General features: G+C 41.5%; 2 protein-coding genes across 2 annotated transcripts in view; one reads left to right on the top strand and one right to left on the bottom strand.

Moving 5' to 3' along the window:
* The first annotated feature begins 24,000 nt into the window (after window positions 1–24,000).
* Window positions 24,001–56,370, top strand: LOC128691795 (isochorismatase domain-containing protein 2). The gene is made up of 4 exons (XM_070080224.1): window positions 24,001–24,230; window positions 32,680–32,795; window positions 41,461–41,591; window positions 55,962–56,370. The coding sequence occupies exons 1-4, from the start codon at window positions 24,002–24,004 to the stop codon at window positions 56,173–56,175; spliced, it is 690 nt and encodes a 229-aa protein (XP_069936325.1). The 5' UTR covers window position 24,001; the 3' UTR covers window positions 56,176–56,370.
* A 5,087-nt stretch (window positions 56,371–61,457) lies between these two features.
* The window catches only part of LOC128693567 (peroxisome assembly protein 12-B-like), a gene marked incomplete at its 5' end in the record, with an annotated part of 33,154 nt that continues 22,522 nt past the window's right edge, over window positions 61,458–72,089 (bottom strand). Inside the window, 2 exon segments of the mRNA XM_070080222.1 lie at window positions 61,458–62,769; window positions 69,687–69,781. Coding sequence (XP_069936323.1) covers window positions 62,655–62,769; window positions 69,687–69,781 — 210 coding nt within the window.

The following is a 72,089-nucleotide window of genomic DNA, read 5'->3' as shown; positions in this document are numbered from 1 at the left end:
AGTAGTAGTTTCTCCACAGGGGATGCCTTGTCAGAAAACGATTACTTGGAACTAGTAATGCCATCTCTTGTTGATGTCACATGCCGTTTGCAGAAAGACGTCTCTGTTGCGGCTAGTGCTCTCACTAGAGTGTCTGTTGTTGTTCCTAATGTTCCAGATGGTGATCCCATCCTAGTTGACAGTAATCAGTGCATTGTAAGAAGTTAGTTCTCGAGTAACTTTCACATGTTAACGTTTGTAAGTGTAGTTTCTTTATAGCTGATACCTCGTGTCACTGTGTGCGACTCAGATTGAATATCAGCATTGTTCACCGTGTTCATTTCTTTTCTCCTGTGCTTGCAGTTGAGATAGATTCGTTCTCCCTTGCTCATATTGCGTGTTATAGCGTTAATTTTTTCAACCGGGGGGAGTCATCCACTCCACCGAGTTTGTTCTTTCCTCCAGTAAGGAAGAACTGTTACCTTTATTCCAGAACAAACAGCCTACTGGAAGGTTAGCCAGATGGACCTTGACTACCCAAGAGTTCAATCCCACTTTTGAACATTTACCTGGCAAGTCGAATGTAGTCGCAGATGTTTTATTGCGACACGTTAGTGTAGTTACTGCAGATCCTCCATTTACTGTCGAGGATGTCATAACTGCCCAAAGAATAGATCCCTTGTGTTCTGGTGTGATTCGATTCCTGCTCCAGGAAGATCTTATTCTTACTGTGAAGCCACCAGTACCCATTAGTGACTTTATGAGCCAAGAATTACTGTATCGAATAGTCGAGTTGAGTACTCCTAGCAGACGAATTAGTAATTCCAGTCACTAGTGATTGTAGCTGTATCTTTTGTAGATACTCCTTCAGATCTCTCTCAGTCAAGGCATGTGTTAGCCATTGCAGAGGAATTCGATCCTCCCAGAGATGATAACCATTCTGCATATGTAAACCTTACCCTCGCAGAATTGGGTTTAAATGTACATTGTCTGTATAATTAGATGTCCGAGATGAATGAAATTAATAACTGTGTGTTTTGTTATTAGCTGATCAGTTTGTCAGAAATTTTCGTGTTCACGTTCCCTCCGTATTCTGAGAATTAACAGTCTAGATTTGAGTGCACCGAATCTGCCTTTCTGTTAAACACTTCTTTGTATATATTTATTCTTCCTCAGAATCCGTAGAGTGCATGAATACAGATTGATCGATCAATTCCATCCATATTGTATAATGATTTGTTCTTATAGTTTGTAACGATTACGTTAACACAAATTACGTCAAAATCATGTTGTGTACCATCCATTAGTTCTAAGTTATATATGAATTTGTTATTGTATAGAATCAGCCCAGATCCGCCTGCCTGTTCAGCCTATAGTATAGTAGTGTATGTCGGGACGACATACGTAACATGACCGAGCTGTCAGCATAGTTGCTGATCCCTGTATTCCCAGTATTATATAGCATAGCATATTAGTATCATCCCTGTGCTTTAGACACGAGATCCCTCGTAGGCCTTTGGCTTTGTGTGACATCATGGGATACACATGGGCAGTGATCCCTCTGTCCCGTCCTCACTCGGCGGCAGACCATACAGGCGTAGACAGGCAAGGCAGCTGGGGCTCCATCCCTCATCTCAGTCTGACAATATATTTACCATCCTACAAGTGTGTCTACTTTCAACCTACGATATCTCCATTTAAGAACCCTTACGATACTTGTATCATTTAAAAGGGCCAAAATGTATTAAATAAAGATGTCCTAAGTATATACACTTGTTATCTTTATCTACGTATGTCTTGAAAATAAAATGTATGTGAATTTTCAGTTGTCTAAGTTACGTCTTTGACACCGACTACTCTATTTCAACGTTTTGATTTTCAACGGTAATAGGGTTATGCCGGTCACTAACCCAGATTGGAGGAGTGAGTTTCACCCTATCTTCGGATTTCCTGTACTAGCCTGTATGTGGTTGTTAGTTTAATATGTTTATTATGCACCCCATACCCATCCTGTGGGCGGTAGTCAAAAGATTACAGAGGTACATAATGGGTCCAGGGACTGGGCCTCAAAGTTTTGATAGCTGAGCAAGTTACAGAGGTAATGAATTCACAATTTACAAAGGTAATGAACTCACAATTTACAAAGGTAATGAACTCCAGGTAGGTCTAGTCACAATCATGACAAGTTACAAAGGTATTTACAGATTACAGAGGTACACAATGGGTCCAGGAACCGGGCTCCAAAGTTTTGATGGCTGAACTTGGTACAAGGTAATGAACTCACAAGTTACAAAGGTAATGAACTCACAAGTTACAAAGGTAATGAATACTGTAAGAATGGTTACTTACGTTTATACATGGCTGCAATCATGAACAAATTTTAGAGTAATGAGCAATTCACACTTCCACACCCGGTCACAACTGTAGTGAGTTATTGGTGCAAATGTTGACTGCTGAGTCTCTCTCTCACACACACACACACACATACAAATTCATACACACACACACATAAACACACACACACACACACACACACACACACACACACACACACACACACACACATACACAAACTCATACACACACACGCACACACACTCATACACACACACGCATCATAAAAACAATAGGGGAGGGCAATATGACCCAGGTGACAAATTTTCAGAGAATTGGGTGGTTTGCGAGTGGAAGGATACGGCCTGTCAGAGTAACTTTCAAGGAAGAATCAGTTCGAACCAGGATTCTGCAAGAGAAAGCAAGACTGAGGGACAAAGAGGGGTACCAGAGAGTATACCTCGACCGCGACAGAACACAAGAAGAAAGGACTACACTGAAAGAGAGGGTACAGAGACGCAAGGAGGAACGAGAAGCAATGAAAATGAGCAGGACCCAGACACAGGAGGAAGGGCAAACACACCCCACAGAATCTCCCACCAAAAGACTCCACCCGCGACATTCCCAACGCAACTGAGCAACCTATACTACAACCCACTCACTGTTCCCTCTGCCACCAATCCCCATATCACAAACCTCACCCCAACAGCTGTCCCTTATGGGCATTCTGACCCCACCCCCATCAACACAAACCCCACCTACACCACAGCCCCATATAGGCCCCCACCAAGGCTCTCGCTCCCCCAACCCCAATATTCTTGCATGACCACAATGATAGAAAAGAAGCTAAAGGTTTGGTACACAAACGAGAATGGAATAATGAATAAACATGAGGAGTGGAATGAAAGAATCAGTGAAAAATCCCCAGACATCATAGCAGTCACAGAAACAAAACTCGCTGAGACAATAACAGACACAATCTTCCCAACAGGATATCAGATCCTGAGGAAAGATAGAAGGAGTAGAGGGGGAGGAGGGGTTGCACTGCTCATAAAACACCGATGGGGATTTGAGGAAATGGAAGGCATGGACATGATTGGAGAAAGAGACTACATTGTAGGTACAATTCAGTCCGGAGAACATAAAGTAGTCATTGGAGTGATGTATAACCCACCACAGAACTGCAGGAGGCCAAGAGAGGAGTACGAAGAAAACAACAGGGTGATGGTGGACACACTGGCTGAGGTGGCAAGAAGAGCTCACTCGAGCAGAGCAAAGTTACTGGTAATGGGCGATTTCAACCACAGGGAGATCGACTGGGAAAACCTGGAGCCACATGGGGGTCCCGAAACATGGAGAGCCAAGATGATGGATGTGGTACTTGAAAACCTCATGCATCAACATGTCAGAGACACAACCAGAGAGAGAGGGGAGGATGAGCCAGCAAGACTGGATCTTGTGTTCACCCTGAGCAGTTCAGACATTGAGGACATCACTTATGAGAGGCCCCTTGGAGCTAGCGATCATGTGGTTCTGAGTTTTGACTATATAGTAGAGTTACAAGTGGAGAAGGTAACAGGAACTGAAGGGGACAGGCCAAACTATAAAAGGGGGGACTACACAGGTATGAGAAACTTCCTGCAGGAGGTTCAGTGGGACAGAGAAATGGTAGGAAAATCAGTAAACGAGATGATGGAATATGTGGCAACAAAGTGCAAGGAGGCAGAGGAAAGTTTTGTTCCCAAGGGAAACGGAAATAATAGGAAGACCAAAACGAGTCCTTGGTTTACCCGAAGGTGTAGGGAGGCAAAAACTAAGTGCAACAGAGAATGAAAAAGGTACAGGAGGCATAGGACCCAGGAAAACAAGGAGATTAGTAGAAGAGCCAGAAACGAGTATGCACAGATAAGGAGGGAGGCCCAGCGACAGTATGAAAACGACATAGCATCGAAAGTCAAATCTGACCCGAAACTGCTGTATAGCCACATTAGGAGGAAGACAACAGTCAAGGACCAGGTGATAAGGCTGAGGAAAGAAGGTGGGGAACTCACAAGAAACGATCAAGAGGTATGTGAGGAGCTAAACAAGAGATTTAAGGAAGTATTTACAGTAGAGACAGGAAGGACTCTGGGGGGACAGACCAGATGGGGACACCAGCAAGGAATACACCAACAAGTGTTGGACGACATACATACAGATGAGGAGGAGGTGAAGAAACTGCTAAGGGACATCGATACCTCAAAGGCATTGGGACCAGACAACATCTCCTCGTGGGTCCTTAGAGAGGGAGCAGATATATTGTGCGTGCCACTTACCACAATCTTCAACACATCCCTGGAAACTGGGCAACTACCTGAGGTATGGAAGACGGCAAATGTAGTTCCCATTTTTAAAAAAGGAGACAGAAAAGAGGCACTAAACTATAGACCTGTGTCATTGACGTGTATAGTATGCAAAATTATGGAGAAGATTATCAGGAGGAGAGTGGTGGAGCACCTGGAACGGAACAGGAGTATAAATGCCAACCAGCACGGATTCACGGAAGGCAAATCCTGTGTCACAAACCTTCTGGAGTTTTATGATAAAATAACAGAAGTAAGACAAGAGAGAGAGGGGTGGGTTGATTGCATCTTCTTGGACTGCAAGAAGGCCTTTGACACAGTTCCTCACAAGAGATTAGTGCAGAAGCTAGAGCATCAGGCGCATATAACAGGAAGGGCACTGCAATGGATCAGAGAATACCTGACAGGGAGGCAACAACGAGTTATGGTACGTAATGATGTATCACAGTGGGCACCTGTGACGAGCGGGGTCCCACAGGGGTCGGTCCTAGGACCAGTGCTATTTTTGGTATATGTGAACGACATGACGGAAGGGTTAGACTCAGAAGTGTCCCTGTTTGCAGATGATGTGAAGTTAATGAGGAGAATTAAATCTGATGAGGACCAGGCAGGACTTCAAAGAGACCTGGACAGACTGGACACCTGGTCCAGCAAATGGCTTCTCGAATTTAATCCTGCCAAATGCAAAGTCATGAAGATGGGGGAGGGGCACAGAAGACCACAGACAGAGTATAGGCTAGGTGGCCAAAGACTGCAAACCTCACTCAAGGAGAAAGATCTTGGGGTGAGTATAACACCGAGCATGTCTCCGGAAGCACACATCAATCAGATAACTGCTGCAGCATATGGGCGCCTGGCAAACCTGAGAACAGCATTCCGATACCTTAGTAAGGAATCATTCAAGACACTGTACACCGTGTATGTCAGGCCCATACTGGAGTATGCAGCACCTGTTTGGAACCCGCACTTGATAAAGCACGTCAAGAAACTAGAGAAAGTACAAAGGTTTGCGACAAGGTTAGTTCCAGAGCTAAGGGGAATGTCCTATGAGGAAAGATTAAGGGAAATCGGCCTGACCACACTGGAAGACAGGAGGGTCAGGGGAGACATGATAACGACATATAAAATACTGCGTGGAATAGAAAAGGTGGACAAAGACAGGATGTTCCAGGGAGGGGACACAGAAACAAGGGGCCACAATTGGAAGTTGAAGACACAAATGAGTCAGAGAGATAGTAGGAAGTATTTCTTCAGTCATAGAGTTGTAAGGCAGTGGAATAGCCTAGAAAATGACGTAGTGGAGGCAGGAACCATACACAGTTTTAAGACGAGGTTTGATAAAGCTCATGGAGCGGGGAGAGAGAGGGCCTAGTAGCAACCGGTGAAGAGGCGGGGCCAGGAGCTAGGACTCGACCCCTGCAACCACAAATAGGTGAGTACAAATAGGTGAGTACACACACTCATACACACACACACTCATACTCACACACACACACACACACACACTCACACACTCATACACACACACAAACACACACACATACACACACACACACACACACACACACACACACACACACACACACACACACACACACACACACACACACACACACACACACACACATGCACATATGTGGTAATGCTTTATTTAAAGCTAGCAAAGTCAGGGTATTTCTCCAGAATGGTCTGCAATATACCACTGTGGATAAAATACTTTGCCATTTCTTGAACATTTCTGAGTGAGTTGTTTCTAAATTCATGAATTTGATCACACTCCAGTACATAATGATGCAAGGTGTGACAATAGTCCATCTGGCAAAGTTTACATTTCGTTTGGCCTACATCTGGTGGTGGTGATTTAACCTGCCAAAGATACTTGTAACCCAGCCGGAGCCGGGCGGTAGTGACATCCAAGAGTCTGCTTATCTTGTTGGATGTACCATAGACATGTGGCTCCTCCTGCATGATAGAATGATGATAGATGGACTCACTGGTGTCAATCTGTCTGAGCCTTAAGTATGTGGTTGCAGGGGTCGATTCACAGCTCCTGGACCCGCCTCTTTGCTGGTCGTTACTAGGCTCACTCTCTCCCTGCTTCAGGAGCCTTATCGTTAAGATAAGATAAGATAAGATTTCGTTCGGATTTTTAACCCCGGAGGGTTAGCCACCCAGGATAACCCAAGAAAGTCAGTGCGTCATCGAGGACTGTCTAACTTATTTCCATTGGGGTCCTTAATCTTGTCCCCCAGGATGCGACCCACACCAGTCGACTAACACCCAGGTACCTATTTGCTGCTAGGTGAACAGGACAACAGGTGTAAGGAAACTTGTCGAAATGTTTCCACCCGCCGGGAATCGAACCCGGGCCCTCCGTGTGTGAAGCGGGAGCTTGAGCCACCAGGCTATGATTATATACACCTGGAAAATCCTAGAGGGACTAGTACCGAACTTGCACACGAAAATCACTCACTACGAAAGCAAAAGACTTGGCAGACGATGCAACATCCCCCCAATGAAAAGCAGGGGTGTCACTAGCACGTTAAGAGACCATACAATAAGTGTCAGGGGCCCGAGACTGTTCAACTGCCTCCCAGCATACATAAGGGGGATTACCAACAGACCCCTGGCAGTCTTCAAGCTGGCACTGGACAAGCACCTAAAGTCGGTTCCTGACCAGCCGGGCTGTGGCTCGTACGTTGGTTTGCGTGCAGCCAACAGTAACAGCCTGGTTGATCAGGCTCTGATCCACCAAGAGGCCTGGTCACAGACCGAGCCGCGGGGGCGTTGACCCCCGGAACTCTCTCCAGGTAAACTCTCCCCTCAAGGAAGGTTCCTTGATGTTGGTGAGGGGCTCTTGATTTAGGGAATTGGATCTGTGCTCCAGTTCCCCGAATTAAGCCTGAATGCCTTCCACATCCCCCCAGGCGCTGTATAATCCTCCGGGTTTAGCGCTTCCCCCTTGATTATAATAATAATCCAGGTAAACTCCAGGTATGAATGGATCCCACCTCTTGTGGCATTACCTGGAGTTTACGTGGAGAGAGTTCCGGAGGTCAACGCCCCCACTTGAAGACTGCCAGGGGTCTGTTGGTAATCCCCCTTATGTATGCTGGGAGGCAGTTGAACAGTCTCGGGCCCCTGACACTTATTGTAGGGTCTCTTAACGTGCTAGTGACACCCCTGCTTTTCATTGGGGGGATGTTGCATCGTCTGCCAAGTCTTTTGCTTTCGTGGTGAGGGATTTTCGTGTGCAAGTTCGGTACTAGTCCCTCTAGGATTTTCCAGGTGTACATAATCATGTATCTCTCCCGCCTGCGTTCCAGGGAATACAGGTTTAGGAACCTCAAGCTCTCCCAGTAATTGAGGTGTTTTATCTCAGTTATGCGCGCCGTGAAGGTTCTCTGTACATTTTCCAGGTCAGCAATTTCACCTGCCTTGAAAGGTGCTGTTAGTGTGCAGCAATATTCCAGCCTAGATAGAACAAGTGACCTGAAGAGTGTCATCATGGGGTTGGCATCCCTAGGTTCTCATTATCCATCCTGTCATTTTTCTAGCAGATGCTATTGATAAAATGTTATGGTCCTTGAAGGTGAGATCCTCCGACATGATCACTCCCAGGTCTTTGACGTTGGTGTTTCGCTCTATTTTGTGGCCAGAATTTGTTTTGTACTCTGATGACGATTTAATTTCCTCGTGTTTGCCATATCTGAGTAATTAAAATTTCTCATCGTTAAACTTCATATTGTTTTCTGCAGCCCACTGAAAGATTTGGTTGATGTCCGCCTGGAGCCTTGCAGTGTCTGCAATGGAAGACACTGTCATGCAGATTCGGGTGTCATCTGCAAAGGAAGACACGGTGCTGTGGCTGACATCCTTGTCTATGTCAGATATGAGGATGAGGAACAAGATGGGAGCAAGTACTGTGCCTTGTGGAACAGAGCTTTTCACCGTAGCTGCCTCGGACTTTACTCTGTTGACTACTACTCTCTGTGTTCTGTTAGTGAGGAAATTATAGATCCATCGACCCACTTTTCCCGTTATTCCTTTAGCACACATTTTGTGCGCTATTACGCCATGGTCACACTTGTCGAAGGCTTTTGCAAAGTCTGTATATATTACATCTGTATTCTTTTTGTCTTCTAGTGCATCTAGGACCTTGTCGTAGTGATCCAATAGTTGAGACAGACAGGAGCGACCTGTTCTAAACCCATGTTGCCCTGGGTTGTGTAATTGATGTGTTTCTAGATGGGTGGTGATCTTGCTTCTTAGGACCCTTTCAAAGATTTTTATGATATGGGATGTTAGTGCTATCGGTCTGTAGTTCTTTGCTGTTGCTTTACTGCCCCCTTTGTGGAGTGGTCTATGTCTGTTGTTTTTAGTAACTGTGGGACGACCCCCATGTCCATGCTCCCTCTCCATAGGATGGTAAAAGCTCGTGATAGGGGCTTCTTGCAGTTCTTGATGAACACGGAGTTCCATGAGTCTGGCCCTGGGGCAGAGTGCATGGGCATGTCATTTATCGCCTGTTCGAAGTCATTTGGCGTCAGGATAACATCAGATAGGCTTGTGTTAACAAAATTCTGTGGCTCTCATAAAAAATTAATTTTGATCTTCGACTCTCAGTCTGGTTAGCGGCTTGCTAAAAACTGAGTCATATTGGGACTTGAGTAGCTCACTTATTTCCTTGCTGTCATCTGTGTAGGACCCATCTTGTTTAAGTAGGGGCCCAATACTGGACGTTGTTCTCGACTTTGATTTGGCATAGGAGAAGAAATACTTTGGGTTTCTTTCGATTTCATTTATGGCTTTTAGTTCTTCCCGTGATTCCTGACTCCTATAGGATTCCTTTAGCTTAAGTTCGATGCTTGCTATTTCTCTGACCAGTGTCTCCCTACGCCTTTCAGATATATTGACCTCTTTTAGCCGCTCTGTTATTCTTTTCCGTCGCCTGTAAAGGGAGCGCCTGTCCCTTTCTATTTTACATCTACTCCTCCTTTTTCTTAGAGGAATAAGCCTTGTGCATACATCGAGCGCCACCGAGTTAATCTGTTCTAGGCATAAGTTGGGGTCTGTGTTGCTTAGTATATCTTCCCAGCTTATATCAGTTAGGATTTGGTTTGCTTGGTCCCACTTTGTTTTTGTTATTGAAGTTGAATTTGGTGAATGCTCCCTCGTGACTAATCTCATTATGTCGGTCTGGGGCTCCACGCATACATGTCTGAACCTCAATTATGTTGTGATCTGAGTATATTGTTTTTGATATGGTGACATTTCGTATCAGATCATCATTGTTAGTGAAGATGAGGTCTAGTGTATCCTCCAGTCTAGTAGGCTCTATTATTTGCTGGTTTAAATTGAATTTTGTGCAGAGATTTAAAAGCTCGCGTGAGTGTGAGTTTTCATCAGAGCTGCCTCCTGGTGTTATTACTGCAACAATATTATTTGCTATATTCCTCCATTTTAGGTGCCTTAAGTTGAAATCCCCCAGGAGCAAGATGTTGGGTGCAGGAGCTGGAAGATTTTCCAGACAGTGGTCAATTTTTAACAGCTGTTCCTGGAATTACTGGGATGTTGCATTGTCCATTTGTTTCCCATATTAATAAATCTATCGAACTAATATATGTTACCTTCTCCGCCAACATTTGGACAATAAAGCAGCTGAAATTTGTCAAGATTGTAAAATGGGAAGCCAGGAGCTGAGTCTCGACCCCTGCAACCAATTAGGTGTTTAAAAATGTGTAGTACCTACTGTAGGTGGCCTTTTTAAACACCTTATATTACACAACGATAAAATGATGAAATGGGTCGCCTGCTGATGTCAAAGCCAGTCTTAGTATAAATCAATTTAGGAAATGAATTAAGAACACCTTGTGAATAAAGTTACAGACAGGGAGAATAACCATTTCTTGTATTGATAATTTGGTTGAAATATAACATTGATTTAATATATTAACTTGTACTGCTTCTGTTGTTAATATTAAGAATGTTCTGAACGAACCTATATTCCTGTGCACATATGCAAATTAATAGAAATCCCAGTGGAAAAAGTCACAGTAACTTTACCGAGTTATTATTATTATTATTATCATCGTGAGGGAGCGCTAAACCCGTAGGAGTTATACAACGCCTGTATAGGGGAAGGGCTGGAAGGTATTTAGGCTCAATTCAGGGAACTGGAGCATAGATCCAATACCCTAGATCAAGAGCCTCTCACCAGCTCCAAGGAACTTCCCTTGAGGGGATCTTCACATGGTTACCTTACGTTAATTAATCTATATAATGCACCTTTTACGCGCCCGTAAAATCTGCGCTGTCAAGATCGTTGTAAAAAAAATGAACTCTATGTACCAAAATTCGTATTATTCCCGAAATTCTCTGCATAACAATGGGCTTTCCAGATGCAGTCATGTGTCACAAATTTCTGCTTAAACAATGAATCAGGTTAAAATACACTTATTTGATATCTGTGACTTTCCCTAATTTACACTAATAACTGTCAACATAAAATTCTGAATATAGCTTTTGCTACATAATTCTTAAACTAGTTATAAGGTTGTCTAAGACACTCCGTTATAGGACCTTTAATACAAACTGTATCATGCCAAGACTAGACCATTCCCGTTAATTACCTGGATTTTACCTGGAGAGAGTTCCGGGGGTCAACGCCCCCGCGGCCCGGTCTGAGACCAGGCCTCCTGGTGGATCACAGCCTGATCAACCAGGCTGTTGCTGCTGGCTGCACGCAAACCAACGTACGAGCCACAGCCCGGCTGATCAGGAACTGACTTTAGGTGCTTGTCCAGTGCCAGCTTGAAGACTGCCAGGGGTCTGTTGGTAATCCCCCTTATGTGTGCTGGGAGGCAGTTGAACAGTCTCGGGCCCCTGACACTTATTGTATGGTCTCTTAACGTGCTAGTGACACCCCTGCTTTTCATTGGGGGGATGGTGCATCGTCTGCCAAGTCTTTTGCTTTCGTAGTGAGTGATTTTCGTGAGCAAGTTCGGTACTAGTCCCTCTAGGATTTTCCAGGTGTATATAATCATGTATCTCTCCCTCCTGCGTTCCAGGGAATACAGGTTTAGGAACCTCAAGCGCTCCCAATAATTGAGGTGTTTTATCTCCGTTATGCGCGCCGTGAAAGTTCTCTGTACATTTTCTAGGTCAGCAATTTCACCTGCCTTGAAAGATGCTGTTAGTGTGCAGCAATATTCCAGCCTAGATAGAACAAGTGACCTGAACTAATTGTTAATTTTTTAAAGACGTTGAACTACCTCACTTTTGTAAATTTAGATAACTCACTTTAATACCAGTATGATTCATAACCTGTGTCAATATAGAGTTAGAAATAGCATTAGTCTGCCAGAAATACCTAGGAGAGGGAGAGGGAGAGGGAGTATGGACACGGGGGTCGTCCCACAGTTACTAAAAACAACAGACATAGCCCCACTCCACAAAGGGGGCAGTAAAGCAACAGCAAAGAACTACAGACCGATAGCACTAACATCCCATATCATAAAAATCTTTGAAAGGGTCCTAAGAAGCAAGATCACCACCCATCTAGATACCCATCAGTTACACAACCCAGGGCAACATGGGTTTAGAACAGGTCGTTCCTGTCTGTCTGAACTACTGGATCACTACGACAAGGTCCTAGATGCACTAGAAGACAAAAAGAATGCAAATGTAATATATACAGACTTTGCAAAAGCCTTCGACAAGTGTGACCATGGCGTAATAGCGCACAAAATGCGTGCTAAAGGAATAACAGGAAAAGTTGGTAGATGAATCTATAATTTCCTCACAAACAGAACACAAAGAGTAGTAGTCAACAGAGTAAAGTCCGAGGCAGCTACGGTGAAAAGCTCTGTTCCACAAGGCACAGTACGTTATACGATGCATGACTCTGTCATAGTTGATGATCTTCTATCTGATCACTTCCCAAGACTACCCCTCAAGGAAGGTTCCTTGATGTTGGTGAGGGGCTCTTGATTTAGGAAATTGGATCTGTGCTCCAGTTCCCCGATTTAAGCCTGAATGCCTTCCACATCCCCCCCCCCCAGGCGCTGTACAATCCTCCGGGTTTAGCGCTTCCCCCTTGATTATAATAATAATAATTCCCAAGACTAACAACTGTCAATCTTGATCACATCTCCAGCAATCAAGGAGCTAAATACAGAAGGAGGAAACTTATTCTCAAACCAGAACACAGAGACAACTTTATTAACCACTTGGATCAATGGTATAAGAATTACGAGCCCATTGGCACACAAAAATTTAATGATTTAGTTACCACTATTGAGAGTGTCCTCACAGATCAAATGGGCAGGAATAGGAAACAAAGACCCTCCACTATAAATAACAATAAAAATCAATGTAAATACTATAATAATCTACAGCTACGCAATCTAACACATGCAGCTAGGAGGATTGGTAAAGCATACCGTGAATGTAGAACCCCAGACCTGCTCAGAACGTTCCAAGCTGCACTAACAAATGCAAGGAATAGAAAGGAAGAACTTAGGCAACAGGAATGGGAACAGTTTGTTAGTGGATTAAATAGGTCCACCCCTTTGAGTTTGGCTTGGAAAGGTATAAATAAAATAACCAGGAAAAAGACTGGCAATGTTGCTCATCCCTTTCCTCTTGAAAAAACAAATAACCTCATAAATGACTGGTCCAAAACATCCAGGCATGAAAACCTTCCATCTCATATTAGAAAAAATTTAGAGAGTACTTCTGAAGAAATGATGAAACTGATTAATTTTATGAGTCAAAATATTGATGAGAGTTATTGCCTCTTTACCGAGTATGAATTAGATAATGCATTAACTAAAGGTCGATCAACTGCTGCTGGAGAGGATGGTATAACCTATGATATTTTCAGAACTCTAAGGCACGTGCCTGATAACTCTTTGTTGGCACTGTATAATCTCAGTTACACTGAGGGCGTTCTTCCTACTTCCTGGAACAATAGTCTTATTGTGTCTATGCCTTAGCCCCAACAGCCTGATACATTTAGGACGATCTCCTTAACTAGTTGTCTTTGTAAAACTTTTGAAAGAATGATACTTAACAGACTGTACTACAGAATCAGACATCAACTTTCCCCCTACCTCTATGGGTTCATTAAAGGTAAAAGTGTGCAGAACTGTATTTCCACCATTGTCACTGCACACCTCTACTAGTTTTACCACTTTTCTTGATCTAAAATCTGCATTTGATATTGCGAACAGAACCGTTATACTACATGAACTAGCCAAAATGAATATTGGTGGTAGCTTACTTTGCTGGATAATAGGATACCTGTCAAATAGAGTATCCTCTGTCCTTTACCAAGGCTTCAGAAGTGAGTCTAAAGAAATGTCTTTAGGTACACCGCAGGGAGGAGTTCTTAGTCCCATGCTATTTAATATTCTGATTAATGCTCTCCTAAATGCTCTACCTGCCTCACCTAAACATATAGCTATAAGCTATGCTGATGATATCATGATCCATACAACAGGGCATAAGAAGATGAGTACCATTCTTAATGAAGTTCAAGCAATTTGTAATCGACTAGGCCTCATAACATCTTCCTCTAAAACAAAGACATTAACAAGCAAACGACATCCCCCACCCACCTATCTGCAGGGTGAAATCATTAGCTACGTTAAAACATACAGATATCTTGGTGTAGATGTACCCTTTAACAGATCCACTACACCACAACTAAATAAGAAATGCAAAGCTAGGCTAAATGCTCTCAAAGTTATTCGTCTCTCGACCTCCGGGGAGAGAGGACGCACGCCTAGTAGCTACACCTGCCCTCTGGTGGTGACCTTTAGCAACTAGAAGACAAAATGGCGTACCGAGTGGGACAGCGAATTAACACTGTTTGTATACAGCTGATACGTGGCACACTTACTGGAACAACGATGCATACATTGCTGCCTGCTATCATCAGGGACGCCTATGGTGTCCCCAACGAGGAAGTTTATGGTGTTGCCTTAAATGGGATGACCAGAGTATTCCTGAAACTGAATCATACCGGCGTCTACGACAGACTTGTTGAAGAGTATCAGGAGAGGAAGGTGACAGTGAACTCAGCAGTGGAGGTTGTTCTGCATGATGTATCCAGGTACTATAAGTGGGTGAAGGTGAGAAATGTCCCTTTCGAGGCGACGGCGTATAGTATACAGGAGGTATTCCATAACTATGGAAAAGTCCATTCGGCAACGATGGGAGTATGGACAGAGGGGCCATATAAGGGAAGACCTGAGGGCTCTTATACCCTAAAAATGACGTTGGCTAGGCCTATACCGTCCTATGTCATGCTGGTGGAGTCCAGGACGCAAGTCTTTGTACACTATGCCGGCCAGAGAAAGACCTGTCGACTATGTAGCTCATATGAACATATGGCAGCACAGTGTCCTAGAAGGCAGCCTACCAGGGCTCCTGGTACGTTGGCAGTGGAGCAGAGACCATGTGAGTTGATGCCTGAGTTGGTAGAGGAGGAAGCAGTGACGAGTGGTAGATGGAGTGAAGAAGTAGAACGGGAAGTATCGACGGTTGGTACCTGTGTTACCCTCCCGGAGGTGACAGGGGAGGGGCCCCCATCGCCTGAGGGACGGGTGGACTTGGAAGAGTCTACCCAGGAGAAGTTGCTGGAAGCGGTTCTGCAGGAGTTTTTCGACGAGAAGGTGGCCGGGAAGGATGGTCCTGAGAAGTCAAGTGAGATACAGCTGATGGTTGAGCAGCAGGGACAGGTGAAGGGTCCGAGGAATGACAGAGAGGACATGGAAGTGGTGGTGGAAGTCCATCAGGAGGACGTGCAGGACGTAGATTTGTGTGTGAGTGAGAGCTCACGAAAAAGAACTGCGGGTGCTTTTGACCTCGATGAGGTTTTAACACCTGGGCAGAGACCCGGGAAGAAGTCATGGGTAGTTGTAGGGGAAAAGGCAAGCAGGGGAGGGGGTGTACCGGGGAAGATCAGTGGGGGGGGCAAGGAGGGGCTGGTGGACAGGTTAGAAAAAAGGATAAAAATGGTACAGGTACTGAGAAAGGTGAAGTGAGTAAGATACAGAGGCATAGGGGTAAGCCCCCTCTTCTGGCAAATTCAAGTGTGTCACAATAAATGTCAATGGGCTTAAATCAGAGGTAAAAAGGGTTTGGTTAGAGTGGTTTTTACGAAGGTTTGATGTGGATGTGTGTTTTTTGCAGGAGCATAACCATAGGTTAGGGAGTGAATTGAGTTTGAGGGGTTATAAAATGTTTGTCAGTAATGCTTTGCAATTAAAAGGAGGGGTAGCAGTAGCTGTAAAGGAGACCAGCCCATTGCGTGTCATGGGTTGGGAGGAGGGGGAGGGGGGAGGGTTGTAAGGGTAGATGGGCACTGGGGGGTGGGGAGAGTATGTTTCATTGGTGTATATATGCCGGCATGTAACAATGTTAGAGTCAAAGTTGATTTTGTACGTGATGTTTTGATGTATTATTTGCGAGGTTTACCTTCTATAACTGTACTTGGAGGTGACTGGAACTGTGTGATTAGGTATGGTGATGTGTCGCCGAGGGGGGCAGGATGTGTTTTAGGTGCGCTAAGGGATGTGTTAAGGGATGTAGGAGTTGTAGATGTGGTGGGTAGGGGGGAGTATGGGGTGGAGCACACGTTCATTCGTGGGAATTATGGGGCGAGGTTAGACAGGATATATGTGATGCAGGGGATTGGTGTGGAGAGAGTGAGGGCTTTTGATGTCGGTTTTTCGGATCACAGGGCGGTGATAGCTGATCTGCGGGTGGATGGTATAGTTCGCATATATGCTGGGTATTGGAAATTGAATGTGAGGCTTCTGCAGGAGGGGCATGAAGGCTCATCCTTTGAGGAATGGTGGAGACATTGCTGGGAGGGTAGGGATGGTGGGATGGATTTGCTTGACTGGTGTGAGATGCGGGCAAAGACAGCAATAGCAGAGTTTTTTAGGATACGTGGAAAGGAACAGGCAAGGTGGAGATATGGTTTGCAAAACTACCTGGAGGGACAGCTGAATGCTATTTACGACGGGGGGGGGGGGAAGATGTGCGAGGTGAGGTGGATGGCTTAAGGAGTAGGATTGAAGGATTGCATAATGAAAGGTTTAACGCAATTAGAGTTAGGGCAGGATTAGAGGAGGTGTTAAAGGGTGATCGACCATCAGGTTATGTCCTGAGAAAATTTAGGGAAAGGCAGATGGTGACTACCATAGCGCATCTAGTGGTCGCTGATGGGGGGGGAGGATATGTGGTGGGTCAAGGTCTTACTGATACAGATGATATTAGTGGTTATGCTGATTATTGGTTTAGGGAGAAATGGAGGAGGAACAAGGAAGTTGTCAGTGAGGAGGTATTTGGGGTTATGCAGAATACTATTGTATTGGGACAAGAGGAACGGGAAATGCTGGAGGGTAGTATTAGTGAGGAGGAGGTGGGGGAGGCGGTTTACGGGATGAGTCAGGGTAAGACGCCGGGCATTGATGGAATACCGAATGATTTTTATAGAGTTTATTGGGAATGCATTAGGTATGGGTTAGTGGAAGTCTTGAATCATATGTGGAGCAGTGGGAGGATGGGGAAGACCCAGAAAACAGGGATCGTTGTGTTGGTGCCGAAGAAGAAGGATGGGAAAGTATTGAATGATTATAGAGCAATATCCTTAATGTGTGCAGATTATAAAATTTATGCTAAAATTCTGGGCAATAGACTGAAGAAGGTTCTAGGATCAGTGGTACATGGGGGACAGTTTGGCATTCCGGGAAGAAGTATGAGGGACGGGCATAGTCACATAAGGGATTTTATTGAGAACTGCACCGGAGGGGGAATACTTGGATTAGATTGGGCTAATGCGTATGATTGTGTGAATAGGGATTTCTTAAAAGTTTGTTTGGAACAGTTGGGTTTGGGGGAGAAGGTGGTGAGATGGGTGCAAACCTTGTATGAGGGAGCAGTTATTAGGGTACAGGTTAATGGTAAGTTGGGGGACCCAGTACTGATGGAGAGAGGTTTGAGGCAGGGCTGTCCACTCTCTCAGTTATTGTTTGCCTGCGTACAGAATCCATTTTATGGGCTGGTGGATGAGGTGATGAATGAACATGGGATTAGGGGGGGTGGGCGGGGGGGGATTGTGGGGTACGTAGATGATACTACTGTGCTGGTAAGGCATGAGGAAGATCTAAGGAAAGTTGGTGGAATCATTCAGATTTTTGGGGACGCCACGGGTATGAGAGTTAATTTAATGAAGTCGAGACTATTAGAGGTGGGGGATTGGGTGGGAGGGGGCTTGGGGGAGGGTTTGGGATGGTCAGTAGTGGACAGAATTAAGGTTTGTGGAATATGGTACATGGCGGAAGTGCAGGAGAGTAGGAAGATAAATTCGGAATTAGTTACGAGCAGGGTTTTGGGTAGGCTAGGTGGCTTAAGGGCTAGGGACGTAACATTACAGCAGAGAGTTTTAGTGGTCAACTCTCTGGTTTACAGTAAGGTGTGGGGAGTGGCTGAGGTGTTCCCTTTAAGAGCAGAGGATATTGCAGAGATCCAGAGGAAGGTTCTAAGGTATGTGTGGGGGTTTGGGAGGGCATGGTTGAGCAAGGACGTGGTGATGACGGAGGGGAGACGTGGGGGTCTTGGCCTGATGTCATTGGGTCATAGAGTAATGGCTTTATATATTAAACAAAGATATATCCGGACTGGGGGGAACAGAGGAGTCAGGGTAGGTAGGGTAATGGAGGATGCACGAAGATGGTGGTGTGGAAGGGATTTACGGTATTGTGAGGATATGTTGAGGGTTTTATTACATGTTAAACAGGTGTCCATGTTAAAGGTCAAACGAATGGTGGGTGCTGTGGTAGGCAAGGGTGTCTTACAGGGACTTGCTGTATATCCAACATATGACTGGATAAGCATATGGAGGAAGTTTGGCTTGCTTAGAATAACAGCGAGGGTACGAGAGTTAGTATATCGTTTTCTGATGGGAATATTGGCCTCTAGGGATGTGTTATATAAAATGGGTCTTATGAGAGAGGACTCATGCTTGCATTGTGGGGACATCGAAACGGCTTTTCATGCGGTATATTTTTGTCCCTCTTTGGAGGGGGTGAGGTTATGGATGGTGAGAGTTATCAGACTTTTGGGGGGGGGGGGCAATGGCCATTCCTACGGGCCTTAATGTTGGATGTAACTGGGGTGACGGGTGATGTGGGTAGAGCCTTAATGTATGTTATGACGGATTATTTACATGTATCTTGGGGGATGAGGGAGGTTAGGGGAGAGTTGAGGATAAAAGCGTTAGCAGCGAGATTTTATAGAACTATGTGTAGGAATAGGCAAGTCTATGGTGGGAGGTGGGTAGTTAGCTTTTCGGAGGGTTACCGGAATCTCACTGTGGGGGGGCCTTCTCCTCATGAACCCAGGGGGCAGGCAAAGGGTTGGTCTCCTACCGGGGGATACATGAGGGTGGGTTGGTTTAGGCTTCTTTGTAGTGTGAATGGTGGGAGGGTTATGAATAGAGTGGAAGGGAGATGAATGAGGATTTGGAATCTATGGTTATGTTCACTGCATACAGGATAACCTTAAAAACCATGATGACTAAACCTTGGGATCTCGGGTATAGAGCAGAATGATGTTAAGATAAGCACACAAGTTAACTTGATCGTTGTATAACTTATGTTTGTGAAGTGCTGTGACCCAGCACAGTTGCTTTGTGGGAAAAATTTTCTGCTATGTATATGAAATCATGATCTTTGGTTTAGTCAATTTTGTAATCACATATAATGACACCTTTTTCTATGTACCTAATCATGTTATGTAATGATATATGAATTATAATGAATAGTGAGGTATTAGGTTAGGAGTGGACAATTTTATTGTGCGATGCCCTTAATGGGGTTTCTGTGAGATTGTTAATTGGTTTTGTTCAATGGTGTTATTGGGGAAAAAACAAGGATGGAACATGTACGAACTTGTATGTCAATATTTTTAATTATGACTACTGTATGTGCATGAGGAATTTTTATTCCCATGATAACGCTCAGTATAATAACATTGATAATAGGGAAAAGGGGGGGGGGGTAGTATGTGCCGGCACGAAGTAAGTGCGGCGAGTCTTTAGGCAATGAGAATTATAATTATATGCTAATTATTTGTTTATATATTATCTTTTAGACTGTTTATATAAAAAAAAAACAGCAATGATGTACTAGTGTTTCAAATAGGGAGATAAGGTTTTTATGTCCTGTAACTAGACAGTTTTGATACCTTATGTTAGGATTTTGTTAGTTGTATGGGTTGTACTTGCGTATATAATGTTATGTCTTTTACTCGAGGGTGTTTCCTGCCCAGTGTTTATGTGGGGAGTTTCATTGTGATATGTACCAATGTAATGTTTATTGTAGGCTTTGGTTTGCCTAATGTTTAAATTAATGTTCTGTATAATTTTAATTTTTGTATGTTAAATAATATTTATTGTGCACTTTGTGCAAGGGGTCTAATTGTACAGAGTTGTGGGGGATTTATGTGGACACAGACATAAAATTTTGAGTTTTTGGTTTTTGCTAATTTTTTTGTTCGGTGCTGGAGCTCTCTCGCTCTTTATTATGTTAAGAGTTTCCTGCTATTTGCGGGAAGTATTATGTGGTATGTCTTTGCAATTTTATTGTAGGGTTAGCCTTTGTTTAATTATTGTAATGTATAATTTTATCCTTCGTATGCTGCATCATATCATCTGTGTACTTTGTGCAAGGAGGTCTTACTGTACTGTATAACAGGCAGGATTTGTAGGTTTAGAATTTGTTGATGTTTTTTCTGAGCAGGTGTTATCCTGTTCGTTTCATTGTTCGGTGATGGTATATCCTTTAATACAATATGAATGTAACACTTGTGGTATGCTATGTGGTTGATGGTAGGTCATTGTATTTGCAAACGGTTAATTATTGTGTTCTTTTATTTATTTATATCTTGTACTGTGTCCTTTTAAATAAAAATATAAAAAAAAAATGCTCTCAAAGCTGTTGCTGACTACAACCCCCAACTATGGTGCTAATGTGAGAATCGTGAGAATGATGTACATAGCCTATGTTAGGTCCTTAATTGATTATGCTGCTCCACTGTTGACATTAGCTAGAGAAAGTTCTCTCCGACCCTTGGAGTTAATGCAAAATGAAGCTCTCAGGATTATTCTTGGCTGTCCCAGATCTACAAAAGTTCTTAACATGGGGAAGGAGCTTGGTATTTCTAGTATCAGTGATAGGATTGTTGAGATTAACACTGTACTCGGTATTAGAATGTTGAGAAACGAACCAGACACTGTCACAGTGAATCTTACCAAGTGTCTAGAGGTAAATACACACAGATCTAAATGGATTGTGAAAACGTGCAATTGCATTAAGTTTTATAACCTGCATGAACTGTATCACTGTAGGCAACAAGAGCATTTCACCCCTCCGTGGAAGATGTGCTCATTTAATATCACATACCTGCAAGTCCCTCCCAAGAAGCTCATTGCTAGTAATCCCTTCCTTAAATCACTTGTTAGAGCAACTGCTCAAGAAGAAATTTCTCACCTAGCTGGTAGTAATAAGTTATCACAAGTTATATATACTGATGGATCTAAACAGGAGTCTTCTGGCAGGGCTGCATCTGCTCTTGTTGCCACCTCCCTAGTTAAGAACGATAATAAATTTGTTGAGTTAGACATAAGAATTAATAACTGAGCGTCTACACTGCAAACTGAATTGTTTGCAATCCTAATGGATCTAAAGCTAACCTATGACACTCAGCTTGACTCTATCATCATTACTGATTCTATGTCATCACTGAAGGCTCTTGACTCATAATGACTCCAACAACATGCTCATTGGGGAAGCCAGGTATAGATACTAAAAAATTAGGGACAAAGGAATTAATGTACAATTGCTGTGGATCCCATCACACATTGGATTACTCCTTCATGATAAAGTTGATATGTTAGCCAAGAAGAGTACCCAGAAGGAGAATGTAGAATATAACTTTGGTATAACTGTGTCTAGCATTAGGATTAACATTAGGAGAAAAGTAAATAATGAAAATGATTGTTATAGAAATGCAGTTAGAAGCCTGAGTAGATCTATAACCCACTATGATAACATGAACGTAGATAAGTATGTTTATGGAGCAACGTGCAATGTGAACAGACTGACTGATGTTGTAGTGGCTAGGCTTAGGCTTGGTTACAAGTACTTCTGGCAGTTTGGGAGACACACAGATAATGATCAAACTAAATGTAAATTATGTGATCAGGCATATGGTCACTCTCTTGAACACTATGTGCTTACTTGTCCACATATTGAGGAATACAGAGACAGTATAATAACCTATGTGACATGTCAAGATATCTTATTAATGAAAATAAGATACCAGATATACTAAGCAAATTTCCTAAATTTGCGTGTAACAGATAAGTGAACTATAGATATGTAGATATAAATCCATATGTATTCCTGTTAACCCTTTGGGGCCTAGTTCCTAGGCCTTTTGTGTATCCATATGCTCTTGCACTACCGTCCACAGGATGGATATGGGGTGCACAATAAACTAGCCACTTCGGTGGCAAAAATCTACAGTACTCGCTCCCATCTTGTTTCTCATCCTCATATCTGACATAGACAAGGATGTCAGCCACAGCACCGTGTCTTCCTTTGCAGATGACACCCGAATCTGCATGACAGTGTCTTTCATTGCAGACACTGCAAGGCTCCAGGCGGACATCAACCAAACAGAAGCGTCGCTAGAGTTGGTGTCACCCGGGGCAGCATCTTTGGTGTCACCCAATGAAATCCAAGGGCGGGGGGATAGGGGTAGTAAATTCCAGTTACATCACTGCTGCATGACCAGTTACATCACTACTGCATGACCAGTTACATCACTACTGCATGACCAGTTACATCACTGCTGCTTGACCAGTGACTAATGTTTAATAATGAGAACATTTAAAGGCCATAAACCGAACTTTATTAATGATAAATAAATAATCGTAGTAATACTGAGGAAACATAAACTCAAATACTACTTTGAGTACAGGCAACAGATCCTACATTTATTCATCTTCAACAATCAAAAAAATGAAAAATAAAGGAAAACACTAGTTCCGATTTAACCTTGAGTACGGGTAACATTTCAAAGAATCTGATATTTCATTTCCTTGCCTTCAATCCTGCAAAATCATCTATCACATCATCAAAATCAATGATTTTCCCTATATAGGCCTATTTGTACTACGTAATCCTATAATAGGCTATATAGAAACGAAGAATTTTTCTCTTGGGTTGCTGCAGCATAGTTTTGGTCATTAGTGTCACCTTCTTTAGAGGCTCTATGGTGTCACCCCCTAAATGGTGTCACCCGGGGCGACCCGCCCCCCCCTCCGCTCCCGCCTTACGACGCCTCTGCAACCAAATCTTTCAACGGGCTGCAGAAAACAATATGAAGTTCAACGATGAGAAATCTCAATTACTCCGATATAGTAAACATGAGGAAATTAAAACTTCATCAGAGTACAAAACAAATTCTGGCCACAAAACAGAGCGAAAAACCAATGTCAAAGACCTGGGAGTGATCATGTCGGAGGATCTCACCTTCAAGGACCATAACATCAATCGCATCTGCTAGAAAAATGGCAGGATGGATACTGAGAACCTTCAAAACTAGGGAGGCCAAGCCCATGATGACACTCTTCAGGTCGCTTGTTCTATCTAGGCTGGAATATTGCTGCACACTAACAGCACCTTTCAAGGCAGGTGAAATTGCTGACCTAGAAAATGTACAGAGAACCTTCACGGCGCGCATAACGGAGATAAAACACCTCAATTACTGGTTGATCAGGCTCGGATCCACTAGGAGGCCTGGTCATGGACCGGGCTGCGGGGGCGTTTACCCCCGGAACTCTCTCCAGGTAAACTCCAGGCATACCTAGTCATACCAGTGGCCTTTTTTGTAATAACTACTTAATTTTATAATAAGCTTATAATATGTACACTACACATTGTGGTGGCTAAAGCTCCCGCTTCACACACGGAGGGCCCGGGTTCGATTCCCGGCGGGTGGAAATTCCGACACGTTTCCTTACACCTATTGTCCTGTTCACCTAGCAGCAAATAGGTACCTGGGTGTTAGTCGACTGGTGTGGGTCGCATCCTGGGGGACAAGATTAAGGACCACAATGGAAATAAGTTAGACAGTCCTCGATGACGCACTGACTTTCTTGGGTTATCCTGGGTGGCTAACCCTCCGGGGTTAAAAATCCGAACGAAATCTTATCTTATCTCTTAAAGACGGTCCCAGGGAGACAGTCCATAATACGGCTCATGTTGTGCTGGCCCTTAACTCCCAACAACAGCAACATGGCGTCTGCACTCTCAAGGAACCTGGGGAAGTTTGTACCCCGAAATACTTGCTTGTTTCTATGTGATATGCAAGAAAAATTCAGAAGTTCTGTTCAGTTTTTCCCACAGATAGTTGAGATATCCAATAGACTGTTGAAGGCTTTTAAATTATTGGACTTGCCTGTGGTATGTACGGAGCAGTACCCGAAAGGTGAGTCGTTTTGAGGGTTTTAGCTTCAATATCGTCATTAATTTAGGGTTTCTATTAATTTTTTTAAGTATGCTGTGGCCATGTTTTATTAGTATGTTCATTATTTGTTAAATGAACATTAAAGAGGTTAATGTTAAGCAGCCGGTGACGTAATGACCTTGACTCGGCTGCTGTTGCTAAGGCACCAAAAAAATGATTAATAATGATTAGTGGTGATGTTTGTAAAGTGTTTGGCTATTTTCTCTGACATATTTTGCTAAATTATGTCTTTGACAATGTTCAGGATGAGATAACTGAGGATGAGTGTTATTTAAGTTCTCACACAAAGAGATGTGCCGGTGAAGGGATCTTGATGCAAGGAGTTAGATCTTCTCTTCCTTGTATGCATTATTATTATATTCAAGGGGGAAGCGCTAAACCCGGAGGATTATACAGCGCCTGGGGGGGGATGTGGAAGGCATTCAGGCTTAATTCGAGGAACTGGAGCACAAATCCAATTCCCTAAATCAAGAGCCCCTCACCAACATCAAGGAACCTTCCTTGAGGGGCCTCCTTGTATGCAACTTCTCATGTTTTATTGACGGTTAAACACTTTTTATCTTAATTGTTCCAATTATCTAAGAGTACATAGGATTAATTATCAACTTTTTTCACTTTTTTTTTTCAGAAAGCCTTATGGTGTTTCAGTACAGGCGTACTATGACTTTTTTGATTGAAACTGATTCATTACACCAACTTCAGTTTTCTTTGTTAATTTGCAAGTTCATCTGTTGCATATTATGATGGTTTTAGACCCATAAAGATTCAGTGCAGTTTTTGAATATAATAATAATACCTCTCCTTGGATCAAACCTGGCTGCCTTCCATTCCATAACATTGTATCAATCGCATCTGCTAGAAAAATGACAGGATGGATAATGAGAACCTTCAAAACTAGGGAGGCCAAGCCCATGATGACACTCTTCAGGTCACTTGTTCTATCTAGGCTGGAATATTGCTGCACACTAACAGCACCTTTCAAGGCAGGTGGAATTGCTGACCTAGAAAATGTACAGAGAACCTTCACGGCACGCATAACGGAGATAAAACACCTCAATTACTGGGAGCGCTTGAGGTTCCTAAACCTGTATTCCCTGGAATGCAGGCGGGAGAGATACATGGTTATATACACCTGGAAAATCCTAGAGGGACTAGTACCAAACTTGCGCACGAAAATCACTCCCTACGAAAGCAAAAGACTCTGCAGACGATGCAGTATCCCCCCAATGAAAAGCAGGGGTGAAGGTTCTCTGTACATTTTCTAGATCAGCAATTTCACCTGCCTTGAAAGGTGCTGTAAGTGTGCAGCAATATTCCAGCCTAGATAGAACAAGTGACCTGAAGAGTGTCATCATGGGCTTGGCCTCCCTAGTTTTGAAGGTTCTCATTATCCATCATGTCATTTTTCTAGCAGATGCGATTGATACAATGTTATGGTCCGTGAAGGTGAGATCCTCTGACATGATCACTCCCAGGTCTTTGACGTTGGTGTTTCGCTCTATTTTGTGGCCAGAATTTGTTTTGTACTCTGATGAAGATTTAATTTCCTCGTGTTTACCATATCTGAGTAATTGAAATTTCTCATCGTTGAACTTCATATTGTTTTCTGCAGCCCACTGAAAGATTCGGTTGATGTCCGCCTGGAGCCTTGCAGTGTCTGCAATGGAAGACACTGTCATGCAGATTCGGGTGTCATCTGCAAAGGAAGACACGGTGCTGTGGCTGACATCCTTGTCTATGTCGGATATGAGGATGAGGAACAAGATGGGAGCGAGTACTGTGCCTTGTGGAACAGAGCTTTTCACCGTAGCTGCCTCGGACTTTACTCTGTTGACGACTACTCTCTGTGTTCTGTTAGCGAGGAAATTATAGATCCATCGACCGACTTTTCATGTTATTCCTTTAGCACGCATTTTGTGCGCTATTACGCCATGGTCACACTTGTCGAAGGCTTTTGCAAAGTCTGTATATATTACATCTGCATTCTTTTTATCTTCTAGTGCATTTAGAACCTTGTCGTAGTGATCCAATAGTTGAGACAGACAGGAGCGACCTGTTCTAAACCCATGTTGCCCTGGGTTGTGTAACTGATGGGTTTCTAGATGGGTGGTGATCTTGCTTCTTAGGACCCTTTCAAAGATTTTTATGATATGGGATGTAAGTGCTATCGGTCTGTATGTAGTTCTTTGCTGTTGCTTTACTGCCCCCTTTGTGGAGTGGGGCTATGTCTGTTGTTTTTAGTAACTGTGGGACGACCCCCGTGTCCATGCTCCCTCTCCATAGGATGGAAAAGGCTCGTGATAGGGGCTTCTTGCAGTTCTTGATGAACACGGAGTTCCATGAGTCTGGCCCTGGGGCAGAGTGCATGGGCATGTCATTTATCGCCTGTTCGAAGTCATTTGGCACCATTATCAGTACTCCACCCACCACCACCACTACTCCACCCACTATCAGTATTCCACCCACCACCATCACTACTTCACTCACCACTATTACTACTCCACCCACCACTATTACTACACCCACCACCATCACTACTCCACCCACCACTATTACTACTACACCGACCACCATCACTACTCCACCGACCACCATCAGTACTCCACCCACCATTATCAGTACTCCACCCACCTTACTGTTTCTGGAAAAAGTCTTGAGTGTTGAAATGGAGGTTACCTCCTCCCTGGATTTATACGAGAACCAAACAAGGGACGAAGTGTCCCACTACAATCTGGGATTAGTGTGGGAGTATTATTCTTCTAGTTGTGTCTTGGAAGAGCATGTGGGATGGGACAAAGTACCTGACATTCCTCTGGGTACAGAGTTGGATTTGACTTCAGATACACCTCCAACTAGTGGCAGAGTATCTGAAGCTCACTCGTAACTCAGAATTTGGCTCGCAACTCAAAGCAAAAAATCAACCGAGCGACGGCTCATAACTCGGAGAACTCGTACGTTGGGGCACTTTTAAGTCAAGGTACCACTGTAATATGATTGCTTTGGTTCCCAACCTTGACAAAATTAGCAGCAAGATATTCTGGACACTGAGAAATTTTATAAAATTGATTTAACTTCAGTTGTTTTACTCTGTCTTCAGTATTCAGCATATCCAATTGTTGCAATTCGTCCTGGCTTAGATGTTCTCTTGGACCCAGGTCCAGGATGAATCTTACCATTTTGTTCTGGGTGATTTGCAGTCTATCTTTCAGTTTTTTTTTGTCAAGGCAGAGTACCATGAAGAGCAAGCATAGTCCGTGTGACATTGTATAAGGGCTAGACATAGGGTCATGTGAGCCTCAGTAGGTAGACATTGTGCTTGTCTGTAGAGAAACTTTAGTCTGGCATTCACTTTCCTTACTGCACTGTTCCTGATCATTTCTCCTGACATGCATAGGTCAAAGGGGATTTCCAGATATTTTACTGAGGAAACTGAAGTGATGAGTTCCCCATTACATCGGACATTAAAATTATTTCCCCTTCTCAGTTTTTGTTTCGTGCCAAAGAGTATGGCTTCCATTTTCCTGAGGTGTAATGATAGTTCATTGTTTACTAACCATTTGCTGCAGGACTTCAGTTCTAGTGTTATTACATTAGCTATATCTTGTGGGTCCAGCTGTACTTGTGTGTACCTGTGCCTAAATAAACTTTACACACACACACACACGCACGCACGCATGGACAGAGGGGATATAGGCTAGCATTAGGAGCTTCACTGAGAGGTTAACATTAGGAACTTCACTAAGAGGTTAACATTAGGAGCTTCACCAAGAGGTTAACATTAGGAACTTCACCAAGAGGTTAATTAACATTAGGAACTTCACCAAGAGGTTAACATTGAGAACTTCACCAAGAGGTTAACTTAGGAACTTCACTGAGAGGTTAACATTGGGAATTTCACTAAAAGGTTATCATTAGGAACTTCACCAAGAGGTTAACATTGGGAACTTCACTGAGAAGTTAACATTAGGAACTTCACAGAAAAAAAAAATAGGACCCCCAGAGGGTAGGTCGAACCACCCAGGGGAACAGAAGATGGACCTGGAAAGAATGGATGGAAGAGCTAAGGAGAAGGATGGAACAAGAGTGGGAAAGGAAGCTAGGAGAGCTTGTCACTAAAATGGAGGAGAGGATGGATGCAGAGAACAAGAAGTGGAAGCTTTGAGTCAAAACTGAAGAAGCTAGGATACAGATCCTAAAAGATAAACTGAAAATACTGAGGCAAGATATAGAGCCAAAGAATGGAAGGGGTATGCCATCAGGAGCAGGTACACTAATTTCCAACGAGGAAACCGAAGGAAAGGAATGAGTTAAGTCCTATGTTAAGGCCCTATCAGGCCACCAGGAAATGTTGAGGAACGAAAGTGGCATGCTGCTGGGCACAGGAACAGCACTGAGAGGTGCTGAGTAGAAAGATAAAGATTTTATTTCTTTATTAAGGTTACAGTGTGTAATTACAATTTTGGTTTGCTAAGTACAAAGAAAGCCACTATCATGCTGGTTCATTTTGGGCAGACTAATCCTAATACATAATACCTGCTTAAAACTAGACAAGAGTAGTTAACTTTATTAAAATCGTATTTAATACTAATGTGAGGTAGTCAAGGTGGAGGTTTATAAGAATAATAATCTTAAAGTTGCACATAATAAAAACAATATTACAATTAATGGTTCAAGCAGTAATATTTCATGGGCCCCCTGCAGAGTCACGACCAAGCCACTGGGAGATCCAGAAAATGATAAAGGCAGCAGCAATGGCTATGTTTAAGTGGGACCCAGAAATGCAGGGGGAAAAGCAATGGGAAGAGGAGAGGGAGAGGTCAGTTTTTATTCATGGGCTTCAGGAGATTGAAGGGAGGACATACGAAGAAAGACAACAGGAAGAGAAAAACATGAAATTGAAGATATCGTCAAACAGGAGAGGAGGTCATGACTGAGCTGATAAATTTTCAGAGAATAGGGGGATACTCAAAGGGAAGAAATCGGCTAGTCATATTGATTTTCAAGACAGGAACGGTGCAGAACCACGGCTAAAGGAAACAGCAGAATACCAGAGGGTGTACCTAGATCATGACAGAATGACAGAAATTGAGAGAAAGAATACAAAGACAAAAGGGGAAAGGAAGAGAGACAAGTTTAGTCAGGAGACAACCAGAGTTGGGAGAAGAAGTATGTGCAACCACCCACCGAACCACTCTCAAAACCCCGCAACCAGCATACTATCCTAAAACAACCATATTCCACACTCACAGACCCCACCCTACACAGTAGACTCCCATAGCACCCTGCCACTCCCCCCCCCCAAAAAAAAAAAAAAAAAACCAGAATACAGTGTTGGAAAAGAAGCTGAAGGTATGGTACACCAATGCAGATGGAATAATGAATAAGTATGAGAAGTGGCATGAAAGAATCACAGAGGCATCACCAGACATCATAGCACTCACAAAAACCAAGGTCACAGGAATGATAATAGATGCCATCTTTCCAACTGGATATCAGATCCTGAGGAGGGTGGAGGAGTTGTGCTGCTCATCAAAAACCAGTCGAGTTTTGAGGAGTTGGAAGGAACGGACAGAGGGGAAGCAAGGGAATACATAGTAGGAACACTTCAGACTGGGGGTCCCAAGGTGGTGATTACAGTGATGTATAACCCATCACAGAATAGCAGGAGGCCAAGATAAGAATATGATGAGAACAACAGAGCAATGGTTGGTGCACTACTTGAGGTAGCCAGAAAAGCTGCATGGGCAAGACAAAATTACTAGTTGTGGGTGACTTCAGTCACAAGGAAATTGACTAGGTAAAAAGGAGCCACACGGGGGACCAGAAACATGGAGGGCTAAGTTGATGGAGGTACTGGAAAACCTCAAGCATCAACATGTTGGACACTACCAGAGAGAGAGAGAGAAAGTGGAGATAATGAACCAACAAAACTGGGCCTTATATTTGCCTTGAGTAGTTCAGACATTGAAAACATATGAAAGGCCCCATGGAGCTAGTGATCACGTGGTCCTGAGCTTCGAATACATAGTGGAGTTACAAGTGGAGAGGGAAGCAGGAAGAGTAGTAGGATGGGAGAAGCCACTACAAAAGAGGGGAATACACAGACATGAGGAACTTTCTTCATGGGGTTCACTGGGATAGAGAACTAATGGAAAAATCAGTTACTGAAATGATGGAATACTGTACATTACAACAAAATGCAAAGAGGCAGAGGAGAGGTTTGTACCCAAGGGCAACAGAAATAATGGGAAGACCAGAGCGAGCCCTTAGTTTACCCAAAGGTCTAGAGAGGCCAAAACTAAGTGCAATAGAGAGTGAAAGAAGTATAGAAGACAAAGGACACAGGAAAATAAGATTAGTCAAAGAGCTAGAGACGAATATGCACACATAAGAAGGGAGGCCCAGCGGCAATATGTAAATGATATACGTAGAATCGAAAGCCAAGTCTGACCCGAAGCTGTTGTACAGCCAAATCAGGAGGAAAATAACAGACAAGGATCAGGTAATCAGGTTGAGGAAGGAAGGAAGGATGGGAGATCACAAGAAATGACCAAGAAGTATGTGAAGAGCTCAACATGAGATTTAAGGAAGTACACCTACCATCCGACTTTCGACTTACGACCGTGTTTTTTATGCCAAATTTCTGGGAAATAAACAACTGTTTGTGTTGTACACAGTGTTTATCCTAAACCTTACAGTATAAAATACAGTACCAACAGCATAAAAAGTAAAGCAAAACATGAAATATCAAAATAAAACAATAGAATAGTCATTACAAAAATGTTTTGTTGATATTCAGTAGTAAAGTTCGACTTACGACCGGTTTCTCGGAACCGAACTCGGTCGTAAGTCGGATGGTAGGTGTATTTTCAGTGGGGACAGAAAGGACTCCAGAAATGCGGAATGGTGGGGTACACCAACAAGTGCTGGACACAGTACAGGTGGTAGGACCGGACATCTTTCCATAGGTCCTGAGAGAGGGAGCAGGGGCACTGTGTCCCCCACTAACAATACTCGACACATCTAAACAGGACGACTACCTGAGGTCTGGAAGACAGCGAATGTTGTCCCTATTATTAAAAAAAGGAGACAGGCACTTGGCATTAAACTACAGACCAAATGTCACTGATATGTATAGTATACAAAGTCATGGAGAAGATTATCAGGAGAAGAGTGGTGGAGCACATAGAAAGGAATGAGCTTACACACAATAACCAGCACGGTTTCAAGGAAGGGAAATCCTGTCACAAACCTACTGGATTTTTCTGACAAGGTGATGGAGGTGAAATGAGGGAAGGGGGGGTTGATTACATTTTCTTGGACTATAAGAAGGCTTTCGACACAGTTCCACACAAGAGATTAGTACAAAAGCTAGAGGATCAGGAAGGTATAACACCCTTTCTGACAAAGTGTCAAGTGGGCCCCTGTGACAAGCAGAATTTCACAGGAATCAGTCCTTGGACCAGTGCTGTTTCTGGTACGTATGCAGATGATGTGAAGCTAATGAAGAGAATTTAGTCAAATGAGGACCAGGCAGGACTACAAAGGGATATGGACAGACTGCAAGCCTGGTCCAGCAACTGGCTCCTGGACCCCACCAAGTGCAGTCATGAAGACTGGGGAAGGACAAAGAAGCCTGCAGACAGAGTACAGGCTAGTGTTCCAAAGACTGCAAACCTCACTCGTGGAAAAGGATCTTGGAGTGAGCATAATACCGAGCACATCTCCTGAGGTGCGCATCAACCAAATAACTGCTGCAGCATATGGGTGCCTGGCAAACCTAAGAATAATAGCGTTTTGACACATCAGTAAGGAATTCAAGACTGTACAATGTGTACGTCAGGCCCACATTGGAGTATGCAGCACCAGTTTGGAACCCACACCTGGTCAAGCACATCAAGAAATTAGAGAAAGTGCAAAGGTTTGCAACAAGACTTAGTCCTAGGAGAGGTTGAGGGAAATAGACCTGATGACCTGCAGGACAGGAGGGATAGGGGGGACATGATAACGACATATGAAACACTGAGGGGAACTGACAAAGTGGATAGGGACAGGAGTATCAGAGATGGGACACAGCAACAAGAGGTCATAATTAGAAGTTGAAGACTCAGATGATTCACAGGAGTGTTAGGAAGTATATTTCTTAAGTCATAGAGTTGTTAGGCAGTGGAACAGTCTGAAGAGTAATGTTGTAAAGGCAGGTCCATACATAACTTTAAGAAGAGGTATGATAAAGCTCATGGAGCAGGGAGAGAGCAGACCTAATAGCGACCAATGAAGAAGCAGGGCCAGATGCTATGACTCGACCCCTACAACCACAGTTGAGTACACACACACATGCACACACGATCAATGGAAGTTAGTTTTATAAAGTAAGCTAAATGCCACACCTTATTTTCTTGATCTACAGGTCTTGGAAGCACTGTAGCAGAATTAGAAGTGAGAGAAAACAATGTACCAATTTTTGACAAGACAAAATTCTCCATGTGTCTACCTCCGATCCAGGAAATCATCAAGGATAAAGAGGTTATTATCTTTTGTTGCTGAATATAAAAAAAGGCTTTTAATCATGCAGTAGTAAGAAATTCATAAATCTTCTAGCAATGTTCTAATCTTGATTTTTTTTTATTTTTTATTAACACATCGGCCGATTCTCACTGTAAAAAACCTTAAGACGCCTATAACGATCGGTGCCATTTACCGGATACCCCACACAAACATCCCAAATTTCAGTGAGAAATTAAAGGAACTAAAAACAAACAGACAAATGAATAAGCACCACCTTCTCTTAGCTGGAGACTTCAACATCAACCTTGGCCTACTAGATGATCAGCCTGTAACTGATTTCATCAACAATATGAACAACACACTTCTCATACCAACAATAAATAAACCAACCAGGCTCAGTGAAACAAGTGCAACCATAATAGACCACATATGGACCAATATACTAGCCTCCCTTAAATCAGGGATAATCACAGATAGCACTACAGACCACTACCCTACCTTCCTCTTGACAAACATTAGTAAACCACCACTTGAATACAACAAAGTTTCATTTAGACTCCATGATGAGGCCTCAATAAGGAAGTTCACAGCTGACCTAGAGACTGTTGACTGGCCAACAGAATTCTCGAAGGCCAATGGTATTGATGACTGGACAGACAATTTTCTTAACAAATTACTTAGACTACAACAAACATTGTCCTATAAAAACGAAACAGATCACAAACAAACGTCTTGGTTGCCCATGGCTAACCAGCACCATTCTGAAATTCATTGATAAGAAACACCAATATGAAAAGCAATATAGACAGGGCTTAATACACAAAGATATTCTTAAACACTATTCATCAGTCCTCACCAAAGTAATAAAGATAGCCAAACAACTATACTACTCCAGTAGATTCACTGACACAAGAGGAGATATTAAAAAGACCTGGAAAACACACTCAGATTCTAGGGACCCACAAACTGAAAAAAACCAAGAATATTGCCCTAACTAAACCTAATGAAACACCACTGCATCCCACTGACACAGCTAACAAGATAAACGACTTCTTCTCAACCATAGGTTCTAATCTCGCCAATAAAATCCCACATACCAATGCCCATGCCGGGGACTACCTAGATGGGAATTTCCCAAATTCCTTCTATCTTGCTCCAACTGAGCCCACGGAAGTCACTGAGATTATAAAGTCACTTAAAAATAACTCAGTGAATCTGTCTCATGTCCCACCATTATTGGCTAAGAGAGCAGCCCATGTCCTCTCGCATGCTATCTCATTACTTTTTAACAAGTCACTAGAAACTAGCACCTTCCTGAAACTACTCAAGACGGCAAGGGTTACACCAATACATAAAGGTGGTGACCCTACAGATTTAAACAACTATAGGCCAATATCAAACTTACCATTGCTATCCAAAATCTTTGAGAAACTCGTGCACAGGTGACTGTATTCATTTATAACGGCACAAAACATACTCAACCCCTGCCAATTTGGATTCAGGAAAAATAAAAGCACTAACGATGCAATCATAAAAATGCTAGATCTGCTTTACACAGCATTGGAAAATAAGGAATATCCACTAGGAATTTTTATTGACCTAAGAAAAGCTTTTGACACAGTAGACCACGGCATCCTACTCCACAAACTTGACCATTATGGTATAAGAGGCCATGCGCTTGCATATTTCAAATCTTACCTTACTAATAGGTATCAGTATGTCACCATTAAAGACACAGCATCAACAACACAGCCACTTGATACTGGAGTTCCGCAGGGAAGTGTCCTTGGTCCCCTGCTCTTCCTCATATACTTCAATGATCTCCCAAACGTATCTCAACACCTGAACCCCATTCTCTTTGCTGACGACACGACTTATGTCATCTCTCACCCTAATCTTGCCACCCTCAACACCATTGTTAATGAGGAGCTGATCAAAATATCGACTTGGATGACAGCCAATAAACTTATGCTTAACACTGACAAAACCTACTACATTATGTTTGGTAGCAGAGCAGGAGATGCGCAAATTAACATTAAGATCGACAACACTCTAATTGCCAGGCATAATGAGGGCAAATTCCTAGGCCTATACCTCGACTACAACCTGAACTTCAGCACCCATACACCCATATCCAACACATAACCAAAAAAGTATCCAAAATGGTTGGGATCCTCTCCATGATACGATACTACGTGCCGCAAACTGCCCTTCTCACACTATACCATTCACTTATATATCCATACCTCACCTATGCTATCTGTGCTTGGGGTTCAACTGCAGCAACACACCTAAAGCCAATAATAACCCAACAAAAAGCCGCAGTAAGAATAATCACTAAATCCCATCCCTGGCAACACACCCCCCCACTCTTCATAGATCTAAACTTACTCCCTGTTCAGTACATCCACACTTACTACTGTGCAATCTACAGCTACAGGACCTTAAATTCCAATATTAACCTTGACCCAAAATGCTTTTTTGATAGTTGTGACAGAACCCACAGGCACAACACCAGACACAAACATCTCTTTGACATTCCCCGTGTCCGACTAAACCTTACAAAAATTCAATGTATGTCAAAGGCCCTAAAATCTGGAACACCCTACCTGAAAATTCTAAAACTGCAGACACATTCATCACCCTCAAAACTACCATCAGAAAACATCTTATCTCCCTGATACACCCTGTCAACTAATTACACGAATACCACCTGGTGGTTAACACACTTTCACCCATTTGACCATAAGCAGAAATATCAATCTCAATCTTAAATTAATGAATCTTAACTAGTCATAAGTTGGCCTGTGATACTCCAATACTGAAACTATGTATAGTGCCAAAACAAAAGCATTCACATTGCTAAACTCACAAACTAGTATTTAGTCACTTAGCCATAATACCAACTTACCTCATAATTTTGTAATATTTTAAACTTAAGATTTAATTTAAGTCTGCCCGAAATGCCTAGCCATGCTAGGTGTTCTAGTGGTACACTCTGTAATTATTATTTTACTACATGTAAACCACACAATAACCAAATTCTGTAAACTCAGCATTGTAATCCTTATAGAGAATAAACTTTGAATTGAATTGAATTGAAGGCAGGGTGGCCCGAAAAAGAAAAACTTTATTCATCATTCACTCCATCACTGTCTTCCCAGAGGGGTGCTTTACACTACAGTTATAAAACTGCAACATTAACATCCCTCCTTCAGAGTGTAGACACTGCACTTTCCACCTCCAGGACTTAAGTCCGGCCTTCCGTTTTCCCTGAATCCCTTCATAAATATTACTTTGCTCACACTCCAACAGCACGTCAAGTATTAAAAACCATTTGTCTTCATTCGCTCCTATCAAATACAGTGGACCCCCGGTTAACGATTTTAATCCGTGCAAGAGGGGTAATTGTTATGCGAAATAATCGCTATGTGAATGAATTTTCCCCATAAGAAATAATGGAAATCAAATTAATCCGTGCAAGACACCCAAAAGTATGAAAAAAAAAAATTTTACCACATGAAATATACATTTTCCCACACACAAAGAGAAGGATACATGCACAATAGTAGAGTAGTACATGCACAGTATATATTGTGCATGTACTAGTCTACTAAATGAAGAATAAATGACACCTTTATTGAAGATGCAGCAATGACTGATGAGACACTGTGTCCTGGGAGTGCCTTTTCCTCCTGAGTACTGTAGGTCCTGTTTGGCATTTTCTTCCAGATCAGGCCTTATCACACTGTGTATGCCACTACGATTCTTAAATCTCTCAAACCAACCTTTGCTGGCTTTAAATTCACCAATATGAGCACTAGTTCCAGGCATTTTTCCCTGTTCACCTGGGTGTTAGTCGACTTGTGTGGGTTGCATCCTGGGAGACAAGATTAAGGACCCCAATGGAAATAAGTTAGACAGTCTTCGATGACACTGACTTTTTTGGGTTATCCTGGGTGGCAAATCCTCTGGGGTTAATTGTTTCTTGGTATTCTCAATAAGCCACACCAACAACGGTGCTACAGCAGCAGCAGCAGCTGACAGTGCAGCAGCAGCAGCAGCTGTACCACCAATAGTAGCGATACTTATCAATGATCTTTTTCTTCATCTCTATTGTAATTCTCACCCTTATTGCTGTAGGGTTGGCACTAGAAGCTTTCTTGGGGCCCATGGTCACTTATTTTCCAGAAAAAGCACCGAAAACACTGTAATAATACGAAATATTCCGATTGTATGCTTGGATGTTACCGCGGAGGCTGGCTGGTAAACAATGCCACCGGCGGAACATGTGAGCGTGGTTCAGGCCGCGTCTCGGAGGAAAATCGGTAAGCGGGTTTTTAAGCGGTATGTGAGGCAAAATTTTTGCGATTAAAGTAAGCGGTATGCGAAATAATCGCTATGTGATGCCATCATTATGCGGGGGTCCACTGTACACTCATGCCTGCTTGCTGGAAGTCCAAGCTCCTCGCACACAAAACTTCCTTTACCCCCTCCCTCCAACCTTTCCTAGGCCGACCCCTGTGCCACCTTCCCTCCACTACAGATTGATACACTCTTGAAGTCATTCTGTTTCGTTACATTCTCTCTATATGCCCGACCCACCTCAACAACCCTTCCTCAGCCCTCTAGACAACCGTTTTGGCAATCCTGCACCTCCTCCTAACTTCCAAACTACGAATTCTCTGCATTATATTCACACCACACATTTCCCTCAGACATGACATCTCCACTGCCTCCAGCCTTCTGCTCGCTGCAACATTCATCACCCATGCTTCACACCCATATAAGAGTGTTGGTAAAACTATACTCTCATATATTCCCCTCTTTGCCTCCAAGGACAAAGCTCTGTCTCCACAGACTCCTAAGTGCACCATTCACCCTTTCCCCTCATAAATTCTTTGATCCACCTCATCCTTCATAGACCCATCTGCTGACACATCCACTCTCAAATATCTGAATACATTCACCTCCTCCATACTCTCTCCCTCCAATCTGATATCCAATCTTTCATCACCAAATCTTTTTGTTATCCTCATAACCTTACTCTTTCCTATATTCACTTTTAATTTTCTTCTTTTACCAAATTCATCCACCAACCTCTGCAACTTCTCTTCAGAATCTCCCAAGAGCACAGTGTCATCAGCAAAAAGCAACTGTGACAACTCGCACTTTATGTTTGATTCTTTATCTTTTAACTCCACACCTCTTGCCAAGACCCTCGCATTTACTTCTCTTACAACCCCATCTAAAAATACATTGAACAACCATGGTGACATCACACATCCTTGTCTAAGGCCTACTTTTACTGGGAAATAATCTCCGTCTTTCTTACATACTCTAACTTGAGTCGCACTGTCCTCGTAAAAACTCTTTACTGCTTTCAGTAACCTACCTCCTATAAAATACACCTGCAACATCTGCCGCATTGCCCCCCTATCCACCCTGTCATACGCCTTTTCCAAATCCGTAAATGCCACAAAAACCTCTTTAGCCTTATCTGAATACTGTTCACTTATATGTTTCACTGTAAACACTTGGTCTACACACCCCCCTACCTTTCCTAAAGCCTCCTTGCTCATCTGCTGTCCTGCTCTCCATCTTACTCTTAATTCTTTCAATAATAACTACCATACACTTTACCAGGTATACTCAACAGACTTATCCCCCTATAATTTTTGCACTCTCTTTTGTCCCCTTTGCCTTTATACAAAGGAACTATGCATGCTCTCTGCCAACCCCTAGGTACCTTACCGTCTTCCATGCATTTATTAAATAATAGCACCAACCACTCCAAAACTATATCCCCACCTGCTTTTAACATTTCTATCTTTATCCCATAATCCCATCTGCCTTACCCCCCTTTCATTCTACCCACTGCCTCACAAACTTTCCCCACACTCACAACTGGCTCTTCCTCACTCCTACAAGATGTTATTCCTCCTTGCCCTATACACGAAATCACAGCTTCCTTAACTTCATCAACATTTAACATTTCCTCAAAATATTCCCTCCATCTCCCCAATACCTCTAACTCTTTATTTAATAACTCTCCTCTCCTATTTTTAACTGACAAATCCATTTGTTCTCTAGGCTTCCTCAACTTGTTAATCTCACTCCAATAGTTTTTCTTATTTTCAACAAAATTTGTTGATAACATCTCACCCACTCTCTCATTTGCTCTCTTTTTACATTGCTTCACCACTCTCTTAACCTCTCTTTTTTTCTCCATATACTCTTCCCTCCTTGCATCACTTCTACTTTGTAAAAACTTCTCAAATGCTAACTTTTTCTCCCTTACTACTCTCTCTGCATCATCATTCCACCAATCGCTCCTCTTCCCTCCCGCACCCACTTTCCCCTAACCACAAACTTCTGCTGAACACTCTAACACTGCATTTTTAAACCTACCCCATTCATCTTCGACCCCATTGCCTATGCTCTCACTAGCCCATCTATCCTCCAACAGTTGTTTATATCTTACCTTAACTGCCTCCTCTTTTAGTTTATAAACCTTCACCTCACTCTTACCTGATGCTTCTATTCTCCTTGTATCCCCTCTACCTTTTACTCTTACTATAGCTTCAACTAAAAAGTGATCTGATTATATCTGTGGCCCCTCTATAAACATGTACATCCAGAAGTCTACTCAACAGTCTTTAATCTACCAATACATAATCCAACAAACTACTGTCATTATGCCCTACATCATATCTTGTATACTTATTTATCCTCTTTTTCTTAAAATATGTATTACCTATAACTAAACCCCTTTCTATACAAAGTTCAATCAAAGGGCTCCCATTATCATTTACACCTGGCATCCCAAACTTACCTACCACACCCTCTCTAAATGTTTCTCCTACTTTAGCATTTAGGTCCCCTACCACAATTACTCTCTCACTTGGTTCAAAGGTTCCTATACATTCACTTAACATCTCCCAAAATCTCTCTCCTCTACACTCCTCTCTTCTCCAGGTGCATACACGCTTATTATGACTCACTTTTCGCATCCAACCTTTATTTTAATCCACATAATCCTTGAATTTACACATTTATATTCTCTCTTCTTCTTCCATAACTGATCCTTCAACATTATTGCCACCCCTTCCTTAGCTCTAACTCTCTCAGATACTCCTGACTTAATCCCATTTATATCTCCCCACCAAAACTCCCCTACCCCCTTCACCTTTGTTTTGCTTAGGGCCAGGACATCCAACTTCTTTTCATTCAAAACATCAGCAATCATCTCTTTCTTGTCATCCGCACTACATCCACGCACATTCAAGTATCCCAGTATTTTATAAAGTTTTTCTTCTCTTTTTTAGTAAATGCTTACAAGAGAAGGGGTTACTAGCCCATTGCTCCTGGCATTTTAGTCGCCTCGTACAACACGCATGGCTTACGGAGGAAAGATTCTTTTTCACTTCCCCATGGACAATAGAAGAAATAAAGAAGACCAAGAGCTATTTAGAAAAAAGAAGAAAAACCTAAATATGTATATATATATATGCATGTGCATGCCTGTGTAGTGTGACCTAAGTGTAAGTAGAAGTAGCAAGATATCCCTGTTATCCAGTATGTTTATGAGACAAAGACACCAGCAATCCTACCATCATGTAAAACAGTTACAGGTTTCTGTTTTACAATCATCTGGCAGGACGGTAGTACCTCCCTGGGTGGTTGCTGTCTACCAACCCACTACCTACACTACCTACCTAATCTTGATCTACATAATAAATCATAACCTTAACATTGTCTTTCATCTCCTGGAAGTAGTGAGATATTGTTTTAGTTATGAATATTAATATCTTTACCCCTCCTTCAGAGTGTCAGCACTGTACTTCCCACCTCCAGGACTCAAGTCTGGCTAACCAGCTACCCTGAATCCCTTGATAAATGTTACCTTTCTCACACTCCAAGAGCACGTCAAGTCATAAAGTCCTTTGCATACAAAATCTACTTTATCCTCCCTCATTAACTTTTCCTAGGACAACCCCTATCCTTCCTTCCCTCCACTATAGATTTATACACCCTCCAAGTCATCCTGTTGTGCTCCGTCTTCTGTAAATGTCCAAACCACCACAACAACACCTCATCCCTCTGGATAACACTTTTAGTAACTCAGCACTTCCTCCTATCTCCAAATCACGAATTCTCTGCATAATATTCACACAACACATTGCCCTCAAAAATTACATCTCCACTGCTTCCAGCCTCTGAGTTCATTTCTAAGCATTAATTTTAATTTATGAATCCTGAATTAATAGCGTGAAATTCTTCATCACAGACTGTCACTGTTTGAATGTCAGAAGATGGAGATACTTAACATACTTAACAGCAATGGTTTTATAACTATCTCTTATGCCAAATATTTATTGCCACCATGGTTATTGTAGAGTTGTAATTAGTGCCACTCTAAATGTAGGTTCTTATCATAGTGCATAAATTCATTTTTTTTTTACTAGAAATGAATGATAGGCTTGTTTAAAATAGTTATATTGTTATATAGTGCTCTTATAGAACAGCTATTATGAACTTTGTTTTGGGCAATGTAACATCATTGTATTTCTCTCCCCATGGTGGTCTTCCAGTTTGCCAGGCATATATGAGACATGCATGTTTGACTGCTTTTTCTAATAGCCTCAATACTGTGCTGAAAAGGCAAAAAAATCTTTTGCAGATAAAATCTGTGATACTTTGTGGCATTGAAGCTCATGTGTGTGTTCAGCAAACAGCACTAGACCTTCTAGAGAGTGGTCTGGACGTGCACTTGGTAGTTGACGCCTGCTCTTCACGCTCCATGGTGGACAGGTAGGTAGCACTTAAAATTTCCTGCACGCTTCAGAATCTTTTACTAACTTTCAAACATTCAAATTCCATGAGATTCTTTATTTCCAGTCATTGCATTACAAAACATACAATAATGGAGGGCCCTACTTATACAGCAGATTAAGTTCCAGGCTAATGCTGTACAGTGAAGTATCTGGAATATCTGAGAGAGTTAGAGCTAAGGAAGGGGTAGCAATAATGTTGAAGGATCAGTTATGGAAGGAGAAAAGAGAATATGAATGTGTAAATTCAAGGATTATGTGGATTAAAGTAAAGGTTGGATGCGAAAAGTGGGTCATAATAAGCATGTATGCACCTGGAGAAGAGAGGAATGTAGAGGAGAGAGAGAGGTTTTGGGAGATGTTAAGTGAATGTATAGGAACCTTTGAACCAAGTGAGAGAGTAATTGTGGTAGGGGACCTGAATGCTAAAGTAGGAGAAACTTTTAGAGAGGGTGTGGTAGGTAAGTTTGGGGTGCCAGGTGTAAATGATAATGGGAGCCCTTTGATTGAACTTTGTATAGAAAGGGGTTTAGTTATAGGTAATACATATTTTAAGAAAAAGAGGATATATAAGTATACAAGATATGATGTAGGGCGAAATGACAGTAGTTTGTTGGATTATGTATTGGTAGATAGAAGACTGGTGAGTAGACTTCAGGATGTATATGTTTATAGAGGGGCCACAGATATATCAGATCACTTTTTAGTTGTAGCTACACTGAGAGTAAAAGGTAGATGGGATACAAGGAGAATAGAAGCATCAGGAAAGAGAGAGGTGAAGGTTTATAAACTAAAAGAGGAGGCAGTTAGGGTAAGATATAAACAGCTATTGGAGGATAGATGGGCTAATGAGAGCATAGGCAATGGGGTCGAAGAGGTATGGGGTAGGTTTAAAAATGTAGTGTTAGAGTGTTCAGTAGAGGTTTGTGGTTACAGGAAAGTTGGTCCGGGAGGAAAGAAGAGCAATTGGTGGAATGATGATGTAAAGAGAGTAGTAAGGGAGAAGAAGTTAGCATTTGAGAAGTTTTTACAAAGTAGAAGTGATGCAAGGAGGGAAGAGTATATGGAGAAAAAGAGAGAGGTTAAGAGAGTGGTGAAGCAATGTTAAAAGAGAGCAAATGAGAGAGTGGGTGAGATGTTATCAACAAATTTTGTTGAAAATAAGAAGTTTTAGAGTGAGATTAACAAGTTAAGGAAGCCTAGAGAACAAATGGATTTGTCAGTTAAAAATAGGAGAGGAGAGTTATCAAATGGAGAGTTAGAAGTATTGGGAAGATGGAGGGAATATTTTGAGGAATTGTTAAATGTTGAAGTTAGGGAAGCTGTGATTTCGTGTATAGGGCAAGGAGGAATAATATCTTGGAGTGAGGAAGAGCCAGTTGTGAGTGTGGGGGAAGTTCGTGAGGCAGTAGGTAAAATGAAAGGGGGTAAGGCAGCTGGGATTGATGGGATAAAGATAGAAATGTTAAAAGCAGGTGGGGGATATAGTTTTGGAGTGGTTGGTGCTATTATTTAATAAAGGTATGGAAGAGGGTAAGGTACCTAGGGATTGGCAGAGAGCATGCATAGTTCCTTTGTATAAAGGCAAAGGGGACAAAAGAGAGTGCAAAAATTATAGGGGGATAAGTCTGTTGAGTATACCTGTTAAAGTGTATGGTAGAGTTATTATTGAAAGAATTAAGAGTAAGACGGAGAATAGGATAGCAGATGAACAAGGAGGCTTTAGGAAAGGTAGGGGGTGTGTGGACCAGGTGTTTACAGTGAAACATATAAACTTTCAACACACCAGCCGTATCCCACCGAGGTGGGGTGGCCCAAAAGGAAAAACAAAAGTTTCTCCTTTCATATTTAGTAATATATACAGGAGAAGGGGTTACTAGCCCCTTGCTCCTGGCATTTTAGTCGCCTCTTACAACACGCATAGCTTACGGAGGAAGAATTCTGTTCCACTTCCCCATGGAGATAAGAGGAAATAAACAAGAACAAGAGCTAGTAAGAAAATAGAAGAAAACCCAGAGGGGTGTGTATACATATGCTTGTACATGTATGTGTAGTGTGACCTAAGTGTAAGCAGAAGTAGCAAGACGTACCTGAAACCTTGCATGTTTATGAGACAGAAAAAACACCAGCAATCCTACCATCGTGTAAAACAATTACAGGCTTACGTTTTACACTCACTTGGCAGGACGGTAGTACCTCCCTGGGCGGTTGCTGTCTACCAACCTACTACCTAGGTGAAACATATAAGTGAACAGTATTTAGATAAGGCTAAAGGTTTTTGTGGCATTTATGGATTTGGAAAAGGCATATGACAGGGTGGATAGGGGGACAATGTGGCAGATGTTGCAGGTGTATTTTATAGGAGGTAGGTTACTGAAAGCATTGAAGAGTTTTTACGAGGATAGTGAGGCTCAAGTTTAGAGTATGTAGGAAAGAGGGAGATTATTTCCCAGTAAAAGTAGGCCTTAGCCAAGGATGTGTGATGTCACCGTGGTTGTTTAATATATTTATAGATGGTGTTGTAAGAGAAGTAAATGTGAGGGTCTTGGCAAGAGGCATGGAGTTAAAAGATAAAGAATCACACATAACGTAGGAGATTCTGAAGAGAAGTTGCAGAGGTTGGTGGATGAATTTGGTAGGGTATGTAAAAGAAGAAAATTAAAAGTGAATACAGGAAAGAGTAAGGTTATGAGGATAACAAAAAGATTAGGTGATGAAAGATTGGATATCAAATTGGAGGGAGAGAGTATGGAGGAGGTGAATGTATTCAGATATTTGGGTGTGGACGTGTCAGTGGATGGATCTGTGAAAGATGGGGTGAATCATAGAATGATGGGAAAAGGGCGAGCGGTGCACTTAGGAGTCTGTGGAGACAAAGAACTTTGTCCCTGGAGGCAAAGAGGGGAATGTATGAGAGTATAGTTTTACCAATGCTCTTTTATATGTTTTATATGGGTGTGAAGCATGGGTGATGAATGTTGCAGCGAGGAGAAGGCTGGAGGCAGTGGAGATGTCATGTCTGAGGGCAATGTGTGGTGTGAATATAATGCAGAGAATTCGTAGTTTGGAAGTTAGGAGGAGGTGCGGGATTGCCAAAACGGTTGTCCAGAGGGCTGAGGAAGGGTTGTTGAGGTGGTTCGGACATGTAGAGAGAATGGAGCAAAACAGAATGACTTCAAGAGTGTATCAGTCTGTAGTGGAAAGAAGGTGGGGTAGGGGTCGGCCTAGGAAAGGTTGGAGGGAGGGGGTAAAGGAGGTTTTGTGTGCGAGGGGCTTGGACTTCCAGCGGGCATGTGTGAGCGTGTTTGATAGGAGTGAATGGAGACAAATGGTTTTTAATACTTGACGTGCTGTTGGAGTGTGAGCAAAGTAACATTTATTAAGGGATTCAGGGAAACCGGCAGGCCGGACTTGAGTCCTGGAGATGGGAAGTACAGTGCCTGCACTCTGAAGGAGGGGTGTTAATGTTGCATTTTAAAGACTTTAGTGTAAAGCACCCTTCTGGCAAGACAGTGATGGAGTGAATGATGGTGAAAGTTTTTCTTTTTCGGGCCACCCTACCTTGGTGGGAATCGGCCAGTGTGTTAATAAAAAAAAAGAAAGTGTAATACCTTGAGAGATGTTTTGCTTGCCAGGAGCTAATCAATCTAATATAGACATGAGAATGGAGTTTCTTGTAGAAGATCCAGTTGAAGTAGTGGAATGACACAGTAGTAGACGGTCACGTGGGATGGGCCTGAGATTTAGCATTTAAGTTGTAGAGACATCATCAATCTAGTAATTTTAGCTAGTGGAAGTAGTAGAGCAATGCAGCAATAGTATTGGTAGAGGCCACCAGTCAAAGTAGGTCAGGCCTATAAGGTGGTTCAGAAAATTAGCATCTCTTCCAAAATTCCGTGGTGTTACTGTGTCCAATTAGTAAGTTTATTTAGGCACAGGTACATAAGTACAGTTATCATACATAGTGTAAATTTCCTAGGATAACAAAAAAAAAAAAGTGACTAATTTCCTAAGGCAAATAATACCTTTGAATCTTGGTACAGAGACTGACAGGTTATAATTTTAAAGACATATTTAGCAGAGAAACCCTTTATTATATGACTTTTCACCAATTGGTGGGCTTTAACAAGTACCATTCTTATATAAGAACAGAAAGAAGGAACACTGCAGCAGGCCTACTGACCCATGCCAAGCAGGTCTATGCCCCCCCCCTTCCCCTCGTATTAGCCCAGTGACCCACCTAGTCAGGTCACTTCCACTTAAGGAAGGAGTAAGGCATCAGACCTAGTAGCACAAGCTAGTCAGGTCCAACTCACACCCACCCACACCCACTCATGTATTTATCTAACCTTTTTTACAACTACACAACGTTTTAACTTCTATAACTGTACTCGGGAGTTTGTTCCACTCATCCACAACTCTATTACCAAACCAGTGCCTTCCTATATCCTTCCTGAATCTGAATTTTTCCAACTTGAAACCATTGCTGCGAGTCCTGTCTTGGCTGGAAATTTTTAGCACGCTATTTACATCCCCTTAATTTATTCCTGTTTTCCATTTATACACCTCGATCATATCCCCCCTAATTCTACGCCTTTTGAGAGAGTGCAGATTCAGGGCCTTCAGTCTATCCTCATAGGGAAGATTTCTGATACATGGGATCAACTTTGTCATCCTCCTCTGTACGTTTTCCAGAGCATTTATATCCATTCTGTAATACAGTGACCAGAACTGTGCAGCATAATCCAAATGAGGCCTAACCAAGGATATATATAGAGTTGAAGAACAACCTAAGGACTTCTCTTATTTAGGCTTCTAGATATGAAGCCAAGGATTCTGTTAGCTTTATTGCAAACACTAATGCACTGTTGTCTTGGTTTTAGATTATTGCTAACCAGAACTCCTAAATCCCTCTTTTCTCTGTAAAGGTCTTTGAAATTGCCATGTGTTAGCTAGAGTCATTATCTCTGTACCAGTGATGATTCAGTTTACTGGTACTTGAGGGTTGGGAAATAAAATTTTAAGTGTTTTTTGAGCAACTAGTACTTGTGAGTTGGCGATTCTATGGGTGTTTTTATAGCTACTGTGAGTGAGTTTGAAGTACCCTGCCTTCAAATCAGTTTTATTTTTAAAATATGTAGTTTGAATTGCACGAAACTATTGTGGGCATTTTTATTTTAACCCCCTTAACTGTCCAAACGTAGATCTACATTCTCTTGCCCAGTGCTCTGAATATTTTGATTTTTTTTTTTAATTAAAGAGGACAATTTTCTGTTAATCATAGAATTGATGAGGGAAAACAGGTGAGTGGTGCATTGAGGTATATGTGGAGTCAAAAAATGTTATCTATGGAGGCAAAGAAGGGAATGTATGAAAGTATAGTAGTACCAACACTCTTATATGGATGTGAGGCTTGGGTGGTAAATGCAGCAGCGAGGAGACGGTTGGAGGCAGTGGAGATGTCCTGTCTAAGGGCAATGTGTGGTGTAAATATTATGCAGAAAATTCGGAGTGTGGAAATTAGGAGAAGGTGTGGAGTTAATAAAAGCATTAGTCAGAGGGCAGAAGAGGGGTTGTTGAGGTGGTTTGGTCATTTAGAGAGAATGGATCAAAGTAGAATGACATGGAAAGCATATAAATCTATAGGGGAAGGAAGGAGGGGTAGGGGTCGTCCTCGAAAGGGTTGGAAAGAGGGGGTAAAGGAGGCTTTGTGGGCTAGGGGCTTGGACTTCCAGCAAGCGTGCATGAGCGTGTTAGATAGGAGTGAATGGAGGCGAATGATACTTGAGACCTGACGATCTGTTGGAGTGTGAGCAGGGTAATATTTAGTGAAGGGATTCAGGGAAACCGGTTATGTTCATATAGTCGGACTTGAGTCCTGGAAATGGGAAGTACAATGCCTGCACTTTAAAGGAGGGGTTTGGGATATTGGCAGTTTGGAGGGATATGTTGTGTATCTTTATACGTATATGCTTCTAAGCTGTTGTATTCTCTGCAAAAGCAGTGATAATGTGTGAGTATGGTGAAAGTATTGAATGATGATGAAAGTATTTTCTTTTTGGGGATTTTCTTTCTTTTTTGGGTCACCCTGCCTTGGTGGGAGACAGCCAACTTGTTGAAAAAAAAAAAAAAAATTGTGTGTAATAAAAAAATTTTTTTTTAGGGTCAGTACTTACCGAGATACATACAAGGCTGCGAAGTTGGTGCTGGATGCTCACCTGACTGCAACATTGAGCCCTGCTGCTTCCAGATATAATGCCAATGTTAATTTTTTTCTTGTTTTGTTTTTAATTTATATATTTTTTATGTTTTGATAATTAATATTGGCAGTTTGGAGGGGTATGTTGTGTATCTTTATACGTATATGCTTCTAAACTGTTGTATTCTGAGCACCTCTGCAAAAGCAGTGATAATGTGTGAGTGTGGTGAAAGTGTTGAATAATGATGAAAGTATTTTCTTTTTGGGGATTTTCTTTCTTTTTTGGGTCACCCTGTCTCGGTGGGAGACGGCCGACTTGTTGAAAAAAAAAAATTAAAATTTGTAGTAGTTCTTGTGATTTCATAGCCAGTCTTTGTTCTGACACTAATATTAGGTACTGAAATAGTACTCAAATAGTCACAAACACACTGACAGGAGTGTGGAAATTAGGAGAAGGTGTGGAGTTAATAAAAGCATTAGTCAGAGGGTAGAAGAGGGGTTGTTGAGGTGGTTTGGTCATTTAGAGAGAATGGATCAAAGTAGAATGACATGGAAAGCATATAAATTTATAGGGGAAGGAAGGAGGGGTAGGGGTCGTCCTCGAAAGGGTTGGAAAGAGGGGGGTAAAGGAGGTTTTGTGGGCGAGGGGCTTGGACTTCCGGCAAGCGTGCATGAGCGTGTTAGATAGGAGTGAATGGAGACGAATGATACTTGGGACCTGACGATCTGTTGGAGTGTGAGCAGGGTAATATTTAGTGAAGGGATTCAGGGAAACCGGTTATTTTCATATAGTCGGACTTGAGTCCTGGAAATGGGAAGTACAATGCCTGCACTTTAAAGGAGGGGTTTGGGATATTGGCAGTTTGGAGGGATATGTTGTGTATCTTTATACGTATATATCATGTGGGAGTTCGATACGTGGATTAGGGAAGGAATACTCACGTAGGCTGTTATTACGTATAATTACTGTTATGTGGAGAGAGCCCTTGCCAGCCCTACCTATCTCCTTGGCTACACTCGTAATACTGACTAGCCGGCTGCAGTACCCTATGTGAGGGGGCCTTATACTGCTGAGGTCAGCACAATATGAATTCAGATAGTGACTCAGGCAGAGACGGTTGGTCGTTGAGTCAACGGACGGTTACTGGTAACTGGTTACTACTACTGAGACTGGTAACTGGTTACTACTACTGAGAGCTCGGCGACGCTAACGTATGTCGTCCCGACATACAACTAATACAAACTAGAGATGGCAGGTACGGCTAGGGCTGATTCTATACAATGTCAAAGTACACAACATTAAACATTATAGATACATAAGTAGAACATTGGAATGAAAGCTTACGTAACTGAAACTGTAATGCAATACAAGGTATACTATAGTACAACTTAAAACTCAACAAATGAACAACGAACTCAACGTTGAGATTACAAGTGATAAAAAACAAAAATTTTGATCGATCGATCTGTATTCATGTGATCTACGGATTCTGAGGAGGGAATATATACAAAGAAAGAGTGTTTAACAGAAAGGCAGATTCGGTGCACGCAAATCTAGACTGTTAACTCTCAGAATGCGGAGAGAACATGAACACAAAAAAAAAATTCTTGAATACTGATAAGTTGATACTGTAATTATTCATCTATACAGGGTATTTACATTTAACCCCAACTCTGCTAGGGTGTGATTGACATATGCAGAATGGGTGTCATCTCTGGGAGGATCAAACTCTGTAGCATTGGCTAACTCATGCTGTATTTGAGGCAAATCTGAATTGGAAGTTACAAATGATACTTGAGGATTTCTCAATACCTGTCGTGTACGTAGGGAATAACGACATTCAGGTTGATCATCTGACTGAGTATCAGAGGAAGAGAGTACCGGATCAGGAGGATTGTCAGAGTCTGTCACATTAGTCTGGGTTGGAATATCATTATCATCATATACTAACTTCATATGATCCAAATGCGATTCTTTATACTGACCAGTACTAATCTCTCTAACCTTATACTTATTACCAGTGATATGTTCAACTACTCGATAAGGACCAACAAACTTTTGATCAAGCTTTGGCATTGCAGACGTTTTGTTAAAGTTAATCAGCATAACTCTCGAACCTACTTTGATTTTAGATGGCTTTGATCGAGTGTTTGCGACTCTTGTGAATTCAGCTGTTGATTTATGAAGTGTTTCACGGATTCTTCTAAAAACACTTTGAGCTAAGCTGGTACGAGTTGCTACGAAATCATCAGGGTTGTAATTTGGTTTCGGATTAGAATATAACAACTCATAAGGCAAACGTTTATCTACACCGTACAATGCATAATGTGGAGTGTCACCTATAGAAACATTGTAAGCAGAATTTATAGCACACTGCACATCAGGTATAACTTCATCCCAAGTTTCACTGTTGGGATTGATAGTGGCTCTCAAGACATCAAGTACTTTCTTATTGGTTCGTTCCGCTAACCCATTGCTGGCAGGATGATGAGGAACAATGGTGGATTTAGAGATCTTGTACAAGGTACACAAATTTTCAAGAATTTCATTACAGAATTCACCTCCATTATCTGTTACTAGGGACTTAGGGGTGGTATGCCTGCAGATAATGCGTTCTTTAAACGCTTTAGCTACTGTCTCGGCAGTCTTATCTGCAATAGGAACTAACTCACAATATCTGGTGAAATGGTCTACCATAACACACAGATGTTTGTTACCTTGGAGGGAACATTGGAAATTAGTTAACAAATCTAGCGCAACTCTTTCCCAAGGTTCGCTAGTAGTTGGATATACTTGGATTGGATTAGGACCACTAGCATTGCCTTTATGTTGCATGCAGACACTACATTTCTTAACATACTCAGAAATATCAGTTGCCATTCGAGGCCAAAAGTATTTCAATCTGGCTTGTTTTACTGAACGATCCATACCAGGGTGTGCAACACCTGGTACATCGTGAACTAGCTGTAAGGCTACATTCACTAGTGACTGTGGAATTACTAACTGGTATACTCTTCTGCTAGGAGTACCCAACTCGGCTGTTCGATACAGTAATTCTTGGTTCATGACAAAGTCACTGATGGGAGCTGGTGGCTTCACAGTCAGAATAAGATCTTCCTGGAGCAGGAATCGAATCACACCAGACCACATGGGATCTGTTCGTTGAGCATTCTTTACATCTTCAGCACTAAATGGAGGGTCTGCAGTTACTATACTAACATGTCGCGATAAGGCATCTGCGACTACATTTGACTTGCCAGGTAAATGCTCAAAGGTGGGATTGAACTCTTGGATAGTCAAGGTCCATCTAGCTAACCTTCCAGTAGGTTGTTTGTTCTGGAATAAGGGTATCAGTGGAGCATGATCTGTCAAGACATGAACAGAGTACTGATAAATAATGTCTCGGAAGTGCTTTAAAGACCATACTATTGCTAAAGCTTCTTGCTCAGTTACTGTATAATTACGTTCAGCCTTCGTAAGGACTCGGCTAGCAAATGCAACTGCGTTGTACTTGCCATCGGTCTTCTGAGCTAGTACGGCACCTATGCCAATTGAACTAGCATCAGTTGTCAGATAGAAAGGCTTAGAAAAATCTGGAAATTTCAAAATTGGAGCAGATGTTAGCTTTTCTTTTAGAGTTTGGAATGCTCTTTCTTGACGGAAGGTCCAAACAAAAGGAGCATCTTTCTTAAGCAACTCGGTTAGAGGAGCAGCTATGGAAGAAAAATTGGCAATGAAAGATCTATAAAAACCTGCTAAGCCCACAAAGGATCTTACGGCATCAGCAGTTTTGGGAGTTGGAAAATTTAGTACTGCAGTTACTTTACTTTGGTCAGTCGTAACCCCTCTAGGAGTGACTACGTGACCAAGAAACTTAATTTCTGATCTGAAAAATTGACATTTAGACAGTTTGATCTTTAAATTGGCTTCTTCAAGCTTACCAAGTACTACATCAAGTCTTTTCAAGTGTGTATCCACGTCTTTAGACATGACGATTACGTCATCTAAGTACACCATAAGTGCATTACCTATGAGACCTCTAAAGATATTAGTCATGAGCCTTGAGAACGTGATAGGGGAAGATCGTAATCCAAATGCCATACGGAGGAAGTGATAATGACCTGTAGGAGTGGAGAATGCAGTTAGCTCTTGGCTGTCCTCGTGAAGAGGGACTTGCCAAAACCCTTGTAACAAATCTAGGGTTGAAAAGACTTTGTTATCTCCGATATTACGTAAAAGATCACCCAGTACAGGGAGTGGAAAGCGATCTGGAATGGTTTTCGCGTTTAACTTCCTAAAGTCAATTACTGGACGCCAAGTACCATCCTTCTTAGGTACTAGTATCAAGGGTGCATTCTAAGGGGAATTGCTAGGTGCAATAACTCCATCATCAAGCATTTGATTGATCAATTCTTCTGCGACAGCAACTTGTGAATGAGGCATTCTGTACGCAGGTATGTAGATAGGTCTGGTACCAGGTTCAAGTGGAATACGATGGGACAATAAGTTCGTTATACCCATCTTCTCACCTGGTAAAGCAATGGCTTTACGACGTTTGTTCAACAGAGTCAACAAACGCTTGACTTCATCTGGGAAGTCAGTGGGAGCTAAGTCTTTCTCCTCAACTGGTGGAACAGATTGATCCAGTGAAGTGGATGAGGTCTATTGGCAGTTTGGAGGGATATGTTGTGTATCTTTATACGTATATGCTTCTAAACTGTTGTATTCTGAGCACCTCTGCAAAAGCAGTGATAATGTGTGAGTGTGGTGAAAGTGTTGAATGATGATGAAAGTATTTTCTTTTTGGGGATTTTCTTTCTTTTTTGGGTCACCCTGCCTCGGTGGGAGACGGCTGACTTGTTAAAAAAAAAAAAAAAACTGACAGGTGAGCATCTTCACCTGCCTTGGTCACATACTATTGTCTAGAAATATAGGTCCCGGCAATGTTTTAGACATGCTGGAGTATATATGAAACTCTTTGAAGCATGGCGTAGGATGAGTGTCACTCTGCTGACAGTGCAGCAGTGGAGTGACACTTGATGATCATTCACTGCCTTGGCTGTGTTTGTTTTCACTGTTACACAAGATGCCTGTCTGTCTCTGTCTAGCTCTATCTCTGTTTATCTCTGTCTCTGCTTATCTGCCTGTGTGTCTGTCTTTCTGTCTGCTTGTCTCTCTGTCTCAGAGAGAGAGCCGCTCATAAATCAACGGGTATTACACACGATTTATTATGCCTTATATCTGCAAGCACAGTATAGCACTTTGTCTGGATTTTTTTTTTTAACAAGTCGGCTGTCTTCCACCGAGGCAGGGTGACCCAGAAAGAAAGAAAAAATCCCCAAAAAGAAAATACTTCCATCATCATTCAACACTTTCACCTCACTCAAACTGTTGTATTCTGAGCATGCAGAGGTGCTCAGAATACAACAGTTTAGAACCATATATGTATAAAGATACACAACATATTCCTCCAAACTGCCAATATCCCAAACCCCTCCTTTAACCCTTTGAGGGTCGACAGGCCCTCTCCGAAACTCGTTCTCAGGGTCGGCCAAATTTAAAAAAAAAAAATTATTTTCTCTTATGAAAAGATAGAGAATCTTTTCCCGATCATAACGACACCAAAAGTTTGAAATTTGATAGAAAACTTACGGAATTATGCTCTCGCAAAGTTAGCGGTCTCGGCGATGTTTACGGATCGGCGATTTTGTCCACTTTGAGCCCCATTTTCGGCCAATTTCACTGTACTAGTTGACAAAAAACATGAATATTTCGCTAGAACTCCATTTTTTCTATCGAATGGGTGCAAGAAACCACCCATTTATAAATTCAACTATCCAGTACAGTGGTCAGAATTTAGCAATTTTGCCAATTTCACACAAATTTCAAAAGTTGCCAATTTCGGAATAGGGTCCAGAATAAACAAGAAAGACATTCCTGGCACTAAAATGACATTTCCTCTAGTCATTAGTCACGTCTCAAGGCCCCTCTTATATTCTTTTACTTTCCACTTTGAATTTTTATTCTCACAAAAAATATAAGATTTACTGTTATGCAGACTACTGCATTAGTGTAAAAAATGGTATAAATATTATTGGTGCACTTGTGAAAGAACATTAGACTCACCAGTTGACGTGTATTGCACGCTTGGCACGATTTGTTTACTTTTGAAGTTTGGTAAAAATCGAACATTTCTGCTACTTTGAGCTCAATTTCAAGGCACCTTTCATTGTAAAACCAGTCAAAATCATCTCAATTTCAGTAATATGTCTTCCATTCTATAAAATGAGACCAAGAAAACTAGAATACAACAATAAATACTATACGAAAATACACTGCAAAGTCGCTGATTTATTAAAAAAAAATGGAAAAAGTTTTTTTTTTCTCATTATGCACCGTGTGCTGCAGGATTTTTTTTAGACTGTGCACACTGACCACATAGACCCATTCTTTCATATGAAGGCCTACCAGCTTTCTCCCACTAGATTTGAGGTCGCTAGAATTTATGAGTACTAGTACGTCAAAAACCCCTACGCGTAAGACGTACTAGTACGACGAAAACCCTCAAAGGGTTAAAGTGCAGGCATTGTACTTCCCATTTCCAGGACTCGGGTCCGGCTATATAAAAATAACTGATTTTCCTGAATCCCTTCACTAAATATTACCCTTCTCACACTCCAACAGCTCATCAGGTCCCAAAACCCATTCGTTTCCATTCACTCCTATCTAACATGCTCACGCACGCTTGCTGGAAGTCCAAGCCCCTCGCCCACAAAACCTCCTTTACCCCCTCTCTCCAACCCTTCCAAGGACGACCCCTACCCCGCCTTCCTTTCCCTATAGATTTATATGCTTTCCATGTCATTCTACTTTGATCCATTCTCTCTAAATGACCAGACCACCTCAACAACCCCTCTTCAGCCCTCTTGACTAATACTTTTATTAACTCCACACCTTCTCCCAATTTCCACGCTCCAAATTTTCTGCATAATATTTACATCACACATTGCCCTTAGACAGGACATCTCCACTGCCTCCAACCATCTCCTCACTGCTGCATTTACAACTCAAGCTTCACACCCATATAAGTGTTGATACCACTATCCTTTCATACATTCCCTTCTTTGCCTCCATAGGTAATGTTCTTTGTCTCCACATATACCTCAATACACCACTCACCTTTTTTCCTTCATCAATTCTACGATTAACCTCATCCTTCATAAATCCATCCGCTGACACGTCAACTCCCAAATATCTGAAAACGATCACTTCTTCCATATTCCTCCTCTCCAATATGATATCCAATTTTTCTTTATCTCAATCATTGATACCCTCATCACCTTACTCTTTTCTATGTTCACTTTCAACTTTCTATCCTAGGTAATTTACACTATATGTAACTGTATTTATATATAGCTGTGAGACAGATATAGACAGACAGACAGGCAGACCCACCCACCCAGCCTGCCAAACATATTACATATGTTCCAGAATTGTTTCTCTTTATTTAGGGCATAGGTTATAGGGCATTCTGGCAGACTGACACTACCAGTGGTATCAAAATTGAAAGGATGTTGCGCAGATGTTGCACAGGGGTTATTATCAATTTTTTTTCATCTTTCCTCGACCACTTGTGGCCATATCCATCTCAAACCCACTAAACTCAGGGTCATCATCACTTTCTTCTTAAAAAAGGTGTGTTAATATGACATGACATCAGTGAATCCCTGGTGTTTGCCATGCTGTTTGCTCTAGCTGGAGCTCAACTGAACTGGTGCTCCCACATGGTACTAAGTGGTCCAAAATTTTTTAATACTGTGCACATCGAGTGTTATGACCCATTCTATACTGACCAGGCATCTCAGACCAATCATGCCAAATTTGGAGGCAGGAAAAATAAAATGTTGATCTATGTTTGGAGCGCAAGCGGTAACGTAGATATACATTTGGACAGTTAAGGGGTTAATTATTGTAGCCCTTAAAGGGAGGTGCCATGATACTGGTGAAGGACTTTTGATCCAAGGAATTTGAGATACCCTCCTCTTCCTTGGAATAAGCCAAGTTATATCCCATTCTCAGGCCTGATATGAACATTAAAGATTTAGTTTCCCATGGCTATAATAACTGTAGATACCAATTTTTTTTCTCAGGATGTATGCTTTTGAGAGAGTTCGAGACAGTGGTGCTTTTCTAACTACAAGTGAATCTGTCATCCTTGGTTTAGCAGGTGGCTCTTCACACCCAATGTTCAAGCAGCTTCAGAAGATTATCTGGGAATCGGCTCCTGATACTGGGCTCTTGGCTGCTCGCCAACAAAATCTTGTAACTGCTATAACCGAAAGTATCTCTGGTGCAAAACTTTAATTTTCATAATGTTTTTAATATGAACTTGTTGTATATGGCTTCATGTGTACCATTATAAGATCTTAACCCTTAAACTGTCCAAACGTAGATCTACATTTTTTCAACATTTGAAAGTATGTAAAAAAAATAGATCTTGTTTTTGTTTTTTTACATTTGAAAACTTGTAAAAAAAACTTTGATCTACGTAATATGTAATATGTAAAAAAAGTAGATCTAATTTTGGAGCACTACGCATGTGAACATAGATCTGTTTGGGCAGTTTAAGGGTTAATAGAGGGAGAAGCACTAAACCCATAGAGGTCATATATCACTGTTGAATGGGAGGTATTCAGGCTCGATTCAAGGGAGTATAAGCCCAGTTCCACGAATCAATATATTGGAGTTAGTTAATTGTATTTACACCCTTTTAAATGTTGCATTGTACCATTATTATTATGTTTAAAGAATCATTAAATCATAATCATAATTTTAGCATTTGGGAAGCATAGTACAGTAATAAGTTTTGATCGGAGGAAGGAGAGGGGTAACTAAAGTTCTTTTGATCAAGAGCCCTTGAAAAGACACTCAAAGGGTTACTTTATACCCAAGGTGCTACATATTACAAATTTTCATAATGTGTGTTACCAGATATTTTATCAGTGCATAATAGTTATCTTTACAAACCATACCATGGGCGGGATTTGAACCTGTGGTCAGAGAGTCTATGGTTTGTTTGCAATCGTGTCATTACGATTTCGTGAGTCATAGTTGTCTTTACATCTGGGTAGGTTGTACATGAAATCTATATGTAATATCAATTGTATTAATATTGGTAGAATTACCGACAATATGTTAAGAAAAAGGACACAAATGCAACTAATGTGACATTTTATTGTGGGAAGTTTCGCTCTCCAGGAGCTTTATCAAGCCATTACAAACAATACATGGACACAGAGGGTATACACAGGCTTAGAGTGAGGTGTAATACTAGTGGTGGTAGTAGTAGTAATATTAGTTGTGGTAGTAATACAATATGGTTGAACAGTCAACTTGCACATGAGTAAAAGGTTATAAAAGCTATTACTTGGGTAGCATAAAAATAAGTTAGAAAAATATTGACAGTTGGATTTGAGAAGGTCTGTTTCAGTGTTCCTCCTCTGTAATGAGTTTGTGTAGTATTAGCAGCAGAGACTATGTGATGGCAGGGTTTACTGTTTTCAGGAGGATTCTCACTAAGACCTCAGAAGTGATGAAGGTGTCTTTGTTTTGTTTAATTGTGTTAGAAACTGCAGTTAATGCTGATTCGAGGCACTTGTACCTGCGGAAATTAGGTTCTTTGATTACTAATCAGGCGTCCCTGCGTACAACACCGAAATTCCGCCAATCATTTCATGAAATTCAGGGATGCCCGATTAGTGATCAAAGAACCTAATTTCTGCAGATGCAAGTGCCTTAAATCAGCATTAATTGCAGTTTCTCACACAAACAAAACAAAGGAAGCTTCATCATCTCTGAGGTCTTAGCGAGAATCCTCCTGAAAACAAAACATTTGTGTCCTTTTTCTTAACATAATGTCAATTGATATCCTCCATTAGTTAGATAACACAATATTGTAAATAATTAAATAAAGAGGCCTTATAATTCATTTTCTTTGTCCATAATTTAACCTCCAACTTACCTGGATTATTTGGTGCTTTATTTCTATTTGAGCATTTTTTCTTTACTGTAAACACTTCAACTAAAATAGTAAACCTTTAGGTAATGTCGGCTTACATTCCCGAGAATAAGCACATGGGAAAACTTGCTTTACATGAAGCAAATGTATAGAAAAATAATGTTATGTTTCATATAATTAAAGCTAACCCCACAGGAAAAGTGCCTTAATGCCAGTGATGTGTTCTTGATCCAAAGAATAGGAGCTACCTTTCCTTAGATAGAATCTGATTGCCTCCCTTTCCCAAAGGCACTGTATGGCTTCTATGGGTTTAGCATCCCCCTCTTCCATGAAATTATTTAATGAGCACAGTGCTAAACCATTAGTGGTCATATAGTGCCTTGGAAAAAGGGAGGTAATCAGATTCAATTCAAGGAGAAGTAGCGCTTTATTTTTTGGATCAAGAGCCCTTCACTAGCATGAAATAAAATAAAATTTACTTTACGTGTACCAAACAACACTCAATAAATGTAGGCTGTCCTAAGGAAAGTTGGGCAGGGCTAAGCTGCAATGTATTGCACATTAATATTTAAGAAAGTCTGGTTGCTAGGTTAGTTTGGTAAAGGAGAAAAATACAATGTTAATTTATGTAGCTGCATACAAAGCATGACTTGGCATGTGCACACACCATAATAATCAGCTAAGTATGGTACACATTACATATACAGTAGGGCCCCTTAAGGGGTGTGACTAGCCCAAATGCAGATTCATATGCATTTTCTCTGGTGCTGGACCAGAGAAAACTTAATTTTTTCCTTCCTCCCGGCTACCTCATCTCCATAGCATGTTTATATGCTATGTAACATGTTTCTTATATAATTTTGAAGAAAATATCGTAGATGGATTAATGAAAATGTCTGTATTAACATAAAATAAGACATTTAATGTGCCCAAGAGTGATTATTATTACGTATTAGTATTATTACTATGGCGTTAAGACTAGAGGGACACTCTTAGTGATTTTAATGTGTACCTGCATGCCATCACTGTGTAAGTATATTTAGGTACAGGTACACATAAGTATAATTATCAGAGTACATATAAAATATGCAATAACTTTAAAACACTTGAAATTTTGGAAAGTTTCCAGACATAATAGAGAGATGTGCTCACGGAGAGTTCGCCATATAGTTTTGGTCATAATTTGAAATCGCCATATTAGCGAAACACCGTAAAGCTGGGCCCTACTGTAGTTACATGCATCTACACAATGCACACAGTAGTCTACACATGGAGAAAAAGTTACTGATAGTACCCCACACAAATGGGGTAGTATCAGTATTGGTGTTTCTTATGTCACTTAATACTGTAAAAAGAAAATGCATTTGACAATTTATCTGATTGGAATTTAACTCTATATTTTTCTTTTTGTCATATACCATACCATGCTTTTTGTCTATATATTTTTTTTTTTTAACAAGTCGGCCATCTCCCACCAAGGCAGGGTGACCCAAAAAGAAAGAAAAAAAATCCCCAAAAAGAAAATACTTTCATCATCATTCAACACTTTCACCTCACTCACACATAATCACTGTTTTTGCAGAGGTGCTCAGAATACAACAGTTTAGAAGCATATACGTATAAAGATACACAACATATCCCTCCAAACTGCTAATATACCAAACCCCTCCTTTAGAGTGCAGGCATTGTACTTCCCATTTCTAGGACTCGTCCGGCTATATAAAAATAACCGGTTTCCCTGAATCCCTTAGAATTACTTTTATGTATATCTTTAGTGTCTGTATACAAGTATCATTATGTTTTAACTTGACAGAAATGCTATGCATAACCAGGGGGCTTTCCATATGCAGGCTTAGCGCTTCTTTTTGATTATAATAATTTCCATGTGCAATAATAAATATCATCCAACTTTTTAACAACAACTGTATCTTTTTTTTTTTTTAAACAAGTCGGCCGTCTCCCACCGAGGCAGGGTGACCCAAAGAAGAAAGAAAATCCCCAAAAAGAAAATACTTTCATCATCATTCAACACGTTCACTTCACTCACACATAATCACTGTTTTTGCAGAGGTGCTCAGAACACAACAGCTTAGAAGCATATACCTATAAAGATACACAACATATCCCTCCAAACTGCCAATATCCCAAACCCCTCCTTTAGAGTGCAGGCATTGTACTTCCTATTTCCAGGACTCAAGTCCGGCTATATAAAAATAACTGGTTTCCCTGAATCCCTTCACTAAATATTACCCTGCTCACACTCCAACAGATTGTCAGGTCCCAAATACCATTTGTCTCCATTCACTCCTATTTAACACGCTCACGCAAGCTTGCTGGAAGTCCAAGCCCCTCGTCCACAAAACCTCCTTTACCCTCTCCCTCCAACCTTTTCGAGGATGACCCCTACCCCACCTTCCTTCCCCTACAGATTTATACGCTCTCCATGTCATTCTACTTTGATCCATTCTCTCTAAATGACCAGACCACCTCAACAACCCCTCTTCAGCCCTCTGACTTAATACTATCAATGTATCATGTGGGAATAAAATACTATTATTATTGTGAATCTTTAATGACAGACATACCATATGCAAAAATGAAGCCACAGGTGCTGTATAAAACATTGTGGGAGATTTATGTCTGTTATCTACACTAGTATAGCTGGAATTTTCACTTAATAGCACTGAGCTCAGATTATTATTATTATTATAATCAAAAAGAAGCGCTAAGCCACAAGGGCTATACAGTGCTGCAGGGGAGGGAAGGAAGCAAGGGAATTGGATGGCAGAAGGGAGGGGGGATGATCAGCAGGTTACAGAAAACAGCGGGGCAGGGGATAGTACGGGGGTAGAGGGTAGCAAGAGATTCAAGTAGAAAGGGCTGAAAGTATCAGAATTTGTGAAGTAAGTCAGTCGTTGTCAAAAAGTCAATGAGAGAGTCCGGATGAAAGGTGGGTCCATCAGCGAGAAGGGAAGGTAAAGAGAGAGCAGCGGGGCGAAGACGACGACAGAGGTAAATTCTGCGTGCTCGTTGATAAAGTGGGCAGTCCAACAGAATGTGGCTGACTGATAATGGAGCTTGGCAATTCTCACAGAGAGGAGCAAGACGCCTCTCCATGAGATATCCATGAGTAAGACGAGTATGGCCAATGCGAAGACGGGAGAGAGTAGTCTCCCAACCTCGACACTGGTGATAAGAAGACGGCCAGTAACCTATACTCGGTTTAATAGACTGAAGTTTGTTGCCGAGCATAGTAGACCAACGTTGTTGCCAACGGGTGTGAAGGTGGGAAGATATTACAGCAAATTGAAGATTGAGACACTTATGCAGCATATGGGAATCTTTATTCAGGAAACGTTTCGCCACACAGTGGCTTCATCAGTCCAATACAAAGAGGAAGGCGTAAGGAGAGGAGGAGTATGAGGTAATCAGTCCCTCAGCCTGGAGTCGATGTGTTCAGTCCATCAATCTACAAGATTGATGGACTGAACACATCGACTCCAGGCTGAGGGACTGATTACCTCATACTCCTCCTCTCCTTACGCCTTCCTCTTTGTATTGGACTGATGAAGCCACTGTGTGGCGAAACGTTTCCTGAATAAAGATTCCCATATGCTGCATAAGTGTCTCAATCTTCAACTTGTCGGTTTTTCAAACCATTCATCACATATTACAGCAAAATAGTCCGTACATGGAATACCTCTATAAGAAATTGGTAGGTCATGTACTGCTGACCGCGCAACAGTGTCTGCCTGTTCATTGCCCTGTACGTCAACATGACCAGGGACCCAACAAAAAACAATATCTTTATGCTTGGTAAAGATGCGGCGTAGCCAAAGTTGGATACGGAGGACTAAGGGGTGAGGTGTATCAAATTTTTGTATAGCCTGTAAAGCACTAAGGGAGTCTGAGACAACCACAAATGATGACACAGGCATAGATGCAATACGGATAAGTGCTGTAAGGATGGCATATAATTCAGCAGTAAAAATACTAGCCGAAGATAGTAAATGCCCTTGTACGACGCTGTCCGGAAACACTGTTGCGAATCCTACGCCGTCAGAAGACTTAGAGCCATCTGTGTACACAGCAATGGCATGAGAACTGAGCTCAGAAAGAGGACTGATGATCAATGCTAGTGTTGAAAACTATGAGTTAGATGTCAAGATTTTTTAATTACCAAACTTGCAAAATATAAATGTATGTAAATAAGTGCATATAATACACCTTCATTAAGGTGCAGCTACATCAGTGTGTGTATACACAGAAGTGCTGGTGATGCTTACACTACCTCTGCTAAATCCAATGTTCTTTTGCGACATGAATTTGAAGATATACACAATGTACATAGAATGTCATTATAATAACTGTACCTGTGATATAATTATATTTCTTATTGGTAGACAGCAACCACCCAGGGAGGTACTACCATCCTGTAATTATTTTACACAATGGTAGGATTGCTGGTGTCTTTTTTGTCTCATAAACATGCAAGATTTCAGGCACGTCTTGCTATTTCTGCTTACACTTAGGTCACACTACATATGCATGTACAAGCATATATATATGCACACCCCTCTGGGTTTTCTTTTATTTTCTTACTAGTTCTTGTTCTTGTTTATTTTCTATCTCCATGGGAAAGTGGAACAGAATTCTTCCTCCGTAAGCCATGCGTGTCGTAGGAGGCGACTAAAATGCTGGTAGCAAGGGGCTAGTAACCCCTTCTCCTGTATACATTACTAAAGTTAAAAAGAAAAACTTTTGTTTTTCTTTTTAGGCCACCCTGCTTCAGTGGGATACAGCCGGTTTGTTGAAAGAAGAATAATTATATTTCTTGGTATATTCGAATGAGCTGAGCAGTAGAGGCTGGATAACCTGTTACAGGACACTTGCCTTCACGTCTCACATACAGTAAGATACAGCTATAACAGAACACATATCTGGAAACATGAAATAAAATTTACATGATGTAGTCATAATTATCACACGCAGTACATTAAATTAGGAAGAGGTGTGGAATTAAAAGATAATGAATCTGATACAAATTAGGAGTTGCTACAATTGCTTTTTGCCAATGACACTGTTCTTATGGGAGATTCTAAAGAAAAGTTGCAAATTTTGGTATACGAATTTGGGAGGGTATGTAAAAGGATACTAGGATTGTAGGAAAGTGCAAGGTAATAAAAATAACATTAAATCTATTCAATGAGAGACTGGATATCAGAATGGAGGGACGGAGTGTTGAGGAAGTTAATGTGTTTAGATATTAGGGAGTGAATTTATTGGCAGATGGGTCTCAGAGATGAAGTAAACCATAAAAGTGACAGGTAAAAAAAGGATGGTGGTGCACTGAGGCAATGGAAGAGAAAAAGAACCTTATCCATAGATACAAAAGCAGGGAATGTACCCAAGTATAGAGTACCAACACTGTTACACTGGTGTGAAATGGGGGTTTTAAATGACAGGAGGAGGCTGGAGGAAGTGGAGATGTTGCATTTGAGAGCATTGTGTGATGTTAATATTAACCCCTTCAGGGTCCAAGGCCCAAATCTGAAGTGGTGCCCCAGTGTCCAAGAATTTAAAAAAAAAAAAATTGTTATTTTTTCTTATGAAATGGTAGAGAATCTTTTTGTGAAGGTAATAAAACAAAAATTACGAAATTTGATGGAAAATTGACGAAATTATGCTCTCGCGAATTTTGATGTGTCAGCGATATTTACGAATCGGCGATTTTGCCGACTTTGACTCCCATTTTAGGCCAATTACATTATTCCAGTCAACCAAATTCTTAGCTATTTCACTAGTATTACTTCTATTCTATCGATTGAGCACAAGAAATCGCCAAGTCAACTGTTTCAACTACAAATCAAAGTGATCGGAAATTGTTAATTTGGCCAATTTAACACAAAGTTCAAAATATTCCAATTTCAAAATAGGGTCCAGAATAAACAATGTAGGTATTCCTGGCACTAAACTAACATTTCCTCTGTTCATTAGTTATGTTTTGAGGCTTTACAAATAAATTCCATTTTGATTTTTTATTCACACCAAAAAATTGAAGATTTACTGTTATGCAATACTGTAATAATTGTATAAATATCATCATCATATTTGTGAATGCATATCAGACCCACCAGCTGGCGTGTATTAGACGTGTAAGGTCATTTGTTTATTCTTGAATATCAGCAAAAGTTTAACATTTCTGCTACTTTGAGCTCAGTTTCAAGCCATTTCCAGTGCTAAAATCAATCAAAATCATCTCTATTTCTGTAATATGTCTTCCATTCTATCAAATGAGACCAAGAAATCGCAAATAAAACTATAAAAAACATACGGAAAAACACTGCAAAGTCGCTGTTTTAATCGAAAAATCATGATTTCAGTTTTTTTCTCTCATTATACACAGTGTGCTGCAGGATCTGTTTTATGTGGTGCACACATACCACATAGATGTATTCTCTCATATCTAGGCCCAAATGTACCACTCACAGTTTATTAGAGTGAGCTGAGCTCATGACGTAGATCTACGGTTTGGACCCTGAACGTAAAGCCGTAGATCTACGGGACGGACCCTGAAAGGGTTAAGCAGAGAATTGGAGATTAGGAGGAATGAGGTTATGAAAAGTATTACTCAGAGGGCAGAGGAGGGGTTGCTCAGGTGGTTTGAATATCTGGAAAGGATGGAACAAATTAGGATGACTAGGAAGGCATATAAATCTAGAGTGGATGAAGGAGGGATAATGGGATTGCTCCCAGGAAGGGCTGGAGGCAAGGTGTAAGGGAAGTTTCAAGTCCTAGGGGCTTGGACATCCAACAGGCTTGTGTGAGCATGTTAATGCTGATTATAATAATAAAAGTGTCACTAGTCAGTGGCAAATTATTATAGCCTGAAAATGTTAAAAAAAATGCATCAAGCAATGGCTTCACTTTATGGGTTGGTCAAGTCTAGTTCTGCAGATCAGTAGAGCAACACATTACTTGCACCACAATATTCTGACTATTGTTCTAAAATGTACTAAATTATAATACTTCATATTGTAAATTATTTTAACTTGTTCTAAATTGTAATACTGTACTTTTCATAAACTATAACAAAACTGTACTTATTCTATACTGAACTGCTCTACTACACTTATTAAAGTCATATAGCAATATCTAATAGAATACTCCATTCTCTTGTACTCATTGCAACTCATCTACTAACCATATGAACTGTTATTGCCTTATTAATCTTAAGTTAATTTTAAGTTTGCCTGAAATGCTCTGCATGCAAAGGGGCTTTTGGTATGTACACCAAACTATTATATTCCTTTGTACAACCATGTATCATGTCAAAATGAAAATTATTAATATTATTATCTTACAATTGAAAGCAAGAAAAATGTGGTCTCTTCACGGTATGAATGAAATAAATACACAGTATTGTTTACATGATTATATATGGGTATAATCAGTTTTACCATTTTTTTTCTTTTATATTCATACAGATTACCTGAAATATATATATATATATTTTTTTTATTGAGCAAAGGGTTTCCTTCATTTCTGTAACCACCTTGCCTCCTAAACATAAATAAAGTTCAAGACATAATGAATGCCTAAAAAAATAGGTAATTATTTCCAATCCAAGAAAAGGGAGGATAAGTCAAGCTCCTTGGATCAAAAATCATCCCCCCCCCCATTGACATCAAGGTATCTCACTTTAAGGGTGTGGACCCCCGCATACCGTTGGCATCACATAACGATTAATCCGCATACCGCTTGCTTTAATCGCAAAAATTTTGCCTCGCATACCGCTTAAAAACCCACTCACCAATGTTCGTCCGAGACGCGTCCAATGTGCGCCCTCAGCCAGCCTCACATGTGCCGCCGGTGGCATTGTTTACCAGCCAGCCTCCGCGGTAACATCCAAGCATACAATCGGAATATTTCGTATTATTACAGTGTTTTCGGTGCTTTTTCTGGAAAATAAGTGACCATGGGCCCCAAGAAAGCTTCTAGTGCCAACCCTACAGCAATAAGGGTGAGAATTCCAATAGAGATAAAGAAAGAGATCATTGATAAGTATGAAAGTGGAGTGCGTACCGCCGACCTGGCCAGGTTGTACAAGAAACCCCAATCAACCATCGCTACTATTGTGGGCACCAGAAAGGCAATCAAGGAAGCTGTTCTTGCCAAAGGTTTAACTGTGTTTTCGAAACAAAGATCGCAAGTGATGGAAGATGTTGAGAGACTCTTATTGGTGTGGATAAATGAAAAACAGCTAGCAGGAGATAGCGTCTCTCAAGCGATCATAAGCGAAAAGGCTAGGAAGTTGCATGAGGATTTAATTAAAAAAATGCCTGCAACTAGTGATGATGTGAGTGAATTTAAGGCCAGCAAAGGTTGGTTTGAGAGATTTAAGAAGCGTAGTGGCATACATAGTGTGATAAGGCATGGTGAGGCTGCCAGTTCGGACCACAAAGCGGCTGAAAAATATGTGCATGAATTCAAGGAGTACATAGAGGCTGAAGGACTGAAACCTGAACAAGTGTTTAATTGTGATGAAACAGGCCTGTTTTGGAAGAAAATGCCAAGCAGGACCTACATTACTCAGGAGGAAAAGGCACTCCCAGGACATAAGCCTATGAAAGACAGGCTTACTTTGTTGATGTGTTCCAATGCTACTGGTGATTGCAAAGTTAAGCCTTTATTAGTGTATCACTCTGAAACTCCCAGAGCGTTCAGGCAAAAGAATGTCCTCAAGGAGAATTTGTGTGTGCTATGGAGGGCAAACAGTAAGGCATGGGTCACTAGGGACTTTTTCTATGACTGGTGACACCATGCATTTGCCCCCAATGTGAAAGATTACCTAACTGAAAAGAAATTAGAACTTAAGTGCCTCCTGGTGTTAGACAATGCCCCTGGTCATCCTACAGACGTGGCAGAGCGACTTTATGGGGACATGAAATTCATTAACATCAAGTTTTTGCCTCCTAATACCACTCCTCTCCTGCAGCCCATGGACCAGCAGGTTATTGCAAACTTCAAAAAACTGTACACAAATGCTCTGTTTGAAAGGTGCTTTGTAGTGACCTCAGAAACTCAACTGACTCTAAGAGAGTTTTGGAGAGAGCACTTTAATATCCTCAATTGTGTAAACCTTATAGGTAAGGCTTGGGAGGGAGTGACTAAGAAGACCTTGAACTCTGCTTGGAAGAAACTGTGGCCAGAATGTGTAGACAAAAGGGATTTTGAAGGGTTTGAGGCTAACCCTGAGAGGATTATGCCAGTTGAGGAATCCATTGTGGCATTGGGAAAGTCCTTGGGGTTGGAGGTTAGTGGGGAGGATGTGGAAGAGTTGGTGGAGGAGGACAATGAAGAACTAACCACTGATGAGCTGATAGATCAACTTCAACAGCAAGAGGCCAGACCTGAGGAAACTGGTTCAGAGGAGGGGAGAGAGAAATTGAAGAAGTTGCCTACTACAAAGATTAAGGAAATCTGTGCAAAGTGGCTTGAAGTGCAAACCTTCATGGATGAAAATCACCCTCACACAGCTATTGCAAGCCGTGTTGGCAACCTGTACACTGACAATGTTGTGAAACACTTTAGGGAAGTCATAAAGGAACGAGAGGTACAGGCCACTATGGACAGATATGTTGTACGAAAGAAGTCCAGTGACTCTGAAGCTGGTCCTAGTGGCATTAAAAGAAGAAGGGAAGTAACCCCAGAAAAGGACTCGACACCTCAAGTCTTAATGGAAGGGGATTCCCCTTCTAAACACTAACACTCTCTCTCCCCTCCTCCCATCCCATCAATCATCACCAGATCTTCAATAAAAGTAAGTGTCATGTAAGTGTGCATGCCTTTTTCAGTTTGTGTGTATTAAAATTAACATTTCACGTGGTAAAAAAATTTTTTTTTTCATACTTTTGGGTGTCTTGCACGGATTAATTTGATTTCCATTATTTCTTATGTGGAAAATTCATTCGCATACCGATTATTTCGCATACCAATGACCCCTCTTGCATGGATTAAAATCGGTATGCGGGGGTCCACTATATATATATATAAGATAAAGCTAAAGAGGTCTTTGTGGCATTTATGGATTTGGAAAAGGCGTATGACAGGGTGGATAGGGGGGCAATGTGGCAGATGTTGCTGCAGGTGTATGGTGTAGGAGGTAGGTTACTGAAAGCAGTGAAGGGTTTTTATGAGGATAGTGAGGCTCAAGTTAGAGTATGTAGGAAAGAGGGAAATTATTTCCCAGTAAAAGTAGGCCTTAGACAAGGATGTGTGATGTCACCATGGTTGTTTAATATACAGTGGACCCCCGGTTAACAATATTTTTTCACTCCAGAAGTATGTTCAGGTGCCAGTACTGACCAAATTCATTCCCATAAGGAATATTGTGAAGTAGATTAGTCCATTTCAGACCCCCAAACATACACGTACAAATACACTTACATAAAAACACTTACATAATTGGTCGCATTCAGAGGTGATCGTTATGCGGGGGTCCACTGTACTTATAGATGGGGTTGTAAGAGAAGTAAATGCGAGGGTCTTGGCAAGAGGCATGGAGTTAAAAGATAAAGAATCACACATAAAGTGGGAGTTGTCACAGTTGCTCTTTGCTGATGACACTGTGCTCTTGGGAGATTCTGAAGAGAAGTTGCAGAGATTGGTGGATAAATTTGGTACGGTGTGCAAAAGAAGAAAATTAAAAGTGAATACAGGAAAGAGTAAGGTTATGAGGATAACAAAAAGATTAGGTGATGAAAGATTGGATATCAGATTGGAGGGAGAGAGTATGGAGGAGGTGAATGTATTCAGATATTTGGGAGTGGACGTGTCAGCGGATGGGTCTATGAAAGATGAGGTGAATCATAGAATTGATGAGGGGAAAAGGGTGAGTGGTGCACTTAGGAGTCTGTGGAGACAAAGAACTTTGTCCTTGGAGGCAAAGAGGGGAATGTATGAGAGTATAGTTTTACCAACGCTCTTATATGGGTGTGAAGCATGGGTGATGAATGTTGCAGTGAGGAGAAGGCTGGAGGCAGTGGAGATGTCATGTCTGAGGGCAATGTGTGGTGTGAAGTTAGGAGGAGGTGCGGGATTACCAAAACTGTTGTCCAGAGGGCTGAGGAAGGGTTGTTGAGGTGGTTCAGACATGTAGAGAGAATGGAGCGAAACAGAGTGACTTCAAGAGTGTATCAGTCTGTAGTGGAAGGAAGGCTGGGTAGGGGTCGGCCTAGGAAAGGTTGGAGGGAGGGGTAAAGGAGGTTTTGTGTGCGAGGGGCTTGGACTTCCAGCAGGCATGCATGAGCGTGTTTGATAGAAGTGAATGGAGACAAATGGTTTTTAATACTTGACGTGCTGTTGGAGTGTGAGCAAAGTAACATTTATGAAGGGGTTCAGGGAAACCGGCAGGCCGGACTTGAGTCCTGGAGATGGGAAGTACAGTGCCTGCACTCTGAAGGAGGGGTGTTAATGTTGCAGTTTAAAAACTGTAGTGTAAAGCACCCTTCTGGCAAGACAGTGATGGAGTGAATGATGGTGAAAGTTTTTCTTTTGTGGGCCACCCTGCCTTGGTGGGAATTGGCCAGTGTGATAATAAAAAAATATAATAAAAATATATATACAGTGGACCCCCGCATAACGATCACCTCCGAATGCGACCAATTATGCAAGTGTATTTATGTAAGTGCGTTTGTACGTGTATATATGGGGGTCTGAAATGGACTAATCTACTTCACAATATTCCTTATGGGAACAAATTCGGTCAGTACTGGCACCTGAACATACTTCTGGATTGAAAAAATATCGTTAACCGGGGGTCCACTGTATATACTGTATTACAGTTCTTACTTACCCTGAAACGGAGAGAACAGTGTCTTGCCTTCTTGTCTTAAGGCAGATTGGACAATCTTCAGTCTTTAAGCCACTAATTCTTTGTATTCCTGCAGTCTGAAATACATTATATATTACAATACTTTCTAAATTATTACATTCATTAGGAGGTGGGGTGGGGAAGGATGCACAAAAGCAATAGGGGGTCATACATCACCTGGGATATGGGAAGCAATCAGGTTCAATCTAATGAAGGGAAGGTCAGATCTAATCCCTTGGATTAAAAGCCCCTCCCAAGCATCATCCTTGAAGTTACTTCTAAATTATAATTTATACTGAATTAAATGAAAACAAATTATATGAGTATTTGCTACACTGTACAGTAATTTTTTTCTTATTCAGGACAATTTATACTGAGGGTGTCCAAATTAATGAATAATCTGAATAATAGTAAGGAATGGCTCTCCTATTCAGAAAAAAAAATCTAATGCATTTTTTCAAACAAAATTCTCTTTCTTCTGAAACTGTTGTTAAATTTTAAGAAAATTCTGAAATCTGGATTATTGTTATATTCAACAACATGCTCATTGGAGAAGCCAGGTATAGATACTCAAAAATCAGAGACAAAGGAATTAATGTACAATTGCTATGGATCCCATTACACACTGGATTACTCCATCATGATAAAGTTGGTATGTTAGCCAAGAAGAGTACCCAGAAGGAGAACGAAGAATATAACTTTGATATATGTGTGTCTAGCATTAGGAATAATATTAGGAGAGAAGTAAATAACGAAAATGATTGTTATAGGAATGCAGTTATAAGCTTGATAAATTAGACACATGTGCAACTCTTGGGTATCTTTATTAAGGAAACGTTTTGCCACACAGTGGCTTCATCAATCCATACACAGGAGAAGCTTGAAGAACAGGAGGAGAATGAGGTAATCAGTCCCTCAACCTTGAGTCGATGTGGTCAGTCCATCAATCTTGAATAGAATGCGGCATATTAGTGGAGAAGGAGCTTATAAACCGTAGGAAGGAGAGGTGCAGCAGTCGTAGGTGGTGTCACATTTGCCCAATGTGGAAGTAGGTCGTGCCCAAGGGTTAGGGATCTTAATACTTGGGAATTCTTCGCTTGCCTAACCCTTGGGCACGACCTACTTCCACATTGGGCAAATGTGACACCACCTACGACTGCTGCACCTCTCCTTCCTACGGTTTATAAGCTCCTTCTCCGCTAATATGCCGTATTCTATTCAAGATTGATGGACTGACCACATCGACTCAAGGTTGAGGGACTGATTACCTCATTCTCCTCCTGTTCTTCAAGCTTCTCCTGTGTATGGACTGATGAAGCCACTGTGTGGCGAAACATTTCCTTAATAAAGATACCCAAGAGTTGCACATGTGTCTAATTTATCAATGTGTCGGTTCTGTGAACCATTCATCTACAATCCTGTCAGACACTGCAACTTCTTGGGATCTTAATACTTGGGAATTCTTCGCTTGCCTAACCCTTGGGCACAACCTACTTCCACATTGGGCAAATGTGACACCACCTACGACTGCTGCACCTCTCCTTCTTACGGTTTATAAGCTCCTTCTCCGCTAATATGCCGTATTCTATTCAAGATTGATGGACTGACCATATCAACTCAAGGTTGAGGGACTGATTACCTCATTCTCCTCCTGTTCTTCAAGCTTCTCCTGTGTATGGACTGATGAAGCCACTGTGTGGCGAAACGTTTCCTTAATAAAGATACCCAAGAGTTGCACATGTGTCTAATTTATCAATGTGTTGGTTCTGTGAACCATTCATCTACAGTTATAAGCTTGAGTGGATCTATAACCCACTATGATAACATGAACATAGATAAGTATGTTTATGGAGCAATGTGCAATGTGAACAGACTGACTGATGTTGTAGTGGCCAGGCTTAGGCTTGGTTACAAGTACTTCTGGCAGTTTGGGAGACACACAGATGATGATCAAACTAAATGTAAATTATGTGATCAGGCATATGGTCACTCTCTTGAACACTATGTGCTTAATTGTCCACTTATTGAGGAATACAGAGACAGTATAATAACCTATGTGACATGTCAAGATATCTTATTAACCCTTTGAGGGTTTTCGTCGTACTAGTACGTTTTACGCGTAAGGGTTTTTGACGTACTAGTACGCATAAATTCTAGCGGCCTCAAATCTCGCGCGAAAAGGCTGGTAGGCCTAGGTGTGAGAGAATGGGTCTGCGTGGTCGGTGTGCGCGGTAGAAAAAAAATCTGGGACCCAGTGGTGCATTGTGGGAATGCCCTCTTAGTAAACAATGTCCACCATGCCTCGCGGTAAGAAGCTCCTCACTCCTCGGCGAATTGGGACACTTTTGTTCCCCAGTGACAGTTCTAATAGTGATGGAAGTGCCA

This window comes from Cherax quadricarinatus, chromosome 6 (assembly GCF_038502225.1).
Source record: "Cherax quadricarinatus isolate ZL_2023a chromosome 6, ASM3850222v1, whole genome shotgun sequence".
Lineage (NCBI taxonomy): Eukaryota > Metazoa > Arthropoda > Malacostraca > Decapoda > Parastacidae > Cherax > Cherax quadricarinatus.
The sequence above is the reverse complement of the archived record's forward strand: the minus strand, read 5'-3'. Positions and strand labels throughout refer to the sequence as shown.

Bases quoted from the DNA above. Each gene is read 5' to 3' on its own strand.
- LOC128691795 (XM_070080224.1), top strand. From the start codon at position 24,002: ATGTTGTGCTGGCCCTTAACTCCCAACAACAGCAACATGGCGTCTGCA. The intron at 24,231-32,679 runs GTGAGTCGTTTT...CTTGATCTACAG, and splicing joins TACGGAGCAGTACCCGAAAG to GTCTTGGAAGCACTGTAGCA. The intron at 41,592-55,961 runs GTAGGTAGCACT...TTTTTTTCTCAG, and splicing joins TCACGCTCCATGGTGGACAG to GATGTATGCTTTTGAGAGAG.